This window comes from Sinohyriopsis cumingii, unplaced genomic scaffold, assembly GCF_028554795.1.
Source record: "Sinohyriopsis cumingii isolate HCF-2022 unplaced genomic scaffold, ASM2855479v2 utg001518l, whole genome shotgun sequence".
NCBI lineage: Eukaryota > Metazoa > Mollusca > Bivalvia > Unionida > Unionidae > Sinohyriopsis > Sinohyriopsis cumingii.
This window is the reverse complement of record NW_028316010.1, coordinates 271445-342809: the sequence shown is the minus strand read 5'-3', so window position 1 is coordinate 342809 and position 71365 is coordinate 271445. Positions and strand designations below refer to the sequence as shown.

Sequence of the window (71365 nt, the reverse complement as noted above, 5' to 3'; positions counted from 1 at the left end):
CTTCCATACTCTCGTTCAATATTATTTTCCCTTGTCCCTTTCTAATCTTTCCCATGCTGGTAAAATGTTTAAACGGCCGCTCTTACCGGTAGAAGGCCACTTCCCAAATTTGTTTGAAGCGATACTACAACTAAATATCTAGCTATCTGAATTGTATTTAATGCAAGAGACGTAACTCAAGCAAAACGTTGAAAATATTCTCATGTACTTATTACATTACCTTATCTCATCATCACAATGAAATGTTACGTTTTTACATCTTTTCAATCAGTCAAATCTCTTTGACACAGCTCGGTGTACGCCCCCTTCTGAAGTTGTAAGGAAAACTTTTGTTTCGTCAAACTGGCGACGGTTTCAAGGATACACGTAAGATGTCTCTTTCATATGTGTTTGTTATCTCCAACGTCTATATTCCACGGTGATAAGTATTCCTTTTAAGAGCATCCTTGATGTCTCGAGGAAAACGTTGATCGCATGTTTGGTCAGGATAGTATTAATAAAACATAAAATAACTGAACGCTAAAGCAAGACACGAATTTGATGCTTTCAAAAGATCATAGAGGTGCATTGTTCCTGCCATTTTGTTCACAAACTTTCCGCCGAAATGTGCTAACCTCTTAATACATGCTGTTCAAATATTCCATCAAAATTTTTTAAATGTTTGTTCGAGTATTTGTGTCATTTTTTCCAATCAAACATTATGTTCATTAGATCTGTGTCATCTTAAAATATGCCTCTTTTCTGAAAGCAGATAGTATCTTGCAAATCTTTTTGCTGTTATACTGAGTACATACTTAAATTAACGGATTCAGAATGTCATTGAATGAATTCACAATAATACCAAAGTAAAGATTTAGTCATAAAGTCAATGAGCCCATTTCAATTCCAGTGGTAAATAAATGAATCCTCAGAAATTATAAATGAACCCAACTTAAAGACTGATTCCAATAGTTAGATGTTAAAATAAAAATTAATAATTACAATGCAAACAACCTAATATAGATAACCACTTGTCGCAATAGCCACATTCGGAAAATATTCTATCATCAAGTTTGGATATTACAACCAAATACGTAAACAAAGTGAGGTATGTTGTTACAATTATATGATCGTAAACTAAGAAACAGAAAGAAGCAAAATCATTACGTTTTAATGATGTAATTATGAAAGTTTTAAATAAATATTTAAGAGAAACTGACAATGTTATGAGTTCAATCCAAAATAATTAAAAACGTTATGTCAAAAATAATCGAATGCTCCGAATGAATACCAGATCTTAGAATGTACTGATCTGACAAAAGTCATGATATATCATAAATATAGGCTCTCAAATGGGTAACGATTTAATATTGAATTTATGAAATGTGTATCAGCAAAAGCTGGATATTATTTAACGAGTTTCATAAATTTGATCTTAAATCATTATCCATTGGAGACTATTGTTATCACATAGTTTTGTCTCAGTAGAAATTATTGAGATTGAGAAAGAACGAATAATTTCGATTATTCCGACAGACGCTGTTCGTTTCATTTTGTTGTACGTAAAATAAAAGTCCGATGCAAAATGGAAAGAGTAAAAGTATATTGTACATTTTGATAACTAAAGGAATACTCGTCCATCCAAATAAACAGAACATTTTACAAAAGACAAAACATTTGTCAACAGAAAATATCAAATGCGTGTTGCCACATTGTTTGATACGGTGCACATTAGCGGTTTTTGTTGGCCTACATCACATCAGAACTAAACATTACATTGTTGCGATATTTTTTTGTGAAAAGTTTACTGGATGCAGAAATACACATATTTGCTATAATGTATTTCCGACAGGATATTTGCAGTATTTAATTTGAAACATTAAATTGTACAGAATAAGTAAACAAATTTATTTTTGAGTAGGACTTGCACCACATATTTACCGCGTAAATATGATGTGTATGGATAAAGTTATGTGAGCTCGAGATAGCGGTTTATGCCTATATTCTTCTGTGAACAAAGGTGAGTTTATTTACTTCAGTAAGTTTACATTTAAACCGTGCTTGTATATAGGGTCTATTCCATGCAACAACTATACCATCCATCCATCCCCACCCCAACTCTCGTTATCATCTAAGCAATACAGGTAGTATTAATTGTTGTTATTGCTCTTGTCTTGGGGATTTTGCCATTTTTCATGTTATGATATGTTGTTCATGACATAACAAACCCCTGTGGGGGAAATTATTGAAACAGACGATACCATTTTTTTCCAATTCCTTTTTGCGATTTGATTCAGAAAATGGCGGCCAAAAATATTCAATAAAAAGAAACAATTCCAGAAGGCGGTTTTAAAAAAGATTCTTCACTATCCCAACCAATCAATATGGAGAATACTGCACAATAATATCATGGGCTAATTTGGACTAATCAGAATCACATAAAGTGATACGTTCACATGTAAAATATCAAAAATATCAATATGCACACACACTGTAGGCAAAGTGGACCGTCTATGTGATAATGTTATTTCCCAAACTCATTTTTGAATAAATTCCCCGAGTAATAATTTTTGTCGAATAAGAACTGTGATGTTACAATGAATAATCCGAACGAATGTCCCCTCTCAAAATATATTTTAGCACAGGAATAAACCTATCTGCAGACTGAGAGTAACACAAGAACATATGACATATTAATCCGAAAACGAACTTAATTAAATGCTCAGGTCTCTCCTTATTTATTTCTCGAAGAGTCTATTACGGCTGTACAACGCAGATACCCCACGTGACGGACCTTAATATTCAATCTAATATTTCGCAATAACTACCCACGTACACAACCACTTGAGGTTGATTTACCAACCTTAAGTAACTCCAATCTTGTAAATGTTTTTGTTAGAAATTGGACAAGACATATTTGTTCATCCTTTGCAATCCATGTGCACAAATTAAAACATACAAAATAGATAACGTCGTGCACCAAAAGTTAGAATGAAGGCATATACATAACACGGATTAATTACATTTTAGCATCCATCCTTCCAGATATCAGTTAGACCATATCATTTGCAAGGTGATAACCAATGTCGTGAATTCAAGTCCATGGAAATATGTATATAGATATCATCTTATTGTTTATCCCACACTTATTACAAAAGTTAGCTACGAACGATGTTGTTTACAAAATGATCCTAGCAATCTATAATCATATTCGAACATTGATAAAATATGCAGTTAAACCTAACTCTTCACTTCATAAGAAAAGTAACGGTTTTTTGTAAAAAGGCTTCGTTTTACATGTAAGTCGAATACATATAATTAAAATAACACGATATTTGGACAAAATACAAAATAAAGCAATATAGTACTTCTATACACGCGAGAGTGCATCTGCAACCCTAATTATATTTTCCTTGATGTACATAATATCAATGTTGTACTCTTACAATATCAGACTGAATCTCAATAATGTCTATGTTTTATTTGTTATGTTCTTATTGAAAGTAAAGTGGTCCTGATCACTAAACTATCTAATCGGAGAAGAAGCTAAACTAATAAACACATAAAACATTTGCAAATCCACAAAAAAACAACAAATAATTCCTTCTCTATTTTGAAATAATTTATCTGGTACTCGTGTAATTGTTCTTCTTCAGAAAAAGCTCACACTGTATATTCTACATAATTTGTTTCTTCTTTAATCATTACTCCTCCAACTTATCTCTTGCCTCAGCAGACATTTTCAATGATTGATTGAAATCTAGAGCTAAAAGGACTGGTGCACTCTTAAGTATGTTATTTAATATATCAAAGTCCATGTTAAACTTGACCATGTGCCACAATAAGTACCAAAATTCTAACACAAAAACGGTAAAGCTCACTTTTACCTAAATTAATTTTCAAATTAGTATCACTGAGTCCATCAATGAATTTCATAATGGTTTCCAAGTGATCAATCCGGGTGCATTAATGTTTCATTATGGATAGGCTTAGCATAATCAATAATAAGTGATATAGAACCTTTAAATGGTTCATAATTCTCCGTAATGACTCAGATTGGTGTTTGTTAGACCCAACGAATGTATTACTTTCAATATAAGACCATGATATTGACTCTTAGACATAACAAGCATTTGAAATAGCTATGTCTTTATTTTGTTGCTTATTATTCAACCTGTAGTCATAGTGAAATGACTTGCTATTTATTCTTACAATAAGCGCAAATAGGAAGAGATAAGGATTTGTTTTATCAGACTCATCAGAAGTTTCATGCTTAAAAGGTGTACCCGATTGAGATTTTGAAGTACACGTATGAGAATGAGACGAATTGTTATCAAACGAATGCTGACAGGACGAGTTATTGACAAATTGTGAGAGTCAACGACGAATCCTCAGCTGTTCGAGCAGCATTTTGTAAAGTTTCCAAAAAGATTGGTCTCGACATTACTCTGGGTAGGACAAGTGAACTCTAAATATAAGATGTTTGAGGTCATCGTAATCTTTATGAACCGATGAAATAATTATCCATCTTCCTAGCAAATTCAAAACGGGTTTGTCCATTATCTTTTCTACAATTCCTAAACGTTTGTCCATATTCCTCAGATACCATCCCATAACCCTTCATGATGCAGCCCCTAAGTATATCATATGTTGCACTTTGTTGTATAGAGAGTGTAGTATAGACTTTACAAGCTTCGAAAATATGTACAGGTTGTAATAACAACAATTCCAATCCTATCTTGGTCATTATATGTTTTCCGCAATTGCACATATTTTACAGTCTTCTTCTTGGATATGTTTGATCATTAAAGAGCGAAGTGGGTTTTCTTTTCTTATTTTTTTTCTTTTCTTTTTTCTCTTTCGATCTTTTGCCCTTTACGTTCGCGTTGTCATTGAAGATTCCTTGATCGGGCAATACATAAAAATGTCAATAGCATTGTTATCAAGCCTACAAACGCTCTTACTACGTTCCTGTATACTATGAAGCTTTAGAAGTATGCATTCAAATGATCCCACTGATAACAATAGAACATTACATTTGAAGCGTTTGTTTTTAGTGTTGGAGACAGATTAAAGGTTAAAGGTACACTAACCTTCATAAAATCTGAGTATATTTTGGAACTATCTTAAAAATTATATTGACAGTGATCCATTCGCAACAAAATCGCCCAATTCAAGATTCAATGTAATTGTTCCAGATTGCAAAAATGTGAAGACGTTTCGAGCACACAAACACGTCAATTTCGTTGGTTATTAAAGCTGCGTTTTGAAATCCTACCTAGTTATTTTATTTGTTGAAATCATGTGCACAGAATATATAAAAACCTAACAGACTTTGGTATGTTCCCTATTATATCACGCGTTCTTTATCACATCGACATGTTAATTATAATCTTTTCCATGGGCATCTGACTAATAATGTATAGAAACACCGATGTCGTGAACAATGTGACTATTCAAAGGCATCCAAATGATAATGTACAAAAACAACGATTTCGTGAAATTTATTCAATAATATCCGAATGATAATGTATAAATGTCGTGAACAATGTGACTATTCATTGGCATCTGAGTGAGAATGAATAGAAACACCGATGTTTTCACCAGTGCGACTGTTCAGATTATTGACGTTATGATTATCTGGTGAGTGTTTGAGGCTTATATGATGTTAACAGATTTGGATTTGGACTTGCATTCATCCGTTGTGTGGGAAGGGGTAGGTATGTAGGTATAAAGTTAGGTAGGTATTTACCTGCCTAAGTTATCAGTTGTTCTCTAATATTGGTACATGACAGAAAGCCAGTATGGAGAATGGGCGAATATAAAATTTGACATCAAATCTCAACATGCTATTGTTGCGCCTGTTAACTACGCGCGCCAAAGTTGTATTACTTCTTGTGGCATCCTGCCACTTGGACTTAAACTGGCATTGTTGATGGAACAATATGCTCACTCTAGCGCATCTCGATCCGCACGTGCCGTGACTAATACTATTTCTGACTTAGAAAATCCCCGTAGGCCTAGTCTTTAAGCTCTAGAAATGCTTTGTTATCCACACACGCATATATATATGCATGGTATGTCTAAATAAATCCACCTTATTTGACCTGATACTAGGTGGCTAGGAGGTGATTAAATGGCATGAAAACGCCTGCATTTTCCTTTGCGCCGACCGTGTTGACATCATGCCTCCACACCGGCTTACCAAAGTGCTAATTTGTCTTCTAAATTGCTGACACCTGATTCTAGAGGATAACCATAGGTCTTTTCGTCGAAGGAGCTGAGACAAAGTCCCCTTGTAGAAGAGTATAGCACTTTGTTTTAACAAGCTAGCATAAGTCTAATATAAATGCTTGCAATTTAACTGGTTATTTGGATTTTAACACACGTACGTGTCTTTATGACACCTGTTCATAGAAAGTGATAAGGGCCCCGAGTGGCCGAGTGGTCTAACGCGCTGTCCATTACGGATCACTGCCATCTCACTTCTGTCTGCGTGGGTTCGAGTCTCGGATTCAGCCAATGTGGGTATGTGAGAAAGCTTGTCAGTAGCTTCTCGTGGGTCGGTGGTTCTTTCTGGGGTTTTCCAGGGTTCTTCCTCCACCGTTAATACTGGCCGCCAAAAAATGGCGTTAAACCCATCAACAACAACAACAACAACAGAAAGTGATAATTCTGAATGACTACAAAAATGTCAGTCATCATTTCCGTTTGTGATATTTTTGAAATTATACGTGAATAATGTTTTAAAGAAGCTTTTATTTTTGACGTCACAATAACATTTGCCTTTATTGAGAAAAAGTTGCTACTGCACTGTAGCTAAGCGAAAGCACGACATAAGTGAAACTTTCTCAGCGAGTTTCAAACTAAAATGCTAAAAGATTGAATGAAAATAAGCAAGATAACATTCAATACTCAATAGTTCAATTCACCTTCTAGTATTTCAGATGCTTCGGTACGTGAGCAAACTGTTCGCATATCTTTAAGTCAATAATATATGTTTGTTACAACATAAATGATCAAAACAATTAACAGTCCTATGGGATATTATCCAGTCTCCAATTACCATACTTCTCTCAAAATCGTGTCCGAAACTAAAAGACAAAACAAATAACTTTTTCAAAATCTTAATTTCACATAGATGTCAATATTAGACATTTCACTATATAATCACCCACAAAGGTGAAAAGGAATCAGATGGAAGCATGTAACATGCGTTATCTCATAAGATTCCAGGATTAGGCTTAAACAGACAACCATTATTACATTATACTTAGCAAACATGCATGCAATTAAAAACATCTCATTATAACAGGGTCACAATTATAGAGAACGCAAAGAATCGCACAGTAATGAAATTGAAATATGATGGAAAGAAACTTAGTAATACCAGATACGCTCAAAGTCATTTAACTGCTTTCACCTGTAACCTATATGACCAAAGCATTGATGTCAGCTCTTGTCTGTATAATATATATTCTTACGCGCGTGTATGTTTGTGAGCGTCTTTCATACTACCTTTTATGTGAGACCATTTAAAGTGGATGGTAAATATTAGGCGGCAATACGAGGTATTCTCTAAATTTAAAAAAGGAACCGATGGAAACTTACACTCTTCCATTCAATCAAAGCCAAACTTTAATTCATGACAGTATAAACAATCCAATACAGTACCATACAAATAGTTTTATTTAATCTTTAATACGTGTATCATTATATTTTCAATGACACAGTCATCTTCGAATATCTTAGACTTTTCTGAGAAAGGAACGGAGAAATAATCAGAACAGCACCTATAACATTTAGGAGAAAGAAACACAAAATAATACATCTATGACAGTTTGATGAGATGGCAAAAAATGGATAACTAGCCATGTTTACTGTAAAAGATGTATCATCCATCATACAATGTTATCATTTTATCAACTTACATAATATTTCACACATTTCTAAAAAGGCAATGGCAACAGAATTAGGTATTTTTATTCCCATACTTCCAACATTTGTTACTTAAACATGTATATTCTATTCTATGTTATTTTTGCAGTACTATTTTGTGTCTACTTACCGATGTATTGATTGGATTATTACTATTATAAATCACATAATTTTTGAGTAAGTGATACGTTTCATCATTAGTATAGCGGAGAGGCTTAGCTGATGAGAATGGATTGGAACTTGGTTATTGGAGTATCAATACATGAGTTATAACGTCCCTGTGTTACTGAAGTTCATCCACGTGTATAACTGATGAAGCCTCTGTCCTTTATTCCGTCGTTTGTATGTTTAGTACAGCGCACGGCGATTACCCAAATGTATTAAGATGCATACCCTGATATGACTCCACACAATAATCTGGCTGATCACGTCAAATTGTACTTGATATGCTGAAACATTATAACAGCGAATTGACTTTTACCAAGTACATCCCATTATCGTATATATTCAAGAGTATGATCAAGACCAGCTTTTCAATGTCAATAATACATCATATCGTCTACACCAAACTCACTTAACACTTAAGGTAACACAAGTGGGAGTCCATTGATCATAAAAAAGCATGATATCGTATGGTATTTGATTGCGATTTTTATTATCAAGAGAAGATTGTGTTTTTTATACCTACCAGACATTACCATTACGTATGTTTTAAAACGCCAAGCTAATTCACACTCTTTTTGAGTATAATCTATTTATCATTTTAAACGCAAGCAATATCTGAAAGCGCATGTATATTTTATATCAAGAAATATCATTATCATTCAATAGCATTACTCGATTTCTAACGCAATTCTCAGTGCAATTCAGGCACTTTCTTTATATTTTTAGACCCTGAAATAAAATCTTTATCACAATAATATGCCTTTGCTGGAACCGAAGGCATGTGGTCAGGGCATTTCTAATCACTATAAATGTTTGCCGATCGATTTTAAACTACTTATATCACTGATATATTTTTCCGAAGGCGATTGTTGTGTATTCTATTATTTCATTGGTGCGGTTGGATGTAGATATAAACGCTGCTACTCTTCCCTTTAAAAACTGCTTAAGGGAATTAAATAATATCGAACTTAACGAAAGGAATCCAGTAGCATTCTTAAATTTGCACAAGGGTTCTTCTTTAAGACTGTACTGACGTTAAGAAAGGTATATCCTACATTTTATTTTACAAATTTGACCGAATAATCAAAATGCATGAACATATATCTGCAAATACTGCTAGTATCGCTATATTGTATCAATGAGTACTAGCACATCTCCAGGACGCTAATCATAATCTAGACTTGTATAAAGCAGATCAAAGAAATCCAGCATCAAGTAATCATGGATGTTTTAATTTCTTTCAAATGCAAGTCTTTCAAATGCTCACAGCCGTATTTCGAGATATTGGTTTGCAAGAGCGTATATACTTCGATTCTTGTTCCGCACCGTTCTATATAATCTCAACTGTCGAGGGCATATATTGTACCTTACAAGCACACAGTAACATTGCCAAATCGTGATATATATTATTCTATATATGCAGAATTCCGTAGTAGGCACAGAGGAACAAATGTAAGGTCGTTCCCTACAACGTCAAATTTAAATATTTGTTCAACTTCATGCTGACATCATCTGTATCTTACCACGTTCGTTAAACTATATTGTTATGCATATATTCTTTCTTGCGTTTAACTTTTTCTCCATATTATATTGTAAATAACATTTTCAATAACTAATCTTTGCACATAATTGTAGATTAGGCTTTAAGATAATGATCATTTGTAAACAACATCTTAACTTCGCTTCAGTTCGGGGCATTGGATTTTACCTTCAAAATGATAGTATCCACCTCATTGATAACATGTTTATAAGCTATACATAAGTTGTGTAATCAATATATAGATCGAATGTTAGAATCTTCTAGAAGCAAACGTGTTTACGAATTTCATGAGAAAATGACCCAAATCCGGGTCATCTTATTTTTGTCATAGTGTTTTATGTACAGTTCTGAAATAAACAAAATTAATAATACCTAATTTAAGTTCAGTCTCTATAATCATTGTTAGTTGTTTTCAGATATCATTTGAGGGGAACCATTTATTTAAAAACTATTTATTCGAATTAAAATCCTCTTTGACGTTTTGACCAACACATTGATTTGAGATTATTGTGAGCTAATTCAAATATATTTTGGATATTGCATGCCCATTTGTACATCACCACATTTAAGATTCCAATTTAATTTTACAAAACTTATCGGGTTTTCTCCGATTTCGTACAAGTCCAAATAGTCGTGACAGAAATTGGTAACCCACTACAAAAATTGTCTTTAAAGTTACTTTTTATTTACATCGTTTCCGTCCGTAAAAGCGTGACAGACTCCTTGAAAAAGGACAGATACACTGAACTTTTCAAACATCGTGATCATTCTGAAGCATGAGATCAAAAATGTTTTGATTTCAGAATTTGGTTGAAAAGAATTTTTGGACGAAAGTGCTTAGAGATTGATTTGTTAGTCTGTATCTGGTTTATACAGCATATTTACCGGTTTGCAGTTACTGAATCGAATGGAAATAGAGTTAATAAAGCTTCAGCTTCAGAAAGAAGGATGACACTCAAACGCCAAGAAGTATAACGATAGAGAGATAGACAGAGCATAATTGAGGTAATTGCACATTTAAAGAGAGAGAAGAGAAAAAATCAAATTCATAAATAGGAAATGAAGATGTAGAGGCAGGGAGAGAACGAATAAAGATGAGTGCAATTACAATTAAAATAATTAGACCTCGCAGGTTGAGCACACTCCTATTAATTTACTCATACGACCAAGGTTAGATGTTGGCAGGAAACATTGGACAATCCACCCTCTTAACGAAAAAAGTAGAAAACTATTTTCCACATTTTGAGAAAATGACTGGAAAGTTGAAATATCCAATAGAGAACTATTCTTTATAATTACAAAGTGTACTTATTTGCAGAACTCGTGATATCTACATTTAATTATCAGTACAACATAGTACAAATAATGATGTGACTAAGGAATAAGCTTGAATGGTTATTATCTGATACCTGAGGTATATCGACAACGGTTTAGGAATTGTGGAAATGAACCTCAACAAACCTATAACGAATTTACGTAGGAAAATGAACAAATATTTAACAAGTGGTACTCAGCCAAGAAGGCACATCAAGATGACGATAACTTAAAAAATCCTACTTGGATAGTATATGATTATTCCTTGGATCACAAAATTTCATTTGTCATTAGGTCTTCCTCTCATCAGTTTCTTGGTTCAAATCATCTCAAACGAGTTCATCCAATTCTCATTCTGGCACATCAGTTAGGAACTAAACCGCTGGCTAGACTGAATAGAAGCTCTTATCTCTTAATAAGTCTACTTATTTTGAAAACAATGGGCACGTTATTTAGTTTTTCTACAGTTTGAAAATAAACAACAGAAAATAAGCAGAGCTATCTCAGATGAGTTTAGTTCAGAGATGTCAAGGTCTCACTCATATATTGAAGGCAATACAAATCAACCCCAGTCTGATCCTATTATATAACATATTGTTCGTTTATTACTAGGCAAGGACTTTCTGAAGATAAGTTTGTGGTTTAAGATATTGTAACTGACAAGCCTTGTTTGGATCAACTGGTTGATCCTATTGAAAATAAAATCTCTGATCAATACCCTGCATGTGCAGTTTCCAGAGGTATGGCAAAAGAGAGGTTTATATAAAGATTATTATCGGGAAGGTAATACATTAGCTGGTACATTCATGAGTCACTCATTTGATGAGTTTTGTTTCTGCTCAAAAGGTTTTGTTCTTAGTGATCCCACTTTTACTACTATTCTCTTTATTCTAATCAGGGTTACAAAAGAAAATCACTCATTGTCATAAAAGACCCAGATCAAACGATATCCTGTATGTTTCAAAAGGATACTGTAATGATAACAATGGGGTCCGTAAGAGATAATGGAGACAACCTGAGGTACCCGATGTTGACTCGTGGTCAATGCTATCAAACTGTTGTTCCAACGTCACTTTTCAAATGACAGGAAACCCCAATCAGAAGCTAGTTAAGGCTCATCTACAATATATTCCTTCCGTTGACCATTTAGCAGAATAATGGTAGACTGTGTTGGTTCTTTATCTAAGATATAGGCATGCAACCAGTAAACTTTTTGAATATATTATGTGCATACACAATAATTCCACAGGCAAATCCTTTGAGGAATAGTAAAACTAAAATTATGGTAAAACCTTTGATAAGGTGTTTTTTTTACACCGTTTGGCTTATCAAATCTATTCAGTTTGATAAATTGTCAATTATTACGTCTCGAAATTTCGTTCAAGTTATTCATGTATTAGGTCCACCAATTTCAATATTATGTATATAACCCTGAAAGTTAAGTGGCTTTGGAAATACTTAATCAACTGTTGGAAAATATGATTCGGTTGTATTATCTACAAACAGGAAAATGTTGGGTTCAGGGTGTTAATTTACCCTTAATTACTGTTTAGGGAATCAGTTCAATAATCATTAGGAGATAATATGTTTTAGCTCCTTTAAAACAGAAACTGTTATCAACCCAAAACTCAGACGTTTATCTTGTTGAGAATGTCTCTGATTTCAAATACAAGTTGACAGAAACTGTAAAGCAGAAAGAACATAGTAAAAAAAATGAAATCACGCTGTGATATAAATAAAATGGAAATAAGTTTTCAACCTGGTGATAGAGTTCTGGCTGTCTTGCACATATCTCAAACTCCTCGTCAGGCTAAGTAGCATGGTCCTAACACAGTTGAAAATAAAGCAAGTAACTTAAAATCTCTCATTGATACTACTCATGGGAGGAGGAAACATGAACAACTTTGCCATATAAATATGTTAAAGGCGTATGTTCAAAAAAATAGCCCTGTTAATAATTCAATCAATTTAGTTGTACTTGTCGCACGGACAGTTTGGATGTAAACGATGCCATGCAATCCGGCTGTGCTGATTGATTCAAACAATCTTAGGAATTTCTACATATTACACAATCTCGACAAGCACATTTCATATCTACACCCACAAAGAAAGAAATGTAAGTAAATATGAGCACTTGTTCCCAGATGTTCCAACATGAACAAATAATACTAATAATGACGTTGAAAGTGTAGATCCCACACCACTAAAAGAGCACCTGTACACAATTAATCAACTGGAACATGAAGTTTTGAAAAAAGAAACTCAATATATACTAAATAATGAGTTCCTAGAACAAATAAAAAGTAATTCAGTCCTCAATGTATTCTTGTGCGTAAACCAGACAATACATTCTGTATTATACTGAATATAGTAAAGTCAACCTTGTCACCAACACTGATATCCAATCCATTTCCAGGAATAATTAACTGCATTGATTAATTGGAAAGGCAAACAATGTCAGCAGATTTGACCTTTGAAAGGAGATTGTCATATTCCACTCGCAAAAGACCCAAAACGAATAGGAGAACTACTACTCAATAAAAACATTATCGTTATCAAGTTACTGTGACGCGGATATCGATGACATCGTCATCTGCAAAGGTTGTAACAAGATAACCGGGTGGGATATTTCGGATTAACAACAGAACACGTTTTGACGACACAGATATATGGTTTAATGTGGCGATTTATATGAGTAGTGGATGATGAAGATGTGTGCGTATTTATAATCCAAATATTGGATCTATTTAACAAAAAACGCACAGTTTCAAAGATGAAAAAAATATACAAATAAATTTAGTTCAGTAACCCTAAAATACAGGATAAATGATTTCACAAATGATTCAATAATGGAAAGATGAATATAGTTCACTCAAATAGTAAACAATGTAAGCGTTTACACATAGTAAAAAAAATGTATTCGCTCAGGTAGCGAAATTATGTCACTAAACAAGAACGGATATACAATCTATCCTTCCAGTCCTGAATAATACAAAGGGTCTTACTAACCCAAAATTAGCATACAGCTAAAAATACATGTGTGGAGATGCACTCCGTCACCCGTGCACCATATCCGCTCCACAGCTCCTCCGAATCAATTTCACAACCAATATAGACTCCGGACCCTCGGAATACTATGATCACTTGAAACATTAGACCCTCCGGACACTTGAAATATTAGACCCTCCGGACCCCCTGGTCCTTTGACGGCTCTACAGCTGGGTCACCTTAGTCCCTCTGGACACTCCGGACGCTAGACATTAGACGCTCCGGCACCTTAAACGCTCCGGACACACGGACGTTTCTACCCTCTGACAACACCGGACACCCCGGATATTCCTACCATCAAAACACTCACTCAGCTGAAAATATACCCGATACAGTGTACTACACTTGATACAGACATAACGTAAGGACGTTATACATGGTAAGTTAAAAAGATTATATTATTATGGCAATTACAAAACAGAGGTTCAATAGTAAACCTAACCCTGCTTGATAAGACAATAGTAAACAATTCTTTTAAAAAATGTAGCTTTACATTACCAATATAAGTCCTGCACTACGTCGCAACAAGAATAAAAAATGCACGCATTATGGTATGTAAAGAAAACTATAACAAACATGCAAAGGCAAATATGGTAATACACTAGTTATCACTTAAAACCCAAAACATTACCTACCCCTACAGCTGGAGTTGTGCGAATCCTTTTAGCAGGCCGCTTGCTGACAAAACCATTAGTATTGTAAAGGTCCTTTACATGTAGTAACGTATTTATACCTTTAGAATTTTCGTTATTCCTTATCGAAGGCACCTTGCACGTGTGGCATAGGACGAATCGTACTCACGATTTCGAAATACATAGACCATATTATAATCACCCTCGGGTATCGTTGTACAGAGAAAAAGAAACGAAACCCGAGTACATGTATTTAATTAACAACATTTACACCATTCCGTGACAAAGGTACATCAACATATCACCAGAAAACCATTCGGAAATTATTTGATATAAGCATTGATGCATATCCCTCCATTAATCTAAATTCAGTTTTGCCGTGTTTCTCTTAGATATTTAGGACGTATTCTGGGATACGGTCAACTTACAATACAATGCAATCAGACCATGAAGTTTATACCAATGCACTAAAGAGACGAATCAAGGCATCTAGAATAACAATAGAAGTCAGAGACCCTCGTGGCCAGATTCCAGAAGAACTATTCAAATAGTGACGTACTTATCTAACATTAGATATCAAATCTGCGTTGGGCGATTGTTCCATATTGGTTTTCTGCCATGTACCAATATTAAAGACAAATTTTTCACGTATATACATATATACATACATACATACATACATACATACATACATACATACATACATACATACATATATTATAGGACACACATATACTTCAGCACATATACTTCAGGCTCTTTTCCATCATAACCTGTCGTTCTTGTCGGCATATGTTCGTCCCACGACGATTGTTCAGCGTAAATACATCTTGTCCTGAAAATTGGTAATTGGGACGATCCGCTGTTTGGTACTGCGAAGGTCGTCCATCAATAACACTTTCTCGTTTTGTCCATCCACCTTTCGGAGGAGATACGTGGGTCATGTACAGTGTAGCATTTCCTTCAGTGACGTGTTATTGTTTGTTGGATTGCTAAGCATGTCAAATCTTGTCAATGATTGTGGAAGTCGTCAGTTATGCCGGGTTGCTGAACTCGATCGAAACAGGCGACTTCAAACTGTCATGATATATGGAAAGTTTCAAGCAATCGTCTTCTTTGGCTTGACATTTGCGTTTCAGTGTGGTTAACAAAGAATCTCACGATTCTATGATGACACTGTCTGCTTTCTCTAGCAGTACGTCTGACTTGAAATATTTTAACTTCACTGTGTAAGTGTATGCCATAGTTCTAAATTTTCTGGAGGAGAGATGTTCCCTCTCTTGAAATTGGTAATACCTTTCGGGTCATACTGGTGGACTTTGGCTTGACGTAGACTCTCTCGGAATGGTAGCAGACGTAGAAGGTTTGTATTCAGTCTCGTTCATGTCATGTTCGAAATCGCTGGCGTGGGTTTGAGTCAAGACATCAGTTCATGTACGCAGTGATATGTCAGGTGGCCCCTTCTTTTCTTTCCGTTTCTCATGATAAGCGTGTAATTGATTCATCTCGATTGCTGATTCAGATTTGATTTAACCACTTTCGTTTTCTCTCTCTCTCTCTCTCTCTCTCTCTCTCTCTCTCTCTCTCTATATATATATATATATATATATATATATATATATATATGCCACCCCTCTACCTCTAGTTATAACATTGACTTAGTATATTTCACATTTTCTAAAATTGAAATGTTTCCAAACTGTACAAGGGTAAGTGACTTTTGGTTTTGAGAGTTGCACAGACTCTCCACCTTGCACCCTAAACTTGCATAACAACTTTTCGTCCATATAAAAATCATATGGATGAAGTAAAATCACAGACTCTCCACTTCACAAGAGACACAATAAAAATACATATCATATTCTTTACCATTTTCCAAAACGCGCACACACCTGACACTTGACCAGGAATCATTACTTCTATTTTTTTGTGGCTATCTAACAAACCCGTCCCAGCATATGCAGCTGGTTAATAACTTTAGAAATATCACCTCATTTTTCATAAATGTCATAGCTATTATGTTTATTTTCCCTGTTCCTCCATGTATTAATGTTTAGGTTTGTTCCCTAAATACACAAAAATTTTAAAGAATAAAAACAAAAGAATTGAGGCTTCTCTCTGGTTATAAACAGTTTAAAGTCCCGCGTCCCTTATGAGAGGGAGGAGCATTTCTATACATGTCAATGTCTTTGTTAAATTCGGTTTTGATGGTTAGTCATCGTTATTCTTTAATTCTATTCTATGATGTATTTATTTTTATATACAATTTAAAGCTTTGTATTGTTGTAACTGTATTTATTTTGTTTAGTGTGCTGATGCGAAATGTATATATATATATATATATATATATATATATATATATATATATATATATATATATATATATATACATTTCTATATATATATAGCAATGTGCTTAAGTTTTACAAAAGGTACCAAGTTTGTCTTGAAAGAGGAGTGAAACTCTACGTTATGCGGTCGTGAAGGAAAAATACCTTTGTTAGTACAGTTTGCTGTCTTTGTGTTTACTTTAGTCATGTTTGCCTTATATCTTTGTGTTTTAGAGGTCATATTGCTTTAACAATAATGATACAAGTCATTATTGTATGTGGCTAGAGGAAAAAAGTACAGTACACAACACTGGACTGTAAGTTTATACCCCAGTCTGTTTGAACTGCAATGGCAAAAACGCAAGAAAGTGAGCAATATTTTGCTTATAGACATATCGTTTGTACCACACTTTAATATGAACATTACTTACAAAGACATAACAACCATTGACTTAAACCATTTCATTTCACTGTGTAGGTGTATGTCATCGTTCTCATTTTTTTCTGGAAGTTTCTTTTGGGGTTACTAGATTGTAAAAATAATCTTTATAAGGTACGAATCGAATTTCTTTCTTCGCTGGTCTTATTTGTTCTGTCATCCTATCAGATGTACCACCGTTTTGCATTCCCCTTTCAACCTCTTGATCTCCCTCGGCAGTGAATACACATGGTGTTGGAGATGAGACAATCGTATCATCTTCAAAATTGCTAGCACACATTTCTACCAACACATTTTGAAAAGTATTTTAAGACACTGATCGCCATTGTTGCTTTGTGTCTGCTTTCTCCTTGGAAAAGTGTCATCGTTTCATCTTGATCAGAAAATTTAATTTGTCTACGTTTGGCAGGCTACTTAAACTCTTTCAAGTTGTAGGTGTAAGCTTTCATTCCCACTTTCCGGAAGTGCAATTTTGCATGTCTCAAATCTGACAATTATTTCGGGGACGAACGAATTTCTTTTGTGATGAATCATGACTCTCTTGGTTTTGTGGTAGAAGTTGAGAACGTTGATTCAGGCTCAATTACGTCGTCTACGGAATCACTGGCATGAAGTGAGCTAATAGTTCAGCGCGTGTGTTGGGTGATGGATGATATAGATAGTGTAATGAATAGTATTTTTTGTAATATAAGGGATATTATATTTTGTTAGATTTTATCTCCTTTTCTTCCATTTTAAGCTAGCACACAAGACGTTTAGGATATTGTGTTTAAAAGGGTATTAAATGGTATAGTTGATGCGATGGATCTTATTTTTGAGGTGTAAGATATATTATATTTTTTGAGATTGTATCTGCTTCTCTTACACTCAGACTAACAAAGGATGTTTAGAAGTACGTATGCGTACGCGTGTGTATGTGTATGTCTACGTTTATGTTTTGTTTGTCTCTATCAAACTCTCTTTGTCTGTATCAAATTCATGTTACCTATCTATCTGCATTGAGGTCGGCCACTTCTAACATTGCTATTTTCCCAGTGTCCAGTACCGTGATGTCACCCATGTCAAATTCACCTGGTCACTATACTGCTCCACCATATTAAATTCCTCTTGACGCTATAGTGCAAACCCTGAGTTTTAACATTTTCGCAATTTCGCCCCCAATAACTACTCTCCTTTTTCGTGAAACGGATAATATATAGGATTAAGTTTGTTCGTTTTTTACAGGCTGTAAATTATGTCTAATTCAATCATCTATATCAAACGTGCATTGAGGGTACAACTTTAAAAGATATATGTGTCTTGAACCAACAACCAGGTGGTTGTGACTTATTTTCCTTGATTATTTAAATTTGCTTAACAGTTGTATGTATTGTTTCTGTATTGCAACTATTATGCAATTACAACTGTTGGCATAAAACATATGTCTGTGTGTATGTGTGTGTGTGTGTGTGTGTGTGTGTGTGTGTGTGTGTGTACCTTTGGATCGTTGTTTCAAAACAAACGTTTCAACATCTTGTCCATACTAAAATACCAATATACCTTTATATATTGACAACAAACGTATGGCGTGAATACATAGCGTGATGGATGCATGCTACAGACAGCAATATAGAGTTGCCGACTTTCCAGCAGTTATTAAACGTTAGTTATATTGTTTGTTCAGTTTACCTATACAAGCTGCATTTTTTAAAAGCTTCATATATTGCCATAAAATAAATAATGTGTGTGCGTCTTAAAATGAAGATATTTTGGCAGGTATAATGGGGTCATTGTGACATGCTTTTTCAGTATTTTATTACACTGATTACTTTTGTGTCTGGGGTACAATTACAAATTGTTTGTGTCCTTGCTACTCTACTTTCTCTCAGAGGGCAAATACAAAAATGTATTTCACATATCAAAACTGAGTCACGTTAATTTTGTTTAGGACATTCTGAACATACTAAATTATAACGAGTATGCTTTAATTTCAATCACTATTAACTATTTCCACTAAACATGCAGTAAACATGAATCTGTGGATTACGCTATTTTCCACACAAATGATTCTTTAACGTGATCTATATTCTCTGCTTTAGTGAGCACTTTTAAAAGTTTCTACTCTTGCCATAGAAGAGGAGATATCTTGTGAGACCCTTCTCAATAAAAATTCAAGTTAGAAGAGAGTCAATGATCTCTTAATATAAGTATTGCTGATAAGCAATTAAAGACGTTTTGCACCGTCGTTTCTGTATAGTAGCATGCTGTATAATTAATAGTTATTTGTCGTCTATTGTTATCTTTTATAGAATGACCCACGTACAAATATCGAAACTCCCGTTATATTTAAGTATATCAACTAACCTCGTGGTAATGCATCCTTATTCAATAGACATAAAACATATCATGTCATGTCCAACAATCATTTTTCATGGAAGCTTTCCTTTTTTTTTTCTTTTTTATATTGAACATAAGTTGTTAGGGTTTTACATGTTCCCCTGGATCCCCATGTGAGGGCATTATCTTAAGAGTATTTCCCATCCTGAACTGTAATCATGTTATCTTACTTAGATACGGCACATACGCACACACACATATTCAAACTCAGACACGTACACTCTCAGAATATTATACAAAATAACCACTCATTTACAAACACCAAGATGTTTTACATTGTATGTTTGTTTCGTTGCTGCAAAAGTAAAGAAACACTACGTGAAACCAAAAGCTTTCAAAAGGGTCCAATTTTCTTTAACTAATCAGTTCTGTTATTCACCTTGGCAACATAGATTTCAATCCGTTTGTACGATAAAACACAACAGGTGAGAGTTGGGATGTTTGAAGCACAGCGTGATCTATATATGATATATTTCGCAAGCATGATTAGAAAGTTAAGATCGTCAAACATTTTATTTCCTATGAATACATCTATTAGTTTACCTTTAAAATTTTGCTCGTAAGTTTGGATCAATTCCACAAATAATTTCCAGAAGGAGCAAGTGCTGAATTTGTTCTGTCCCCTCCTTACATATGGTGCATTTATCATTGTAACTTAAATTAATATTTTCAAACACTGGATTGTAGCAGTAGTCATGTGTAGAAATCTAAAATTAAAGTTAAGGTTAATCCGTTTTGTGTACTTTGTACAAAGTTTAGCCAAATCAAAAAGGTGGACCATTGATTTACACCAATTGCACACCCTAGCTTCCTAGAGCAAGTTTAATTATCTACCTTTGGTTTTTGCACCTTTTTTTTAATTTAGTTCTTTATAAATAAAGTTATTCCTTGATCTTACCCTAAGGAGCTATGTTTTGTCGAGTATCACATGAAAAGTATTTTCACTTTCCAAACAACTTTCAATTTTCTTTTTTTCACTGCATTGTATAAAATTATTTGTATGTGTTGCTTGTTTTATTTCATCAAAATTTGATAGATATCCTTGTGCAACAAAACGATGTTTAATAAGTAAAACACCGTTCATTGTCCACCTTGTACATGACTTAATATTGTACTTAGTTACTAAATTAAGACTATCTTGAGAAACGTATTCCTGACTAGTCGTTGGTTCACTTTTATATTGAGATAAAGCATGAATAAAATCAAGCCAAAAGATGTTAGAGATTTCTTTCAATTTGTTTTTTCTTAATTTTAATTACTGTAGACCTCCATTATGTTCCAAATACATGTTTGCAAACACGTTTTTGCCATAAACCATCTACATTTAATATAAGGCGCTTATCCAGGAAAGTTTTACATAACACACTAATGAGTGCAAGTGCAAGTGAATCATATGTAATCCCCCTCCCTTAATGGGAGCTATGAGTATCTAATTATTGATTTGTAGTTATTCGTACATAGGCTTCATATGTCTCTTTTTCAACATTTTGTATAGCAATATGTTTTGTCTTATATTTAAATTGGCAGCTTTGATATTTTTCAGCATACCATAAAGACCTGATACGAAATTAAGATACGCAACACCTTAGAATAGTAAACAGTGATACAATCGATAAAAGACAATGTATAGTAAAGAGTTAAATAACGAGATTATTTCGGTAAATATTTGTGCTACTCAGAGATTTTGTAAGCTTAGATACAGACTTAGGAAGTAAGCCTAATTGGTTATGCGTTGTTCAGTCAAACACTTGAGGCAAATCCAACAATGTATCTCACCTTATACTGCAGCATTGTAAACTGCTTGAAGAAGTCAGCTATGTATGGAAATGATGAAGATGACCGAGCTGTTACTTGATACGTGAAACATAATGTACGGTCGTTCTAAAGGTCGGAAAATTTTCAGAATTAATAAGTCTTATTCCCAAATATATGTCATCTACCCTTTGAGGAAAATAAACTATCAAAAGTTTGACCCAAACAAGTTTTGTCATTTAAAATGGTGTCATGATATTATATGAGTTTGATATCCGTTGCTGTATTTACTCTCGCTAGGGGACGAATTTCATATCAATTGATGTCGATGGTTTCAGATTCAAAATTACATTCATTCAGAATAACATTGTTTGGAAACAAATACTCCTTCGACTAAACATTATTTTCAGTCCCTAATTTCAATATATTTCTTTCCTGTGTGTCTCGTCGGTAGTAAGATTATCGTCATCAATGGTACAGTAGGTATCAGATATATCTTCAGTTTGATTGTATGCGTGCTCTATATTGTTCGTTTGCATTTCCTGTACTTCTTCGTAGGCCTCATCTCTTTTCTTCTTCTTGGACTTCTTTCTAAAATTTTAAATTACATAAAGTATTTTCACCAGAGTCAAATTAAAGGTTTCATATATAAATATAATAACAATCGGTAATTGAAATACTTTGTCGACTACAGGCAGTACTTTTCTTAAGGTCGATATAAAATACAAGCTTTATATAAAACATGAAAAGATAAAGCATTTGACTCAAATTCAGAATTTAGAATTTTCTAAATTTTACTAGAGTAACGTTTCAAATAATGTACATGCAATTGTCAGATTTAGACATCATGATAATATACTCTCGTAGGCTTGGTTATCAGAACAATACAAACTATACATTCATAAGAACGATATGTTATGTTGACTATATCTTATCTCAAAGAACGATTTAATAGCAGTATACTTCACAAGGCCGCATCGCATACAGTACCTTTTATATATCAAGCAGCAGAGTAAAAGAATCCCCACAACAAGTAGCAGCGCCGACCCCACAGCAACACCTATGACCATACCCCGTGGCTCTAATGTACCTGGAGCTAACATATTTTTTAATATATATATATATATATATATATATATATATATATATATATATATATATATATATATATATATATATATATACGAGTGAAAATCTACAGATCTGTCCACTTAATTTAAAGTCCCTTTAAAATGTAGAACTAAGAAATGACGTGTATTAAGATACAATGAAAATTATATGACAAATAACATTGTATCGCAGCTTTATCCTCTAAATAAATCCTATAGATTTTATATTTAAGTGAGAAAAAAAAAATGAAAACGTGTACAGTAAAAGAATTAGTACTTTGATAGTGAGCGACACTGGTTAAGAAATTTAAGCATTTCTATTGTTGCTACTACTATCAATAAAATCGAATATTTATGATAATAACTGTCATCAGCAGAAGTATCTTTAATATGTTATCGATATAGAAAATATATATAAAATTGTTAAACTTTTTCCCTTCAGAAACGTTCTTCAAATACGTTTTCTTTCAAATAAGTATAATATTTCACGGTTACACTTGAGTTTACCAAACCTGTTTCAATGCTAGCTGACGCATTCTAGCTAATTAATTCAAAAATCAATGAAGAATTACAATAAATTAATGCAAGAACACAGACCCTTACCACTCCTCCACATTTACCATATTCCCTCGGCAATAAAAGGAAAAAACATACTAGTGTCGTCTTTATTGTATTCTGGCTTTGTAATCTCCTTGCTCATGTACATCACGAATAACTTCAAATCATCCAGTTTCTAATAATTAGTGTAAACGAAGAGAGAGCGAGTTTTGAAGGATATAATATACGGCTATGTCACTTATATAAAGAAAAGATGGCGATGTTGCAGTTTAATACCAACTAGGCTGCCGTTTTACCATTCAAGTTCAGATCAATACAGCGCTATATCCATCACTGCAGATATGAATTCCATTAGATCTACTAAAAGGTAACGTTTTTAAATTTAATTTTTATTGTTTGCATCAACTTTGTAAGTTTCCTTTGAAGCGACTCATTGTGAGTCCAGAATGAGTGAATAGCGGGTATAAATCTTCTTCCTGATATAGCTTTCTACCCACACCCATCACCTTGGCCTCATATCATTCAGACATAAACACGCGTATATATTAACCCACATGCGTCCCAACAAAAGCAAAGTCATGTGTGATAGAAGGATGTCTCCAAGTTCAATTCAAAAATGGTATTTCATTAAAACTACGTAAACATCCGTGAACAAGTACATACCAAACGCTAGTACATACATGATTTGCATGTCCACAATCTTTCGACATAAATGGATGTGTATATATGTTCATTGTTGAGAGTCGAGATATATATCTGATTCACTAATTTGATCTCTGTCTTATTTTTTAAATCTAGCAACTGGCTCGTGTATGAGGATGTAATAAATTATGTTCTTCAGATTCTCCACGAAACAAAAACAGATTTAATCAAGAAATGTTTAAATTTTGGCGTGCCAATATCTCAAAGTAAATTATGCATTTCTTTATCCTTGTCGAAGGGCCAGTGTCTTCAATATAAAATCTACTCAAATTATCATTTGGTAAACGTGATAGCAAATATTTTAGACACCTGAAATGATTTTTACAATGATATCAATGCTTATGCTCACACGGATCATGGATGTGTACATAGCATTTTTCCTGGCTTTATATAGGGGCAGTGCATCACGCATTTGTGTCAGTCAGATTCTTAACTACAAGCATGAGATTTTTCATCTATTTTCTATGTGTAGTCAGTGGCAGAGCCAGTAGCAGAGTTGCAAAAGAATATATTTCCTAATAATTGATGAAACGATGACACTTGAGTTAGTTGTTTAAGAAAAATGAAAACTAATATGATGATTTAAGTTTTAACGTCAATTACAAGGACGAGGCACACGTAAATCTTTGATACGTGCTTAACTTGAATAATCTATGGACCTCCTAGTATGTAGTTTGGCACGATTGCTATTCGTATGGATTGTATTGAAACCGCTGTCATTTATATAGACAAAACATATTTGTTTGACCGTAACACTTTCATGTACATCAGCTTTTAAATTGTAGATTACCAATAATTTTAGGGATACCAATTCACAAGCATAACTTGAGGTGAAATGTTTCCTTGTATAGTAAGCAAATAATACTATCATACAAGTTAGTGAATTTTTAATTCGTTTCTGTTTATTGCGAATCTAGGTCTGCAGGTAAACGGCACCCATGGACTTACTAGCACACAAAGTCGCTGGTAATTGCACACATACGTAGCAGACACACTCCAGTTCAATGAGATGTCCCTCCTCCTCTTCGGGGCTCTGAGCATGCGCTTTAGATTATTCTTTATATAGCTCTTGTCACATTTCTCCATACTCGCAAGATTAAACCAAGTGCAAGTGTTTTACCACTAAATATTTGTACGGTATATTATATCCCAGAAAATATATCTAAATAGAGATAGCATATTTAAATAAATTAAGTAAACGCCATCATTTTGCGCCAGCCTTGACAAGAGTGTGTGATAGCTCGTCCATCGTAACGACCACTTTCTTCATTTTGTCTTACACGATTGACGACAAATCTCACCAGCGGACTTGCCTTCAACACGTCTGGCCCACCAACCAGCTGACAGTATTTCTCAAAGGGATAATCGCGTACATCCGGCCTGCTAATTCTCACCATACACTCACATTACTTTTTCAGTAAATTGATTTGCAAATGACACAATTGTCCAAAAATATATTTTCCAAAAATATTTTGAAAGGATAGTCTTATAGCGTCTGCAGAATTGATGACAAACGGAAAGTATAGAAACTTTAGGCGAAGTTGTCTGGAAAAATACAAATATAAATATTAACACAGATCAGTTTTGTATTGATCGTGGTTGTCGAATGGGAAAAATATTGATATGCGACTTCTTTGATGAGCAAAGTTTATATTTATCATAGGAAGAGTTTTCTGAGTTATATAACTTTTCACCCTACATTACAGAATATTATGGTATTATAAGTCCAATCAGGCTCTATTAAAAAAGATCATACCTTTAACATGAGAAAAGATTGGCCCCCTTTTTTCACGAAGAATATTTAATTTCTACTCAGGAATTGACTTAGATGCAAAGATAAATATAATAGTTTAAATAGAGTCAGTGCCCTGAAACCGCTCAAGAAACCGATTTTATTAAATTCAACATTCGATTCCATATAAAATTAATTTATATGCAAATCCATCCTGGCTCCAGTTTAAAATTAACTAATAATAGTGTTTTATTCAAATTTGGATTTGTAGGTTATAAGGGGTGTTATTTCCATAATAGTGTGGGAAGAAACAATGAAACATTTATTTTGCAACAGTGTTGTTGTGAAACATGTTTGGTGTCTGCCCTTAAATTTAGTTAGAACTGAGTGTAGAGTGGGTTTCAAAATTTCTGAACATCTTATTTTATTTTATCTGGAGATCTAAATGAATCTTGCCAGTCACGTTTTGTAAATCAAGAATTTATAACTTCTTCCTCCCTATTTCACAGCGATGAACATAGCCAACTCTGTAATGTATATTGGCCACAAATATTGTGATTATGATGGAAGAGCCAGCATATATATTGTTTTCGAGTTAAACAACAAAATATGACTTTTGCTTAAAACATAACTTTCTCAGGTTAAGAGATGTTGCAATTGTTTAATTAATTGCATACGTACGTGTATTCTCGCATATATACCCTCTCAGACTTGAACAAATTTCGTCGTTCCACGTGCGTTCAGACGTAAATATTTCTGCACAGTTCTCGACGTACGACTTATTATTAGGCTCGCCTTCAATTGGTAAAAAGAATTGGTCAAAATGATATACCACGTGCATAAATGCATAACAAGAATCCATGCAGTCATGTAGTGCGTTCTGAATTTTTATGCAAAATAAAGTTTAACGTAAATTTATTGAATATATGTATCATTTAAAATGTGTAAAAATAGCGACTTTTTAATAAAATTATTTTGTAAACAAATATTCTTTTCGGATACCTCACTTTCTTTTCAAAGTGAAACATATATAACACATTCTATGAAATAAAAGCGAAGATCATGATTTTTTAGACTCATTTCATTGGTTGCCATTTCTCCCTTCTGTTAAGCCGGTAAAGTCATAACTGAAGACTATTTAAAGAAACTCGACTTTTCATTGCCATTTAACCATATGGGTATCCTAATTGTGATTGAGAGGTTTTCAATGTGTGTAAGGTGTTGTGAAGAACTCAATAACGTTTCTTAAAGCGTGATCCATTTTAGAACAAAATCGGTATTATACAATTTGATACATATATTTTTGCGTCTACATCTCTTGATTCGAGAAAAGACATTCTGCAAAATGCTTTCGTAAATATTTCTTTTATTTAGATACATTTTTAACTATATAGCTAATGTGGTGGTCTTTTCTCAAATATATCCCTGCGCTGAGAGCTGTGCAGATTTTCTGCTTCAACATTGCACATATGCCGAGGACTCAAACATTGCTAAATATCACATACACCCACAGTACATGTGATCCTAGAAGAGAACACTGGCTTCCATGTACTGAAATAGTGAACGTTTATTACATAAGATCCACTAGATACGATCAGCACATATGCAATAACATTATATTGAGAAAATATAAACCCCATGATAACATGATAGATTTTAAAGAAAATTCAATAAATTTCATTATATTTATACCTTCTGCCCAGTTCGCATATGTGAATTTCTTTCCGTTGGTCCATACACGTTGCTTTTCCGGATGTAACATGTTTGACCCCATCCATAGCCCATCCACAGTAAATTGTATCCTCTGCATCTGGACTACAATGTACAATAATATATTTGGAAGAAAGGTGTAGGCAATATTTTAGAGAATAAAATTAACATATCCTGGGAGATACATTATATCAGATTTAACCTATTGTTAGACAAGATCCGTGGATAACAAATAACATTTCATTGAGGAAATACGAACACCAATATACAAATGTTTGTTGTGCGCGAATCGTGTTGCTTGATTGTTAAGAGCTTCAATATATTGAATTATAAGTTTTATACTTGGTGCTAAGTTTGTGAATGAGAGTTTCTTTCCTTATTCCCATCAGTTAAAGCATTCTCACTGCAGTGTCCTCTTTGGTCAAGGAAAGATACAGATTAAATTATGATGTGTGTTTGATACACAGTACGCTGTAGATTTGTACTAGGAGTTTAAAACAGCACGAAAATGATTTCCATATAACGTAAAAGATTTAAGCGTATCAATGAAGTCATTTTAATCTCCAAATGTTCTAAATAGCTACTTGTTATAAAATATTCCTTTGCATCATTATATCGTTTCATGGATCGGTTACCTGCAAAATACTTGAGAGTTAGTCAAATAATTTTCATGTAATCTAGGTTTAGCTTCTAAATATTCCCATTCTGGATAATCTGCATTCTCATCACAGGACATGATGAAAAATGTAAGCATTTATCTCGACAATATAGCTGAGATACAATGCTTTAAAAGAAAATGAGGAAACTGTTTTGGATAACATGTCATTTACCTTCTATAAACCGCTGCTCCTCGGCTGATTCGATGATGATCAGCATGCCACTATCCTGCATACAGATGTTGAATGCCTGGGTCCATGTGGCCAGTTCATTTACTATTTGGTAGCAATGTCCTGTAAAGTGATCTTTGATACACGGCTTTGACTCATCTGAGCTCATATTTGCTAAATAATAATAATAATAATAATGATAATAATAATAATAATAATAATAATAATAATAATAATAATAATAATGAGAAGGAGGAGGAGGTTAAAATAAATAATAGCAGGGATAGTAGTAGTAGTAGTAGTAGTAGTAGTAGTAACAACATATTTATAGCAGTCAACATATAATATTTCTCCACAATAAGTATTTATCAGAAAACATTTAATTTTAGCATTGTTCACCTTTTGAAAGGAAAAAAAAAACAACTGTGAACAAAGTTTTTTATTTAAATAATGATGTATATATCGAAATTATATTTTAAAAATTTCCATCATGAAAGCACGAGTGCCATGAAAAAATTTTGACTTGTAATATTATATCATTGTCTAAATTAAGAGACGTAACTTGGCAGCCATGTTTATTATCAACAGACGACGTGGGAAGTGAATGCTAGAACTGGTAGATTAATATTTCTTCAATGAAAAGTCAATGTAAATGGCCTACAATTAATTAATATGCATGTAAAACTAAAACTACAGAGACGCAGAATCCACCCACATTTTTTTTAATAGCCCATGCCCATGTAGAAAATATAAAAAGAAACAGACAACGTTTTCTATATGGTGATATGTGTACAGCCGTAGACTAGGTTGTATAATCATGTGGCTCCTCTAAAGACCACCATGCATAACGTGAAAATTGATATGTTTTCAAATTCAGTTCCAAATACATCTTTTGCAAACTGCAACTGTTCAAAACTGATGAATTTCTTATTTATTTTATAAACTTTCTATGAGTGACTTTCCTCGGCTTATAATCTGCATAAACGTAACACATAGGTCGTTACATGCAAACATAATCAATTAAATTAACGTGCCATTGAAATATGGAATGATTAATTTCTTCAGTTCTATGTGGATATGACCCCTTAGAACGCAGTCAACAGTAAAGAAAATACCAAATACTTATAATAATAAATAGTCAAAGAGCTGATGAATATTAAGATATTTCCATTTATTATATCTATCATTAATGCAATATACTTTAGACAAACACGATAATACGTCAGACTTATTTGTACGTATAATACATACTATATCAAGGCAAGTAATTACTGAACCGGATATTGGAATTTCAATACTGTGAATATTTTAGCACAAAATATCAACAAAAGGTTTTAATGCCGGATATGGAAGCAAACTTTCGTCAGATATTTTAGTATTCCATTTTTGCATATGCGTACGTTGCTGCGTTATTTATAGCGTGAAAGAAATTTCAAAATCTTTCAATTTTGGAGAGCGATTCTTGATCAAGTATCTAAAAGCCATGTTAAATGACAGAAAACTATCCTGTTTGAAAACATGAGCTTAAGGTATCGGTAATTGCCATTGTCCGGCGCGTAGTATATAGATCACATGGTCTTTGTTTTCTCAGAGAGATTTAGATATCCTAATGACATGTATGGATTTGTCATGGTAATGATGGTGTGTGACAACCGGAGGCTGACCCAACCGTTGGCCCTGGAGACACGACTACACTGACAAATACCAGGAGTTTTAGGCCGAATTTCTTTGCTAAACGAATAAAAGAATAGGCAGAGTACAAACCCAACGAAGACTTTGAGAAATCAACCTCCACAAGACAATTATATAAATAAATACAGCCAGTACGTACTGAGTACACAGGTGACGAAAACAAACATTACATGATGTTAAAGTGCTATCAATCTTGACACGTAAACACAAAGTAATATATAAGTAATCTCCACTGCCTGTAATCGTATGGGTAAACCATATCATCTCAACACCCTGTTCTGTAATATCCATCTACGTATTCATGAGTACGATGGATTTTGGTAAATAAGTATCTCATAAGATTGCAAAACAGTATATAACTGGCGAAATATTTCTTCATAAGATGTAAAACATATTAATGTAACTTAAAGCATCTAAATATCAGAGACGGAAGGATGATAACGAACACGAACTATCACAGGACAGGAACACGATCTATCGTAGGATGATGAAGTTGCAATGCGATAGGCATCAACATTAGAAAGGCCAAACACAACAAACTTGATTAACTGCTTGAACATTTATCCTGACAACCATAGATATGACAGTATTAAAGGTAACGAACTAGCAGACCGCGCTGTCAATACAGCCGTATGTCTGCAACTATCTGATTTTATAATACCATACACTGATTTAAAATCTTACAGCACAACATCCTTGTATATTAAGTTGCAGGCATCATATAATGGTGTTATCAATACCAAAATGTATGTGCTCAAACCATCCTTAGAGGAATTGCCTCCTTCCTACAAAACCATCCTTGAAGGACCAAGTAAACATTGCACGAATTAGAACTGGTCATACTTAAATAACCCAAACTTAGATATTAAATGGAGATGTTCTACCCAAGTGCATCTCTTGCAACGAACCCTTTAAACAATTTCTTATAGATTATTTCGACCCTCAACCTACACGTGCTCGTTCCTACAATACCCAGCACTTGAATGAGCTTTTTTATACATAAAATGTGTCTTGAATTAAATATTGCCTGAAGAAAATTAATATTGATTTTGAATATACATTGCCAGTTGATCAGGAATATTCATATACTTCCCTCACCATATCTTCGTTTTTATTTATATTCTTTATACGGCTCTATGATCGTCAACCACTTTTAATACATGTTACGTGTTTAGGCTCTAATAAACAGTAACACAAAAAAGTGAAAACAACAAGCTTTGTAAAATTTAGCAAATAATTTATTTCCCTTGAAAAAGATTGTAACAATGGAAAAAGAACTTACAGTTTTAAGAATCAAATCCAAAAATGATCCAGGAATACTCCACGAATTATCCACCAGTTAAATTGCAAAAGTCCTAGTAATGAAATGTTCTAATGAATTCAACTCCGAGTCTTGATGGGAAATCCAAGATGGAAGATGATGACGTATGCTGTAGTCAGGACTGTGCTTATCTGCAGTTCCTTGTAGAAATATAAATAATGACATTCCGGTGTTGGAAATCCGAATAAACTTTTGATAAACTGAGTTTGTCCAAGAATTCTGTATGAACACATTAACTATTTCCAGAGAAAGGAATTAATCTTTTAAAATCCAACTCATCTGAAGAAAATTTAAAATGTAATTCTCAAAACTGGTCGCGAGCACACTTTCCAGTGTAAAAGAAAAGCCCCAAAACTAAGAATATTTCTCTAAAACACAGGTTATGTCATATTCTAAAACGCATCTTCGAAAATCCCTAACTTGCAAAATCTAAAGGGGATCACGTGATCGTGTTTATATCACGTACGTCTAACATTACCCTGACGAAAACCAATCATTTTCCTATAAATAATATAAATAAAACATGTTGTTTACATCTTAAATCACCTAGTCCCATCATAACCTTGACAACAACCAATCATTTTAAAATAAAACTAGAACTTATTTACGTGGCTGCTACTAATTTTAAATCAAGGTCAGGATCTAGGTCAACATTTTGTGTTTACGAAAAAAATGATTCAGGTCAACTGATTTTTTGCAAATATATTATCTCCAGTGAATAAATTTAAATTACAATATCACGTAGTGAAAAAAAAATTCAAACTGACAAACAAACAATTAAATTAGAATAAATGTATATTAAATCAGATATATGTAACATACAAAAATCAAATCATTGATCCTACAACCATTGTTGATGGCGATGTATAGCCTTCAAGTGATGGTGCACCTATAAATCCTAAGCAATCAAACAAACAATCAAAATATTGACCAATCAATCAATCGGTCTATCAATTGATCAATCAATCAATTGAAAGATCCATCAATCCTTTATTCACTGCTCGAGTCATTGATTCATTCATTCATTGATTCATTCATTCACCCATTCATTCATCTAAATATCAAATCGATTAATCAATCAATCAAACCATAAATCAATCATTTAATCAGCCATTAAATCAATCAATCGATTCATCAATCAATCAACTAGTCAATTATTCAACCTTTACTAGGGTGCACTAAGCCGACCAATTGTTTCCGGTGCACATTAAAGTTGGTCAATGGGTATGTGCTGAGTACGGATGGTTTTGCCATCGATAACACGGAAGCCGAGTTCTTGACCACAAAGAAAGTTTCCCAAGTCGCCGACTATCTGGCCCGTTCCTTCAAGCGGGTACAGCTATAAAACGAACCGAGCGGCTGCAAGTTTACCCCAAAAAGGCGTTTATGGGCGCAGTGTTGTAACATTTGGTCAGGCACGTTTTGCCAATGAGGCGCAGTGAGGCCGGCAATGTGAAGCGTTTCATCACTACCCAGGCACAGCGACTATTTAGGCAACAGTACGCCCAGGCCATGTTGCCGAGAGCGAGACTGCAAGCGCGAAATGCACTGGATGGGTTATAGCTACAGGCTCAAAATCATGAAGTAAGAGGCATATTTATACCATTTGTTATACGTATGCACCGGCAGCGACAAGCGTACAACGGACATTTCAGCATCTGTAACGCGACGGGTTGGTCTGAGGCACCAAAGCCTGCCCCAAGACACATAAATTCGTCAGGAGAACCAGAATGCAGACAGAGCAGTGACAAAAACCATGTGTAGTTCAAGGTACTCACCCTGGCTTTCAGGTGTTACATCACAAACTAGTTTTATATATACCATCTTTCTTGCAGTGGTTCTCCGTTCTCGCTTACAGTGAACTGCAGATTGTCCCCGAAGGCACCATTGCCAAAGGGCATACTTATCCAGTCAAGAGCTCGTTGAGATAATCCTCCACCAAGGAGTTTTCATCCTGTCGTGTGTGGTATTGGCCATATGCCCACTTCATAATACCATCCGGAGAAATGATCTTTATGTGTCCAGCCGACTAAGGCATTTCTTGTGGATGCAATTATGGAGTACATCATGTGCTGAAGGCCGACGAACTGGGTTATGTTCTTTCCCGAACACTCATCCTTAAACTTGCCGACGACCTTTCTCTTGTTCGTTTTGTAGAGTGGGTGTTGTTAACGGTAGTCAGTTAAGTCTATGAGGTGAACATATTCATTACGTCGAGGAAGACATCGACGGCCTTGATTCTCTGCATCAGACTGTCTGTGTCCGTGTGCATAAAAACCGTAGTTCTTTATCTGATTTAAGTAGACAGTGTACGTAAGGTGTTTGCTCAGGTCGATGAGTGCCTGCCCCGATTTGATGGGGCGTTTGAGCTTTAGTTTGGTCATTGTAGAATGCACGGCTATAGGTTTGAAGTCAAAGATTATAAACGACTCAAATGCTGGGTCGTTAATCTTTGCGCGGCTTGACTTACTCGCCCTGAGGACTCATAAGATCCTGATAGTTTTAGATATTCTTTCCAAAGACAGAGTGGTTCGTGAGCTTGAGAAGCCTTTCTACAGTTCCAAATCCGACTTAGTTTGCATTTCAATGTTCAGATGTATGTAAGATGCCACTAACGCGCTTTGCCGAACACCATCCCACCCTCTCTTGGCTCAGTAGAATATGCTGACAGCCGCTGATTCATTCTTCTAGAACGCTCTTGGTCTCAGAATCCAGTTTCTAGACGCTATGTGCGTCGTGAAACTCCACATGGTACTCAAAGTCAGCTTCATGGATACAGATCTTAGATGAGTCCTCTGCATAAGTACAAATGCTTTCGAGTGGCAAAGGGAGTCACCCCATTAAAAATCGTCAGCTGGTTTGCTCTGCATTATGACCTAAACTGGACCAAATATAGGTTATCCAGTTACGTGACTTTCCATTGTCATAATATGGACATGTTATGTTGTTCGCTTTTAGATGACGCCTGATCACCATATAAATGCCTCTATGGATTCCCTAGTTCATAAATAAGTGCAAGTAAACTTATACGAGCATCAAAAAGCTTAGAACCTGTGAATTTAGTAAGGCGTCCTAGTACATTCCGGGCACTCAGTAGTTATTGGCCGTGTCAGCGAGGAAGTTCTTTACGGAGGTTCACGAAGTGCCTCAAGCATGTCCGCCATTAAAAGTACGTCGGCCTTGAGATAGATTACGTGGTTGGTACATATATTTTGGCAGCTAAATATCCTCCGCATAGACTTTATCAGTTATGTTGGCGTATCATACTTGACTGTTAAAAGCCTTTATTGGTTGAAGCGGTGCCAGATGCTCATGTATTCACAATTGTACACCTCTTTGCTTGCAAGAAGGGTAATATCCTGTTCTGCAACAAGTGTAATGTGTCTTGATTTCACTCGAAATGCTTACTTCTGTAGGTGAGCTTCCAGTTTTTTCCAGATTTCTGATCATAAACTGGAGACTATCAATAAATTGCACCTTTCCTATTAAGAACGCCCTGTATTTATCCATGTTGTTCCGGATCAAGTTTATTATTCCAAACGAGGCTGTTCCGATAACTTCCACGATATGGTGCCACTTGTATGCTATGTAGCAAAACTCATATCTTCGTTTTCACTGGGTTGATATGGAGCTTGATGTTGCATGATTTGTGGGCTTCGTCGCGGTACTTGCCGGTTATATCATAGTGGTCACGCCCCTTCTCGTTTTCTAGTGTCTTGCCATAGGTGTAGCAGTCTGTGAATTCCTGGACACATCCATTAAAACCTCATCTTAACCTCCATCGCTCGAGGTACTGGATACGAGTGTGGACACCATACTTGAAACAGTGTGACAACGGCACTTTGGTGATTGTGTAGCATAAGCTATACGGTACCAGGAATGCAATTTTCTGCTAGCAATTTTTGTTTGGATTGCCGTCATGGCCTCCCACTGGCCCGATCAGTGCCTCACAATCCGCGTAGATGCTGCGTGGAACATGTATCTGACGGTGGTGGTTCTGGAAGACTCGGATGTTCTTTGGTGACTCCGGTAATGACATACGCTGTTTCTTTTAGCCTACACAGGGGCAAACTTAGGTTTGGGCTTTTAATAGGTCGACACATGAAGCACATGTGTTTCTTCAAGTTTTATTCGATGTATTGGCTCACGTACCGGTATCTGATTAGTTAGTCCATGCAGTGTGGACACTTTCACCGTTTTTGGGCAGAACTAGTTCCATAGTATGTTCCATAACATCCGTGCCGATGCGGAACGGGTCGAGACAATGCTTCAGCCGAATACATTAACTGCAATGGTTGGCCTGTGACTCTCAAACTTGCAAATATCAATACACTGTACCGAAAGGTGATGCCGGCCAAGTTAAGGTTACCTAGATATGTTGGTACTTGCCAGACGTATCAGCAATTACATTAGTCTGGTGCAGAGTATAGAGGACGGCCCTCTCAGTTGATCAGCTATTTCCTGGCTAGCATAGCCAGTGGTGTTGGAATGTAACTCCTACCGTAATACGGCCAGTACTGCGACACATCAAGACCAAGCACTCAACAGCGAACAAATCTGCATCAAGACGCCTCATGCACAGTTTGTTTAATGTGCCTAAAATGACGCCATTAGCTTGGACAACCAGACGCTCGATCACGTCAATACGCAGAAAAACTGTAGTAGCGTTCCGGAAATTGGCCGTGTCTTTAACACTGATGTCTTGCAGTTCTGGCTTGGCGTGTCCAGCTGTGCCGTCAACACTATGCTGATCTTTAAGCTATTCATAGCTCCCATTTTCTTTTTTTACTACATATTTTTTACTATACATCATAATATTAAGGAATACAGAAACGTCGCTTTTAAACATATGCTTTCCTGGAACTGAAGCAAGATAGTCTTTCGAAAAATTCCCACCCCTGCAGGCCTTACTGTGATGGTCTTTCCTGCGGATTTGGGATTGTAGAATAGCCCCGGTGCGTCGTCGACGCATGTAGATGCGACTGAGTGGATTGTCCAGAGAGGTAAGGATCCAGGTAGTTGAGTTAACGAGAGATATAAGAGTGGATTCCAAATGCAATAAATTACATTTGATTCTGCTTCTTAATAGACGAGTGGTCTCGATGGGCCCCGTCTCGACAAACGGCTTTTCACAAAGAGCCAAGCTTGATTTTCTGACCTTCTCTTTCCCATTTTTCTCCAGTATCTCTCTTGATACCAGTGTTGCTCCTTCAGGTTACTCCCTTTCTCCCCTTCTTTCCCTATCCTCAGAAGACTCCCTAGATGGCACTGGCTTAACGGGTCAATCAGGAGCTATCTTTTCATGCTGAGAATATATTAACTGTTTATCGCTGGCATTGATAAGTGTTCACTTTTTGGACTCTGTAGTGGGTAGCTAAGCATGGGTGAATTAATATACAACAAAACACATGTAAAATAAGAAAGTAACTTAAAAGAACCAAAATTTCTGTCCAGAGTAGAAGCTGAATCCGTCAAATATGCGTCAAAACTTGGGCTAGTCGGTACACCTTAAAGCGTAAAAACTTAAAATAGGTTATCTTGCATGTTGAACGTGACGTACAGAAAATGTCAAGAAAATTAAGACGTTCAATTATATACCAGTATCCTCCTAACTCATTAGTCATTAAATTCATCCAAAGGCGTAATTCGCTCTCGCGCCTTGTTGGGAGTCAGCGGCATTGAAATAGTAGAATCACGAGGCACCATTGTGTCGCTGCCATTTGTAGAATCCTTATCAGACGTGAATTAAATTTGCAGGACACTAACACCATCACACTTACCTTTTTACATGCAAACACTAGCCAAGGACGTAAACGTTGGATTTTTGCAGCTTAATGATGAGATATACATACCAAAATCAATTTGATGTTTTATGTTTCAGAAATACAGTCATCACGATGAAAGGAGCCCTATATGTTGTCTATGTGATGACTCTTCCCATCGAACACCCAAGTGTAAGACCACCCCAAATTTTATAAACTATAGAAAAGAGCATCACGCTAAATCAAAGGAAAGCAAAAACTGGAAACAGGAGAAGGAAATTTAAAGGGTGAAGTACACTGCAAATTACCCTTTCCAGAAGCCAGAAAGATGGTAGAACCTAGAACTTCCCTACATGGACAAACCTTTTAAACTATAGTAAAGACCAGTACGACGATAACAATGGATGCAAAGACCTAAACAAGCTACCTGATGAAACAACACCTTTAATTATTCCTGATGATAATCCCCAAGGAAATACAACCGCCACGTAGACAGCATTCAATAACGCCCTAACACAAAAATCACCAAAAAACAGAAAACAACTGAACCCTAACAGGCAACACAAGGTGTCTGATGACGTTATAAACAGGGATGATATATGTACAAATTTTGAGGACATGGGTGCAGGAGAAACTGTTCCGTGTCCTCATGGCGGATCTGTATCTACAGAGAGAAAAATTAAACTTCCTCTTGCTAAATAAGAACATATAAGATTTCCCTTGCAAAATCTCTAACCTAATTACTATATTATCTATACTTTTCATTGATAATGAAGAACAACATAATGCAATGGAGTTATCGAGTACTTAAAACCAACTGCAATTATATTCTTCTGCTTTTAAGTGAACATGATGCCGCAGTGCTGTGCCTGCAGGAAACCCTTTTTAAAAATGATACGGACATCACACTTAAAAGGTACGCACTTTTAACACTTACATGAAAAATGTTTGCAGAGCCTCAGGAGGAGATTCTGTTCTTGTGAACAATATGGCTCATCATAATGCCATTCCTTTAAACACAAAATTACGAGCCATTTATGTAAGCGTCATTCTTCTTCGAGTGATTATATTTTGTTCCATTTATATACCAACAAACACAAACTTCCAACCAAATGGATTTTACAACATCGTTCAACAACTGCCTACCCCATTTGTTTGACTCGTGGATTACCATACCCATAACATTATATGGGAATCGATGTACCTAAATGTTCCTAATTTATATTTTATGTGTGTATGTGTGCATATTATGTCTAAATTAAACCACTGTTCGCTCTGCCACATGAGGACCCACATTACTACTCACATGATAGAGAGGTGTTCGTCTGACCTAAAAAAAAGTGTGTTTCCCTTGCCCAAGCCGGGTTGACCCCAGACCTGCACAACGACTAGCTTACCAAGGTTTGAGTTTGCCCTCGATTCAACAGGATAATCATAGCCCCCTCTACCCCCAAACCGTCTGATCTTATCTAAAGTACCCTTTTTATTAATTGTAGAAACGTGTTAAACATTGCTTTATCAAACTTGCGTAAGTCTTACATAACGACTTACAAACTCACTGGCTATTTGGTAGTGTGGCACACTTAGTGTTTTTATTGCACTATTTCACAGAAAGTGACACGGCTGAAAGAAGACAGCAAATTCATCATTTTTTCCATTTGCGTTTTATACAAGAACATTTATTAATGAAACTTTTATTTCCTGAAACAATAATTCTTTATCAGCATTAATAATTTTGCTACTAAACTATTATTAAGTAAAGGCTTGCCATGTATGAAAAATTATCAATGAACGTCGAACAAAATTGCATAAATTTAGTAAATAAAAGTAATAAAGGTAACATATTTTGTGATATTCAGTAATATAATTCGCCATCTAGAAATCCAGGTGCTTATTCAATGCACAACATATTCAGATTTGCTAACTTCAGTTACTGTATTTTCTGCATAACCTAAATGAAAAGAGCAGTGGGATATTTGGCAAGAAAACACGTGTGCAATCTGTGAACATGAATAAGTAAAACTTTCAAATCGAAGCAAAAGGATAAAGCTATGTAACCTTTCTTCAGCTGTATTTCCCACTGATGAAAATAGATGACATTTAAAAATATATTCAACCGGGAAATTGCAAAACATATTCAATCAAAATATTCAAAGTAACATACCTCGTGATATTCAGTAGTGTATGACGAAACTTCTTTTTAAAAGCCTGTCAAGATATAGAATCTGTATGGAACAAATAAGCACTTCAGATGCTAAGTTCAATGCACAACATAATTCCATTTGCTAACATGAGTCATTGTATGCTCTTTCTACAATAAACAAATAGACCAATGCTATATTTGTAAGTCTCCAAAAACTACACCTCCTCAATGTACTCACGTGCACCCTCTATGAACTTTTAAGTACAATACTTTTAACACAGAATCCTGTCTGAAACGTCAATATGAGACTACATAATTTTTATTCGTCTCTGTCTTACAGTGATTAGAATAACTGATGTTTCAATACATATCGACCCAGATTGTGAAACATCCAATGCGTACAGTTTTCCAGTAAAACAACAAAAACAATATGAGTTTTGTTTAAATTAGATGCCTTTCCCAAGCCGAGTACGGTTGCTATTCTTTTCCTTATTAATATAGTACGTACGTGTTTTCTCACAGATATACCCTTTCAGATATGTACAAACATTGTCGTTCCACTTTGTAGAAATAAATATTTCTGCGCAGTTCTCTTCGACCGGGGGAGAGGAGTTAGGCTCACCTTGAATTGGCAAAATAAAATACAAACTAGGAAACTCAATAACACAATTTATACAGTCTTATAAAGCATTTTGGAAATTACTGTACAAAAGTTGCGTAAAACATTAATCTATCGAATGTATATATAATTAATAATGTGTAGCCTACAGTTAGATTAATTAAGGCATTTAGTATATATATATATAAATATATATATATATATATATATATATATATATATATATATATATATATATATATATATATATATATATATATATATATATATATATATATATATATATATATATATATATATATATATATATGAGTTTATGCCCTTAAAAGAGAAGTGTGAAAAGCAATAAGTTTTGTAAAATTCAACAACTAATTTATTTCCCTAGAATACAAAGTGAATATGAAGCAAAAGAACTTAAGGTATTGCGAATTAAACACCAAAATAATCCCAGAATAAAAGAAACAAGTCCAAAAAATTTAAAGTCCTGAATAAAATGTTGTTCAATTCCAGATTCAATCCAAAGCTGAAAGTGTTGATATGTCTGTCATAAACTGCATAATGCTGATGTGTCAACAGTCATTTGTTAAATCACAGTAATATAATTCTAGGTTTGAATTTACTAAACATTCTAGCGAATGTCTTTGTCCAAGAATGTTACCAGAGCACGTTTCCATATCCAGAGAAAATGATCAACTGAATTCAATAATTTGAAAAAATATAAATTACAGCCCAAAACGAATTAATGGTCACAGCATATAATACAATCTGACTGTGCTAGCTCTTAAAGCACGAATGAGAAATCATTTCAGTAACAAGATTATATAGTCCTCACCCTGACCTCAGGTCACAATTAACATGTTCTATAAAAATAAAACATTACCTAATGGAAAAAAACCTTCCATAAAGTTCTCAGTGTTTACAAAATAAAAAATTGTATTATTAGGAATCAGTTGCTAAAATTATAATGTATATCCTTTCCATGTCGAGTACACAAGGGGAATCAAATAACCTAATCCCAGACTCAAACAAACATGTTTCCTTCTATTAGTAATGATTTTGATATTAAATCCATATACAGAGAGAAAATTGTAGCTATGTTTTAGCTGTGTGCAGAATAAAATAAAAAAAAATATAAGTCAGGTCAAACAGAAAATAAACTTGTGTGTGTGTGTGTGTGTGTGTGATTATTTGTATAGTATTCTCTTCTCTTTTATCTCTTTTAAACTAGGAAAATAGGACCTGCACACCATTTTCAAAAAAGCTGAACGTGTCGTTCTCATTGAACCATATGAGTATCCTAACTGTGCGTCACATGCTTTTAAATTGTAGATTTTCCATGATGAATTCAAGCATTTGTCTTAAATTGTTATCCAACAATAAATCGGTATTTTTATAGGTTATTGGATTTGTATGGGAAAATATGAACGAGTTTTTCGAATGGAAATACTGCACGACATTGAGAGTGAAGTATATCCATCCAACAAAACGAGTTCATATTTTCCAATACAAATGCAGTAACCTTTTCATGATATGCTCATTTTTTAATTCTACCTAATGCTGAATCATATTAACAAAATACACTACAAGAAACGAAGTAACCGAATGTATGCCGTATTCCAAACTAAATACATGAGCGCAGATTGATCATTACACAACAACAACATTAATAATGCGCACTTAACTCCGCCCAGATAAATTTGAACATAGTCGCGCGCTCGACATAACGTTCGAAAGAAAATGGTGTGTCTAGTTAAAATTCAAATTTGGAGTCATATTGTGAATGAATGCGCATTGCAACAGCTTTACCATTTGATCTGGAATGAATAGATTTTTAGTATTATTTTTCGATTCTACGAAATTTCATGATCATGGTCTGGATTTATATATGACAATTTCACATGAAATACATCGGATTGAAGAGGTGAGGGAGAAACGTGTTGACATCTGCAAATGTGTATATGTTTCTGTCATTGAATGTTTTAAATCATAATATGGGTAAAATATGACGTTTTTCAATTGCAATATCAAAACGACGCTATGCAATGTAATGCTCATCTTATTTTGAGTGCAGTAAGGCGTATGTAATTGCCCTTATATTCGAAATTACAGAACACGTTCGAAATGTGTAATCAAGATTGAGAGCCTGTGACATACCTAATGTAATTCGGATTTGCAGAACTAAGAAATACCATTTTGAAGAAATTCAGGATGTAAAATTGTAAGTATATTTTGTGCCATTTATATCACCAGCTAAAGAAGATAGTATATTCCTTGTCACTTCTACGTTATTTGTAAGGACCCTTTCATGCGTCTGCTGTACAGCTAGCCTAAATCCAAAACAATGTATCAAACAAGTTCACTCGGATTGTGCCAAAGCAGCTGGTATGTGGCAATCCACGAAACATCTGCTTTACTTCATTCAGAAACAAATTTAAACAAAAACATGATCGTTTTACAAGTCAAAAGTGCTGGCGTCTGCGTCACTTGTTTGTTTACAACAGAGAGTAGTTCATTTATGCACGTGAATGCAATATGTGAATTTGCTCGCTTCTGACAATTTAAGGTCAACGGAGAAAAAAATGAGCATATAGTAATAAAGTTTACTACATGCATAATGACATTTTTATCATCTTCGGCCGTAGATTCTTTAAACGTTGTTTTGGAAAAAGAAGTATGCAAATAATTTGTTGACAGAAATACATTTCTTCAAGTATGTAGCCTATGAAGTGTTTTCTTATTGTAAAATAAGCCTTGCATGTTAATAAAATATATCCCGATTCATAAGTGTCTTTTTTAGATATGATCCATGCATATAAAAACAACATCAAATTCAGGAAATATGAACAAAAGGATAATGGAACTTAAACACATTACAATATCTGTATACCTCTTGCCCAGTTCGCATAGGAGAATTTTTCTCCATTAATCCATGTACGATGCTCCTCCGGATGCACCTTGTCTGATCCGATCCACAATCCTCGTGCTGTAAAGTTTCTCTTCAGCATTAGGCCTGCAACGTGATTGCATTTTCATCAGAGACTAAGGCAGTATTTTAGAGATAAAAATCAACATATTTTGAGAGCGAGATCATCTTAACTTCAACCTCTGTTGTTAGAAATGAGCTATATGTATATTGTAACGTTTTTTGAAGAACCGTTAACCCCAGATAGTAAATAGGTTTATGGAGCACAAACCGTGTTGCTTCATTTGTATCAAATTTCATTAAATCGAATTAAAGATTTTATAGAGTTTGCCCTGCTCAAAAATGATCCTGTTCGTTGAAGCATCACCACCTCAGTGGAAAGAGACAATAATAAACTTTATGGAATCTTATGTACAACAAGATTTGTCCTATTAGTTTTAAACAGAACATTAATTGTATATAACTTAAAATAATGAAGGATAATACTGAATATGAATCAATATCCAAACTTTCTTCATAGTTATTTGATATGAGATATAACATTCCAAGATTATATCGCTTCAATGATCAAGGACAAACAAACTTCGTTGTTTTGAATGTCAGTAAACCAGTGTTCATCAAATTGAGGTATTACGCATTATAAACGTTTACTAAATATATATTGATTCTCAATGTGGATATCTATAGCAAAATGGAAAAGCATTTACTTTTAAAATATAATTGGCATTCTTCCCTTTAAAAACATATGACGAAAATAATACACTGAATAACATTTGCTGCACATTCACCTGCTATAAACTCCTGCTCTTCGGCTGATTCGATGATGACCAGGTTGCCACCATTTTTCCGGCACATGTTTAATGCCCTGTTCCATGTGACCAGTGTATCTACTATTTGGTAACAATTTCCACTATTTTCATCTTTGATGCATGGCTGAGACCGACCTGAGCTCGTAGTTTTTAAATGATAATAATAATAAGAAGAATAAGAATAGTAATACTCAATACAACTAATAACAGGAGAGAAACAATGTAACATTAATAATGTTGGCAGTGGTAATAGCTACAACTATAGAAGTAGTAGCCATCAAATAATGCTTGTCCATAATGAGTGTTTCCCAGTTTCCCAGAAGGGGTGGTATATTAATTTAATTTTCACATTTAGAATGGAAGAAGATTTTGTGAACAGATTTTTACTTAAATGTTGACGAATATAAAATTCTCATCTTATGGACATTGTTGCCATGAAATAGGTTTGACCTTTTATTTCACTTCAATGGCTAAACTGAGAAGCGTAACTTTACCAAATTGCTTCTGGTAGTAGACTTGATAAACGAATCCACTTGAATACAAGAACTGGTAGTTTAATATTTCTTCAATAACTGCCAGATGTACATGGCCGTATGGGCGAAAACGTCTATAATGTAAATGATGTTGATTTCTTCAATACCATATATACAACCTAAAAATGCGGAATTTGCATGAAGAGGAAAACTACAGAGAGGCATAAACTTTCTATTTTCAACAGTCCATGTGTGTGTAAATAATTAAAAACACGTTCATTGTTGTGTCTTTATTAATGGTTTGTTTAGTTATTAATGGTTTGTTTAGGAGCCACTGTGATATGTTATATAAATTATTTGGCTCCACTAAAGACGGCGGTACATGGTTTAAACGATAATGAGCTTTTCAGACTATCTACTAGCTATTTTTTTTATTTCAAACCACAATTACTGAATCGTTTTGAAAAGGTTATTATAGGTAAGAGTTCTGTGCATTGGCTTATAGTCAGCTACAAATTAACACATAGGTCGATCATGCAAACTGAAAACCAAATTAAACTATTATTTAACAACTTACCTGAAGTTCTGAAGTTTCCTTTATGATTTCGTACGATCGTAGACCTCTTAAATATTTTATTACATCCTTTCAATAAAAAGTAGCTTTGACAGTTATTTCTGTACTAAACTCATCTTTTATGCAATAATAACCCACCTACCTAAACAACGACAGTGGGTTTCAAATCGCTAGTAACTATGCACAACTGCATTTTGTCAGCATCGATTGTTCTAAATACTGTTACAAAAATATATTACCATAAGTTGTTCCAGTCTTGCAACATCACAGTAGAGCAACAAATCTTTTTGTTTTTGCACCCATTATGGTTAAATAATTTTAAAATGAAAACACATATCAATTTTAGTGGCAAATTAATACACAAAGACGTTTTCTTATCTATACAATGCGTTGAATAGCTAGTGACATTGTGCACTTTTCATAGATAAGTGTATACTTTAAATTTAAGACCTCAGTTGAAGTGTCTGATTTAAGTGATGAATAAACCGTATTTGTACTAGTGGCAGCAGTAAGCAAATGACAATTGCATGAAGGCTTGTTTAAATAATGTTATTCCCATTCATGAATCTAGTTTGTGAATATGGAATATACTGACCGGTTTTGCGGATATTTAATTAATGATTAAAGTTAATTAAACCGTCGAGTCCGTCTCAACATTTTATAGCCCGTCCACATAATAGTGTGAAAGAAATATTTTTCTTATCATTTTATGAACTATATGCTCTATCACATCTATGTCAAGTTTATATAGTATTATTTACAAAAGAAATTAACTTGCATATCTTGTTTAGTTTCTTCTTCGAATAACTTAATTAGTTTAGCACATGGCACTATATAACGTGCCATTTTGGTGAGACAACCTATCACATCTGAATTGGCTATAGTCGTATTCAATAGATAAAAAGATGGAGTTCCCTGCCAGTTAACTTATGTTCTTCAATTCTTTGGTGGACTTAATCTCCTTGAATAACTAAGTAGTTTAGCTTCAGAAACATTCGTAATTCAAATCTTAATCTTGTTAAATCAGGTAAGTCTTAACTAAAAAGTGTGTCATTGGTTAACATTATTGCAAATGAATCATAAAGTACATCGCTGGACATGGAAGCTAAATTTTGTTACTGTGGTGTAGGATTCGTTATAATGTATATGATTCCTTTATGGAGATATCTAGAGCGTACAGTAAATGCCACGGGTACAAGGTTTTGATTCCTGGTGTAGATATTTCATGTACTAAATACATACCAAGATAAATGACTGAAGACAATCTTGTCCGAAAAATTAGTTAAACATATTTGTGCATACATATATCGCTTATCGATAACGGCGATATTGTGTCTTCTGGGATGTCTTGTTCTCGTTGTGAAGCATCTGCCCAATCGTGTCATATAATTGCTAGTTGAGGAATCTGAGACATTGATGCTAAAAAAGCCGTTGTGGCTGTATAAACTATTAGAATTGAAAAGATCGGGATCAATATGCCGAATTGCTTTGAAACTCAGCTACAAGAACACTGGGTAGAGTATGAACAAAATACAACTGTAAAGACTGAACGAATATGCTACGATTATGTACAAGAATATAAACAGTACTTACCGAGTACGCAAATGGAGATAGTTATCATCAAATGTGGCAAACGCATTATTAATATTGATCCATAAAAACAGATGAATGTGTTGTTATTCTTTACTGCCTGTCACTCGAATGATCTCAGGGATCTAAATCATATCTTACACTCCCCTATATACTGATGACTATATTACAGATGGCAGGATGTCTCACACTCTGTGTATCTTAAGATTCCGGGACACGACATAAGTGGGAACATCCTATCACATTATACGTAGTAAATATGCATGTAATTAAACGTGTATAGTAACTGAAGGAAGAAACATCACAGAGAACACGAATTGTCGCACGCTAACGAAATTTCAATTTGATGGATAGCAAATTGAAAAAGCCAGATACATTAAACCGGATTTAACAGTTAGATATTTTTACCTACATGATCGGAAATATTTCGCATCAACAAAGGTCGACAACTTTGATTTATACTGCAAAACAGAATATATTAAGCCAGTTTACAGGATGTCTATATATAGTTTTAACGAACGAAAAGCGATCATTTTTCAAGTGATCTATACTCTTGTGTGTCAGGAATATAAACGAATTGTGATAAAAAATCAACAGAACTAGTTTCGCATTTAATGTATGCTCAATGTGCATACATAAGAGAAAGTACTTCTTTCAGTAGTGCTAATACAAAAGAGGTATTTTCTCTACACGATAACACTAACTGCATATCAATTGATGTGATTTATTTAATAACCTGTAAACTATCTGGCATGCAAACTGTTGGACAAACACTACAACAAGTTTCTAAGAAAATGAATAATCATCGCTTTCATTTTAAAAGAATTACAGAGATCCTCAGTTTTCCTCTAATGTTTCAACACACTTTAACACCAATAATCACTATCTACTTGATTTTTCTTTCATGTCAATAGATATTGTACATGGTGACATGAAAAGACTCATAAAAGAAACTTATTCGATTCATAAGTTAGGTACTCTGTATCCTAATGGACTTAATGCTAATGCACAATATACAATTGTATAATTTAAATTGATATACTGTATATCCTTTATAACAATATAATTATATGTATGACTGTTTGTCTCTAGTTTATTTTATTATTTTAGGAATATAAACGGAAACAACTGAGGTAAAGCATCACATGACTTCTAAATTGGAGACAAATTTTATCGCATACTGATTTAATTCCTCAAGACATAACTTGATAATTCTAGTCATGCCACAAAAACAAAATATTAAACCTATATAATATCCTTGAGGTAAATATACAATTAAGAAGGATGAATACAGAATATCCATAACGAGGGATACAACTGTTGTCTCTTGGATATTTATGTGTGTAAGAGTCTTTTCTAATACTTAGTTTGATCAGATACCTTAAGGTGCATATTTAATACCAGGTTCAAATTCAAGTTATTTCTACCCTAAAAAGGAGATATTGGAAACTTCTACTCTTCCATTCACTCAGAGCCATAGGTGAATTCATCAAAGTATAAAAGAAGATATTACACTATTAAAAAAATAATAGCTTCTTTTAATGTTCAATGTGTATATCATTTTCTTTTAAATGGCGCAATAGTTCTCGAGTATCCTACACGTTTCTGAGACATGTCGAAGTTTTAAACTTTTCCAAGGGAGAAACGCAAATGCATGCATCTATGACAGTTTGAGATAGCACACAATGGATAACTTGCCAATTGGGCAGCTGAAACAAACTCTCTGTGAATGGTCTTATAATGCCAACGTCAACAGGTCTAACACATACAAAGTTCTGTCAACAAACTTAACACACCACGACTCATAGAAAATCAGTGATCAAGCGAATTGATCAACATTGATTTCTCTGCACGAAAGCAAATGAGTCTATCCATAAATATGTTTTTACTGTAAAAGCATTAACATCCATGATATTACTTTACCTTTTCCTCGTCAACTTGTAAAATGTTTTGTAACATTTTTATAAACAATTTTTACAGAATTGTTTTTCGTAAATGTTCGCTAAATTTAACATGTATATTTTATTCATTTTGTTTTCCATCACTGTTTTGTATCTATCGTCATACATATATGTTATATTATATAACAACATAGATTATAACATTTGTGTGAAAGCGCTCATTAGTGTCAATAAACTCCCGTAGCACGGTAAAGGCTCTGTGAATGACATAGGACTGTAACAACATTATTGGATTATCATCCGATGAGATATGATGTCACGGATCATTAAAGGTCACCCATATTTGACGGTGTGTAATTTATTCCGTCGTTATTATATTTAGTATAGCCCTCGGAGATTATCCAACTGTATTAAGACATGATAAAAACAATTATAAAACCCGACATAATAATTTGTCTGTTCGGGTCAGATTGTATATTTTATGGTGAAATTGTATTAAGACTATTACCAAGCATATTCCGTTACGATATACATTTAATAGGGCAATCGAAGCTAACGTCTCAATGTTGTCAACAGCGCACATAAGGTTGTCTACACTAAACTTAGATAAGGTCTCACAATGTGGGAGATCGTTGGTCGTGAAAAGCCATGCACTCTTACGGTGTTTTGATTATGACGTTAATTATGAGAGTAGTAGTTCATGGAGGGTTTCGGACCACCCTTTCAAACTAAGTACATTCTGAGAAATGTTCAATAATTCTAGGTACATTCTGTGAATCAAGTATATTCTGCGAATGGACAATTATGAAATTAAGCTCAAAGATTTTTGTACTTGATAGAATGAAAAACCAAACAAATTGATTTTTGTACTTTTGTTAACGGAACTAAAAGGAATCTGTTTAGTCTCACCCGTCTAAAATTGAATATTAATCTTGATTATAAATACGTCGGAGGAGTAAAGACTAACCTCCCTTTTTGCATTTTTAATATGGCACTTTTTTATTGACTGATTATGTTGCAATCTTTTCTATTGCTATATCAATTATTCATTGTCCTCATAAATTTCAATTACAACATGTTCATTTTCTTTCTCAACGACAAAAGCTTGTTTTATATGTTCAAACACATTCAGTACTTTTTTTCAATCTGATCGGTCAAGCTGTTGACATTGTTCTCAAGATTTTCAACAGCTGCTTTATTGATTTCTTCTGTCGTCTTGATCTTATTTAGTGAAATCCTAAATCTATCTTCCTCAGCACAACCTTTTCGACTTTCTCAGACAAAATTGGTGACGGTCTTCTTCTATCTTGCTACACTATACCTTAAGTTTGCAACATCTTCAGTTATCTCAATCACGTTTTCAACTTGCTTTGCAAACTCAGTCAAGTGATTTTCTGTTTTGCTTATTATTTTAATGGGCGGATAACATTTTCATTTGGTCCAACTAACCCGATCTTACTTGGTCGAGCTATCAAATAATACTCCTCGTTAAATTTATAAAAGGATAGGTTAAATTAGGCATTTATGTTTTGCTCTCGATAAATGCTTCTAGTACTTCATCATTCTTCATCAACTCGTTATATTCATCACAATCCTTTACGTTGTTCAATTTCATCATCAGTTTTGTGTATTTGTCTTGTGATATTGCTCAGTAAAATGTGCTATCTCATCAATTATTAAACACTCGAGTGTATCAAGCAGGCGAAAGGAATGACTACTGTCATTAACATTAACTATTTTCAATTTTATTTTACTGGAGTTTTTTTTCAAGTATTGACAGTTACCTCATTACTTATCAGTACAACAAAAGGTTAGCAATTGTACTGCAAGTTTTCTCGTCCACGATCACTCACACTTATCAAACAATCCTCGTTGAATAATTCATTTAGCATTTCTCTCGTTCATTATACTTAAGTTTAGATCAATTTCGTGTCATATTTTTTCTCATAGATCATCTCATACTTCTTTATCATGTGTGGAAGAATTTCATTCAGCAGTTTTTCTGTTGTCGTGAACTTCTTGATCAGATCATCTAATTGTGGATAACTCCTCTCAAGTAAGATTTTATCGCATTTAACACTCTAGTATAAACAATAAAAAGCTATCTTGAACTATTACTATATCTATCTCATCGTTGAATTTATCTGTACCAATATTAGGTCCAATGCAACAACAACACCAGACAAAAGTAACTAAAATGGATTAATCAACGTTCCCGTTGTTGCTAGACCAGGTGTTTTTATTATTCGTAGTAAATAATCAGTTACCGTAAGTATTCTGTCATAATATGCATAATCTGTTCTTGTACAATAGCAATTTGTATGATGGTCTGTTATATGGAATAGGTGATTTTTGTCCGTAACTGGTATGGGCTCCGTTATATGATTCAAATCAAAAACAGTTTTTATTATTATTGTTATTTTTATTGTTCTCTAGGTCAGAGAGCAAATTCTGGGGCAACATACATAACAACTGTTATTAAATTCAATGTTCACGGGTTGATTGAGAAATAATTTATATTTATCAAACGGCGCCGAGTTTTTGTCTTTGAACGGAACTTTTTCATCAGCTGTAAATACGCAACGAACAACTTTACCTAAATTGGTCTCTACTCCCTCTTTTGTGATGTCTTTTATAAATTCTGGTGCTTCACTCACATAAAACAGTGGTACTCCTGTTGTGAATTATTTCTCCAAAACAATGTAGGCTGTTGCATATTTCCCAAGACAGTCGACAACACTTGGATCATCACCCACGAAAAATAGTGTGTCCTGTACTATCTTTGCAAAATCAACGCTTGCTGGATAATAATGAAAACTGTTATGGTTGTCATATATTGGATCATCTTTATTAATATATATATATATATATATATATATATATATATATATATATATATATATATATATATATATATATATATATATATATATATATATATATATATATATATATATATATATATATGTATGTATGTATGTATGTATGTATGTATGTATGTATGTATGTATGTATGTATGTATGTATGTATGTATCAGCACGAACATTTATTGAGAGAAATCCGAAATCTCTCTCCCTCTGCACAACTACTTATTTAGTGAAATCCTAAATCTATCTTCCTCAGCACAACCATTTATTTAGTGAAATCTTAAATCTATCTTCCTCAGCACAACCATTTATATAGTGAAATCCTAAATCTATCTCCCTCAGCACAACCAATTATTTAGGGAAATCCTAAATCCATTCGTTGGTATGAGAAAGCTTTCTTGCTTTAGTAATATGATCGTAATCCTCATATTGATTTATGTAATTTACTGATTTTTCAATTGCATTGCTCTATAAGACCTAATTTCGAATGAATGCTTATACAAATTTGAATAAACATAGACAAATCAAGCAAAGACCACAGAATCGTATCTAAAACCTTCATGAATAACTTTTCCATTAACTGTTATTTCAGTACTTTTTGTATAATCTAAAGCTCTCTTAAGTTCAAGATTGTGAATAAACAACATTAAAATTTAAATCATGTTGTTTTTTTTTGTTTTTTTTTTCTAAAATTGTCTAACATTAGATATTCCTGGTGTATTAAGGCATTTATGAATAAAATCGACCTTAGATTTTACAACAAAATCAACAACTGGCTAAGCAAATAAATGTTTAGAGGCCATTACAAAGCATCAACAAATGATGGTGATTAAGCATCTTGTGGACGACCATATGCATCTATTATACTATCATCAATTGGCGTCCATTAACAACTATTCTGGCGTAGAGTTTTTCATCAGAGACATAAAAACTGTGTTCACATTAATCATTTGCTAACTGAATTGATAAAATTTCTTAACTTTTTTTTCTTTATCTAAAACAGCAGATCATTTGGTTTTATTTTATCAACAGCATTTTTTCCTCAACAGATAATTCGTTTTGATATGGCGATGGCAAAACATCGAGGATGTCTGTGTTATCCTGCTCCAGATATTCAGCTAGCACATCAATTTTTCTGTTTCAAATTTGTAGTGCCTTTTGCGCAGCGTTATACCCATCATCTGTAAAATAAATGAAATATGTTACCCTGTTTATCATGTCACTAAACAGAACTAAGTAAGCTGATCGTAAAATCGGTTCATCACTCATTATGTCAAGATTTTGTGTCGTGTCTTATCATGTGTTTTATTCTTTGTATGATTAGTAATCAACTTATGTCTTGTATTATGGAGCTCGTCAATTTTTTTCTGTATCATTTTATTCTTGGTTAACAATGACCACGTGAAATCTGAATGAATTTCAGCTGTTATTTGTTCAATCAAGTTAGAGATTTCATCCTCCATTTTGTTGATTACATTTTTATTTGAAAAATGCTGCATGACTTTGTAACTAGCAGCCATTATTCTTAATTCATCAATTCTCATTGGGCGTAAAGATTGAATATTATTTAATTGTTCACTATCGATTGTGAATTCAGCAATATCTGGATATTCATGATCTTTCAACAAAGGATACGGCACAGATAAAATTTCATCAGTTACAACCTGCTCATAAAATAATTCACACATTTCCAAATATGCAGTCATTATTTTAGCCTTCATACAAAAATCTGTACTTTATACCATCAAGTGTATAAATTTGAAAACATCTTAGACTAGGTTTTTGCACCTTCAGTGTTACCACATTAGATTCTGAACCATTTATATTTTGTTATTGTTGTCACATCGAACTCTTGTGCTGGTTTACCAATATAAGTTGGATTAATTGCTGTGTAAACTGATATAAAAGACACTTTATCATTGGAACCCTTAAGCCTCCAGTTATTCATTCTCTCATTACCGCTTGCTCTACCAGGTAGAACAAATTTGTGAATTGTCATAGCAGTTGGACACTCTATTTGGAACCAAACATTTTTATTTTTTTCCATTTCTTGTCCACTCACTTGTGTTTATAGCTGTTGTTAAATGCCACAAACAATCATAATATGGATTAACGCAATTATAAAGTGATGATGCGCTAACTACAAAACCAGTCATGTTTGGTGCGCCACTAATCAACCTTAGAATAAAACCAACATTGTTTTTGTCTTCGACGAAGACCAGCGTAGGCTAGGTAAACATAAAATGTATTTGTTAGATCAGCAGCAACAGATGCCACAGCAGTTGATTTTACTTTGTTTACTTCCATGATAAGATCTCCAGACATCGTGCCTCCAGTTGTACTCAAATCATAACCTTTCACATAATCAACACTTGCTGCACATGTATCATCAGCAGGTGTTTATTGTTATAGACGTATTATCACTATGTTGTTCATGTAAATGGACCCAGTCATATCAAATCCATTGAGTGGTGCATATTTAGTTAATACTGATTTAACTTGTGAGTAAGTAACAGCACTAGTATCGCCAGGAGGAAAATTGCTTGATAACCAGTTATCTTGCCGCTAGCAAACGTGAAATACCCGTCATGGTATCACCAACGTTATTTACTTTCAGGTTATTTGTGTAGTTTATATATTGTTGCTTATGTTGCAGCAGGATTCAACAAAGAATAAGCTGTCTCTAGATTTATTATCTTTTAACCCGACATGTTGCGATCACCAGTCATAGTGTCACCAGCTTTATTTACTTTAAAATTGCTGACTCTGTTCAACTGACTTAAGCTGCCCGCTTGAGACAGATCACCACATTTCAATGGATAAGCAGTCTCTAGATTTATTATCACTTTACTTCTCACGTCTAAATTACCTGTCATAGTATCACTGCTTTTGCTAACTTTCAGAAGATCAACTGTCAATAATTGACCCAATGTTACAGCTTAGTACGATCGTAACGAGGAAGATGAAAATCAGATTGTAAATTTGGTGTCTTCTTGCCTGAAATGTTCAAGATACGCGACATAGTATCATCAGCTCTCATCAGATCTCAAAACATAAATATCTTCACCAACAACTGTACCACCAGTTACCGTTCCAAATATTGTGAAACAACTCATTTTTTTGTGTAATGTGTATAAATAGCAAATATAATGAACATAAATCATTTTGATACTGAGAACGTGATCTCTCATAAATACAATTTTAACCTGCCACATTGTCATTATTTGATAGTCGGTTAGACTGGTTCTGTTAAGACAAAGCTGTTCATGAACATTCTACTTAGCAACGGTTTTAATAATGACACGATTTACATCTACACAGTTAACCCACTACAGGACAAAAATCAATTGTTCAAAGACTACAACGACAGGTTATGTGATGAACTTGGTGTAATCGATGATACCATTTTGCTAAAAGATCCAGACAATTTTACCCCAGTTTGCGAGTTAGACGCAAAAGAAAACAAAATTGTTGTTTTGGAAGACATGCCACTTGAGCACAGTGAGATGCTGAAGATGAAATCATATCTCTCTTTTTCAAGAAATAAACGCTGCAACAAAATTTATCTCGCAAATCTAGTTTTCAACAATCTTCGATTCATCAGACGAAACGCAGGTTGTTCAGCTTGTTTTCTGGACTGGACAACACTAATATTACAAACATTGCCAAAGACCAATGTGGTAACGTCTCATAAATATAATTTGATGATTGCTATCACAAATCAACAGGTAACAAGCATGATTATGTGTTGCACGATCAATTTTTCAACGATAGATCTAAAATGTTTCACCCTAATCTGGCTCAATTTTTTGTGATCAGAGTAATATGGACAGGAACGGAATATTACGCAAGCTAATCAAACCACAAACGACGTTGAATGAGGCATTGACTGCAGCTAGACAAGGAGAACATAAATGAGAGGAAGAGATCACTAAACTGTTCAAACCAGTGACAACTGCTATACTTGGTGAAAACTTATCTAATACAACAGCTGATCCAGAAGCAACAGAAGAGGAATAAGATCTCAAGCAAGATGGTGTCTTCGCTAAACTCGAGGAGAAGCTAAGATAATTTTATTGATTTAGCAAAATAAAAACAACAGAAGAAACCACTCGAATCACGTGATATAGCTTCTTTCCTCGAAAAAATATCGTTCATCGAGATATTTGATCTTGTTTCTGAGATTTTAAAGAAAGATGTTTTTTCGCGCAAAACAATAAAGCTATGTTGAGGTTGATGATTTGGGATTAACAGGTAAAGAACTAGGTCAAGATGCAATTAAAGGTTACACCAAGCAATATCATCGTACAATCAGTAATCCAGAAAATGAGATGTTTTCACTAGTTAAAAAGATTTTGATTCTGTAGCGGATAAAGATGATTAATTACGTCGTTTTATCAATTTTTAGGATGGCATCTGATGACTATCTTATAAAAGATAAACAAATCAGAACAAATCTGGAGAACATAAAAATGGATAGCTATATAAAAAATAATTTTGAAAAATTTAAATAAAAATGCGTTAAGTATTGTGAACACTAGTGCTGCACATTGGAAAGGTGAACGTGCAATAATGTATCAGTCACGGAGTGATATTGTTGATCGTCTCGTGTTATTGATCTCAGCTAAAAAAGCAGGCAACACTGGAAAAGAAATTAACAGTGAAATAGCAGAAACATTTGATTAGCTTCGATCGAGCAATAACCTGTCTACAACTGAATATAACATTGTGTACAATGATCTACTATAATGGATGATCCAGGTGACAGTGAAATTCAACAAGATCTTTAAAAGAAAAAACTGTTAAAACCGTAACATCACCATTAATCGGTGAAAAATCATTTGAATGTACACTTGAACCAGAAAACCTTAAATCAATTCGAGGAAAAGATCTAGCTGGTAACCCTGGTGATATATCACATCAAATGTAAACTGAAGTTGGCAAAATAAAGACTAACGTTGGTGTTATTAACAGTATAATTTATGGACAATTAACATCAATTTTTTGCTGAGCCTATTATGAGAACTATTGTGAACAAAGCGACTAAATACCGTAATCGAGATAAGATACTTGATGTCATCAGATTTGATCAAGATAATATGAGAAATATAGACAGTAGAAAATTACATAAGGATGATCTTAATGAAATACATAAACATAAAGACACACTAGTGCAACAAATATAAACGTTTTTGTCCAATATTTAAAAAAAGTAGCTGAAAACAAAATCAAACATTATTTTTATATTACATTTTTTATAGTGTGCTTATCAAATACAATAGTGAATTTGATAAATTAATGCATGGTGAAGTGGGTAATTTTGCGTTTGATTTTGTCTTAATTTATAAGTATTACAAAGAAAACTTTGAGAGATTGAAGGAAGACAAACTGAGGCGATTCATCAGCAAATTTACGAGATACGTACGTGGTAGAAACACTTGTTAATCATATGATGAAATTGTTAACAGATTAACATATTTGAAATCATCTGGCGGTGACACTAATCAGATAACTGAGATACTATATGAGTTAAGAAAAAATAGTGTGATACAATATACTTAATAAAGATCTAGCTTGATTTTATCAAAGTATAATACAAATTAAATTAGCTACATTGTGGATTGATTCAAGAAAATCAAGTGAGAAAAGTTCAATTTTTCCTGTTACGTACACACCGCCATTGGAATTTGATCCAAATGAGCAAAATGAAATCTGGTTGATCTCAGCAACAATGTGGTCGTCAATATTCAACGATAAAACAGGAGAAAACGAAATGTTTCGTTATTCAGCTGGTTCTGGCCGGCGTTTTCAATACCAACGGGAGCTTACAACGTCACTGATCTTAATAAAATAATAAAGCAGCTGATATCAACAACTAGAGGTGACCCAAAACAATTTATGATGGCCCCATTTACAACACGTTAAGAGCTAAAATCACGTTACAAATAATCTTCTCGTTGATTTTTAACCTTTCAACAAGATAGGAACTCTACTTGGTTTTAATCGAACACAAAATGGTTGAACTACTGCTGAAACAATATCATATGAGGGAGAAAAGGCTGATGACATAAGGGAGGTTAGTACCATTTTGATAAACTACTAAATAGCAGAGGGATAATTTACCTCAACATGTAGTAGAGGTCAAACAATAATTCGTTTTCACCTAATGTTCCACGGGAATCGCTGTTACAAATTAATCTAACACATATGATATGTTACTCAATCAATGTTGGGGAAGAGATAACCAACATCAGAATGGCGCTGACTGATGAGTCAGGTAGCGATATTGATCTTAAAAACGATCAAGTAACGTATGATTTACCGTTGAGAAAAGTAGATTAATATTCGATCCACACAATCAAATAAAACCGACGACTCTACAGGAAAAATAATAGGAGGTTTTGGTGGAAATATTTTTACAAGCTTTATTGAGGTGATACCTGGAATAGCACGTAATGTTTCACTAATTGGCACAGGTGCAGCATCAGCAGTTGCAACAACTGTTCGTCATAAAATTGCTGATAGGATCAAAGGTCAGAAAGCTGCTGCTCAAATTCCAACACTTGCGGAGATAAGAGAAGCAGTTAACGAGGTTGCCCCAACTAAGGTAACGGCTGCTACGATGATACTAACAACCAGAAAAATGCTGTCTCCGAAAGATGAAGACATATTACAAAAACTAAAGCAATCAACAACAGCTGATATGTGCACCCAGGTTTTAACGCATTAATTTTGTATAAACAACAAAGAAATGACGAAAGGATTATCTTGATTTTTGTAAACTCGCTGACTTTCATGATTCAATAACACAATTTGAGTACATTGAGTACCTTGATGATAACTTGAACGTTCCTGATCAATCTGGCCAAAGAATAATTAATACACGAGATGAAGATATTTTATTTGTTGCCTCACAAAGAACAGTTCTAAAAGCTTTACCTGTAACTCACGCCGCTGAAGCACTTGTAACTTTACAGAATAATGGTTGGAGTATTTTTAAAAGTGCTCAATATCAAATGCCTAATCAAAACATTGAGGATATTTCCGAATATCTTCTTACAGCAAGCACAATATTGAATTTAGTTTCATTTTGATTACACGAAAGATTCGGCAACTAACATCGAGGGGCTGAAATCGCAGAATTTTTCTCCGAGCGAAACACAACTACACCTGGTGTTCATTCGGCAGCTGATGTAGAGAAGTAAGATATTAACGTATTAATTTTAATCCGAGGATATAAGTTTCAGCACCAGACTCAGATGCTAATGTAGCTACAGAAATAATAACACTAGCATCAGCTTGTACTGATCTGAGAATAACTCTACCAGCTGTTGCTGATGGTACCTCACTGCGCGTCAGATTAAATTAAATAATATTGCTTCGTAAAACAATAAATGGATGTTACAATGTTGGTTTTGCAAAGAGAGGAGCGTTTACTAATATTGGTGTTACTATCGCTCTGTTCTTGCCCTTATCATCTATCGTTGGATTTTGTCGAGATAATAATAGTGTTCAGGGGACTAAAACACACGATAATGTTCAATCGAGCTGTACCAAGTGAGCATATTTACTAAGCAACTGCTGCGGACCACGGTGAGTCAGGAATAAGCAACTTATCGATTTGGATGCCAAAGGTAGTTCCCGCAGTAACAAAAGAACTATAGCTGTTATCAACGTTAGTGACATTCATCAAGAAATCTATGTTGTTCAAATCAAGGTTTATTACAAGAAGATGCTAAATACTACAACACACAATTGGAGAGTAACAAGTGGGACGAGTGAACAATTACCAAGACATATTTTCGTTCTGTTTATGTCAGGTCCACCAGCGGCACCACGTCAACAAACATAAAACAAAATTATATTTTCAACATCTTGATCTAATCAGGATCCACACAACAATCAATTCAAGAAGTTACCCAGAAAGAGAACTTGGGTGTAATTTTAGACAAGCAACGTTGAATGTCTCGAGGGCTTACACAATGTTTATTAATCAATACAGAAGTATCAAGACGCTGTTGATGGTGCACAAATATCACTTGATGACGATGCGACAAATTACCCAATTTTTCATGTCAATGTTATCAAACATCTAATTCACCTGCTGAGATAGAAATACATTTTACACTTGATAATTGTCCGGGTGATGAATTTGGTGCTTATGCACTTATCATACCAGACATATATATATCACACTATATGCAATAAAAGGCATGTTGACTGTGCAAATCTAATTATGCTATAAAAAAACATAACAATAAGATGGTTTATTCACGTGGTGAAGTAAATTTAAGTGAAGGACAAATGAGAAAGCTTGCCAGCGCAGTGTCAAATCGAGACGGTGTTCATTGAAGATTGATCTCAAGTCAACAAAAGTAACAAATTTGCTGTTAAGAAAACATAAAAATAGACTATCGAAAGGATCAACATTTGTCCTGAATCTATCTGCTGCTCAGATCAGGGAAATGAGTAAAAACGTTGATTCATTCATTCCTTCAATAGCATCTTTGATATAGACAATTGCTCCGAAATTAGTATATGTATTTGGTACTCTGGATATTGCAGGTACATCAGGGGCTGTATCGTGAGCAACAAAGAGAGCTGTTGAGGGAAATGGAATGACGAGAATTTTATATAAAAAGGTTTACAAAATGCCAAACAAATCAAAGAAGACAAAGAGACCAAAGACAAAGAAAACTTGTTAAAAATTAAGTGAAAGGAGGATTAATCGTTCCACTCTTTACTGGAAGTCTACTTCCAAATCTACTGGGAATAAGAGGAGGTCTGAAAGTACCACGTACAAGAAGACCTTAGCACCGTTTTAAAATTTTGACATCGAAAAGAAGCTTATTAATGTAAAAGGTTTTATTGGTGTGTTTAGCCAAGATCAGTTACCAAAACGAAGACCATCCTCTCTCATGTTTTGTTATTAACACACAAGATTAAAATGATGGATCTATCACACACACTGGGTAGCACCTTAGAAAAAAACTATGTTTTTGCCTCTTTGGGATTAGCGCCATGTGATAGGAAAAGGATTATTTTCACGGAGCACTAAACTATTCATCAAACTAACTACAACCAATTGGGATAGCGGCTTTTGGTTATTATTGTGTGAGCTTTATCAAACACGAGCAAAACCAAACAAATTATTGTTTGTAGAACCCAGTTTGATTCTGTACCATCGATCAACAATGATCGTATTGCAATTTTATCTTAAACGTGAATATAGCATTTTGACGTATTGCTGAAAGTGTAAAAGGCTGACAGAAAATATTAATCCTGAGGAGATAATAACAAAACAAAAAATGACAAAGAGCACATGTGAAGCTTGTAGTACAAGAAAATGTTGGTTTTTTTGTGAAGAAAGTGCTAACAGTAGCGGCAGCTGTAGGAGGAGAAGACATGTGCTGTTAAAAACAATAACAATAATAAAATAATAGTGTGCAATTGTAACGAAAAGTATCATTTTGCTAACGAAGACAACAAGATCGTGATTTACTGTAAAAAACGTGCTTACAGAGATATCATCGGCGAGAAAAATAAACTTGGTCCACCAGTCAAAGAAATAACTGGGGGTAAAATTGATGTATACAGTTTTATCAGTAAGTTACCTAGATCAAAAGTCGTCTGGATACTACCAAAACATACGTACACTGGTCCATGGAACCGACTTGATCAACAACGCGATGAAAATGATCCACCATTGCCAGGTCAAGAACCTTACAGCCATGTTGATGCAATAACTATGAGACATGACATCTGTTACTGAGATAAAACAGATGATAAACACGTCCGTGACAAAGTTGTGCTAGATGAATTATCTTCAATGAGACCTAAAGGCACAAGAGAAAATATTGACCAAAAAGTTGTTCAAGGAATAACAGGAGCAAAACATAAACGTGCTGTTGGTCTGAATGACGTTCAACAAGTAGAGAGAGGACTTACAAAACAAAACAAACATTTTTACGAAGAAAGATCGTTGCGAACGCATTAGATGACGTATGGGCAGTTGATCGGACCGACATGACACAAATAGCAGATTATAATCAAGGTAAAAATACTAGCTGAATATTGGTGATGTCTTCAACAGATTTGGATTTAGTGTACCATTAATAATAAGATGAGTACTATATTAACTATTATTTTTCAACATTGAAAAATATACAGCAGGTAATGAAGGAAATAGTGTTATCGTTAAGAGATTCAACAGGAAATTATAGAAAAAGATCTACAATAACATCACGGATTAGTAATACATACAATTACAAAAACACATTATAAACGTTACTTAATGACTGCATCAACACAACATATTGATCAATTAAGATGATACAACATATTGATCAATTAAGATGATACAACATATTGATCAATTAAGATGATACAACATATTGATCAATTAAGATGATACAAAATGAAACAAATAGCATGGCGATTCAGAAAAGTTGTCAAAAAGAAAAAAGTTCAATAAGAACAACAGAGTTAGAATTTCTTTAACAAACACAATTTTGAGAAACAATTGGAATAAGGGAGTGTCTGTTTTTGACAAAGTCTTAGCAACTAACCCTATCACGTACAAATTAAAAGACTTGAACGGTAAGGAGATAACAGGATCATTTTATGAACCGGAGCTGCAAAAGACAATAGGTTTTAGTCGTTGAGAAAGTCTTAGAAAATCGGTGCAACATAAGCTTAGTCAAGTGGGGAGGTTTTCAAGACTCGTTCAATAGTTGGATATTGACTAGAAAGATAAAGAAGATTTGAATGATTTTTATGATATCACTGAAAATCTTCTCTTACTCGAGAAATATACGTTTAAACGTAACTGGTCTGCTACATGCAGGTAACTCAATTGTCCTCTCGTTTGTGATTACGTTTTGCTGATGCACCACGACGAAGAGTTTTGAAAAGATAAAATCGAATTTTATATTTTTCATACGACCTTGAATCGTAACGTTCATGAAAAGATGCATGACAATATGAAAACATTATTTTTCCTTGATGGTTAAAGCCAATTTCATCAACTTTTTTTCTACGTGTTACTTGCATTATTGTCCGTGTTTTTATTTTCAACAAACATGGTGATCATCATCAACACCTTCGCCATGATCTGGAACGTAAACTATTTCTTCGTCTAGAAGTGTTGTTTGCGCTGTCGTGATATAATTTTACTTGCGTAGACTAGTAAGAAAGCTGGTGAGAGACATTCTTATATTACTAGTAAATAAATTTGTGTCTGATTTTGTAATATTGCTATGTTTGTTACACCATCGCATACGAACTTAACATAATTATAATGAATACCAAAGTATTTGCCGGCGGCTGTCATTAACTTTAATTCAGTTATTTCATCAGTTTCAAGATTTAATGATAAAACCGATATTGGGTTTATTATTGTTACCTGAAGTACTTCGTAAGGTATTTTCCTGTTGTGTCAAAGCCTCGAGATTAATAATTATGTGATCTACCTTATTATAATAATGTTGTATATGTATCATTTTGTATAACAACGTTGTCACATTCAAATACAAAACGTTCAGAGCGATAACGATTTGTATTCATTTTCTCAATGCAATATAACAAGCAAGTAACCAGCGTTAGTGAGAGTCCCAAGTCCCAAGTGCTTTCTAATCCGCTTGTTTCTGATGAGCCTGTCTTCATTATCCTCATAATTAACAAAAACTGGATGACACTTGTATCCATCTTCCAAAGCCAAATTGTCAATGTTGTTATTGTTTCTGTCGCCATCAATAAAAACGTCAAAGATCAATCTACACAAAAGCAGTTCGGTCAATTTCTCTGTCTCCACCGATCTCACCATCACGACGAGACCAAAAGGTTTTAATATTCCAAATTGTCTCATTGTTTTTATATTAATTATATGGCCCAGCTTCTTCCCAGCGTAGAGCCAATACTTCCTGTGCTGACAGAAGCCTCGTCAGCAGCGCAACTATCATCAGGAAAGAATTGCACGTGTATCATAATCTAACAAAAGAAAAGAATGGTGCAGTGCGATCAAACGCTGATCTCTACAACATCACCAAATAAATGCACGATAACATTGATTCATTATCAAACAGACCACAGCGTGTTACGTTTGCTGATGACTTTAATGACCTGATAAGTTTGTCATTGACCACCATATCTCAGTTAGTTCGAGATTTTATAGAACAATATTTCACTCTCTCATAAACATGTGTCAATTACCCGAGCGTGACAAGTTGAGGAGCATTACAAGAAGACGAGTTGTTGCACGAGAAACAACGTTTGCTAGATTTGATAGACCATTTGAGTTCGATAACGAACAAATACTTGATAAGGGATTTGATCAACATGATCTACTGACTATGATAAGACCTCTTGTGTCCAACGATATTAAAATCGTATCGTTCTGATCATAAACGTCTCTATATTGGTCAGCAAACATTACAATCAACACAAAAGAGCTAAGTCCTTCTATTCCAAATGTTTACAAGGTTATTAATCGCAAAAGATGCTGAATAAGCATAACTAAAGTTTATATGTACAAGCTATAAAAATGCCAAAAAAGGAAAAATCCTTTATTGAGTTTTCAAACAACAGTAGAAAACAGATGATACATTTTGGGATTTACTTTGATTTCTAGGCGATACCTAAGACACTTGAAGCAAGTTGAATCACCCTTGAATGATTCGAGTAAATCAATTAACATGAATATTTTCAATCATGTAGCGTTTGTTGCCGCTTATGAACTAGTCTGTTCAGTTGACCACATCAAATTTTTTAAAAAATAAGGTTGTACAGATGGAATATCTAAGTACAGTGGTTGTTCAAAAATGTACTGAGAGAGCTTGATGAGATAAAAAATAGTGAACCAGCAAAGATGACGAAGTTGACTAAAAGGCAGGTGAATGATTTCAAGACGTCGATCAATCGCCACATTGTGAAAAACCACTTGACAATGATAAAGTGAGAGATCATTTTCATATCACCGGTCAATAAATAAAATCTACTTTAAAATTTACCTAATTTCATTCCAGTTGTTTTTCATGACCTGTGAAATCATATAACTGTTAAAGCACTCGGTGATAAAGAAATAATAAAATTGATTGGCAAAAGCAAAACAAAACGTAATACCAAGTGGTTTTGAGAAATATACATTTAGTATTGGAGGACTCAGATTTATTAATTCATTCCAGTTCATGGTGAGTTCACTCGATAGTCTAATTAAGGCATGTGATGTTTTCAAACACCTTGAGGATTACTTTGGTGAGCCATCAAATGATTTGAAACAAAAGGAAGTTACCCTTACATGGATCTCTGGTCGAGATTTAATGCATCTGAGTTACCGTCAAAGAAAATATTTTGCTCGAAGTTATCAAAAAAGCATATCACAGATGATGAATATGAGTTTGCTAAGGTAATCTGGAATAAATGTCAGATACAAATATTGGCGAATATCACGATTTATATTTAACCACAGATGTTATGCTGCTGGTTGATGTATTTGACAATTTTAGAGTTATATGTCAAAAATAGTATAAGTTTAATCCAGCGTGGCACTATTCATTACCAAGACAACTGGAATGCGTGTCTTAAAATGAGCAAAAGAAATTGTATTTGTTCACTGACGCTGACATTTTCATGTTTATCGAGAGAGGAATCCGATGTAGTATCAGATTTATCACAATGATAATGGCAAACTCTAACAACAAGTAAATGACACATTATGATGATCACTCACAATCAAAATGCATAATTCATATAGACACAAACAAATAACTTTTGGCATGCAATGAGTCCGATGCTACCAACTGCGAATTTAGTTGGATAAGTGGGGATCAGTATGAAGAAGAAACAACATATATTGTACCAGATAATGTTGATTACTTTGTTGAAGTTGATCTTGATTATCCTGATAAATTTCATGATATTCATAGTGATTGTCCATTTTTCGCTGAAACAATGTTGGTTACATAGGTTATGTAGAGTGAGCAACAAAGAGTGATGAAAGTTAAATTTTGTCAAGGATCACGCAAAGTCGAGAAGCTGATTCAAAATCTAATGAACAAAAAAGAAAACTACCAGATACATTATGCTCATTGAGACAAGCTGTTGAGCATGGTTAGATAATTTTAAAAAAAAATCAGTGAAATCAAATTCAGACCAGAAAGATGGATGGAACCGTATATCAATTTCAACACAAAGCAACGTACGTTAGGTAAGAAAAACTTTGATAAATGATTTCTTCAAGATGATGAACGACGCTGCTTTTGGCAAAAGAATGGAGAATATCAGGAAACGAGATAACATTGAGATAGTAAATAACTTTTGAACGATGAAATAAATTGGTGTCAAGTGACTCTTTTGTCAGTATACAAATATTTGGTAAAAATCTTGTAGCAATATAATGTACAGAAACAAGTTTAGTTTTTGATTAACCGATATATGTCGACACTGCTGTTCTTGATTTGTATAAGATGCTCATGTACGATTCTCAATATAACACGACAAAACTGAAATATGATAGCAGAGCAAAATTGTTAAAACCGTAAGTTTTTCTTTTTTCCATTTTACAGTAATTGTCCAGGGAAATAAATAATTTTCTATATTTTTCAAAGGTTGTTCTTTTCACTCTTTCTTGTGTTAGTGTTTACTCGAGCCTAAACACGTAACTTAAGATCGGTGGATCTCTCTCATACTCCCAGCAGAGTTTTCACATTTACACAATTACCTACCGACCATTAGACCCTGCGACTACCGCACGGAGCTGCTATCGGTCTTCTAATCTCTTTCTAAAATCTGCTGTACAAAGAATAATTCCATCGCACGAAGGTGGGTGCCACATCAGTCTCTGCTGCCTAACTCGTGTCAAAGTTCATTCTCCAGAGCATCTTTGCCAACGAGGCTGCATATGGACTACTCACAGTGTTTTACGTTTAAATCGTGTCTTCCCTCGCAAGTTGCTCGATAGCGATGACAGCCTCAGCGAAAACTATATTTCCTTCCTTATCGGGGATGCACGATGCTTTTATTTTTGTCAATAAAACTGTGCTGGCATGCAGAAGTGCTTTTGCAAAAATGTAGCAAGCTAATGCAAGTATCCCGGCAACCCTAACTAGAAATCTAACTGGGAGTATTTGCCGCACAGATGTGTCGATGTAGGTGTTCCAACCCTTGGAGACCACCCATTGCTGGACCTAATTAGAACGAGAATTACCCCTTTTGTGACTGCGGTCGTATATGTCTACCGGTCCCACGACATTGGAAAGACAGCATATGAACCATATTGGTACAGGTACATACAGAGGAAAGCAAAGTCTCCAGCAAGCAAAAACATCCCAGGTGTCTACTACCTCGGGACGTCAGAACATGCTATATGCCTACGACCACACCAAGCGCCAATATATGCATGTGGTCTTACAATAGTTCTTTGTCCACCACTGCAGCAGAAGATGCGCCCTGAAAAAAAGTGATATGATTCTGCCGAGGTTCGAACCGTGACCAAAGCGGACGCTGTAACCACTTGGGCTACTGGAGCGGTCAAACGTATGAATAATCTGCCTGGACAATGGGTTCTGAATGTTCTAAAAATAATGCGATTTTCTGTTTATATATGCATGTATTCATTAATGCACAGTCCCCCCCCCCAGTGCGTACTTATACACATATTTATTATTGAGCTAACCGGCACATAAGGACAATTATGGCTATATAGAGAGAAGTAAACTTTGATATTCCAGGAAAGAGATACAAAACATACACAAAGGAAAAAGGGTAAAACCAATTAAAAAGTCAGATTATAACCTCCACATGTTCTGGTTCGTGCATAAAAGTATCCGTAGTGTTTTTCCAACATGTTCCTGCTGTTCTCAATAGAACGGAATAATGGAAATAGCTACGAGTTCTTTCTAAACCTCCGGCTTTCCTGCAGATGTGGAAAATGTCAACATTACGTGTCCTAAACCTACTCTAATTTTCAGCCTACTCCACAACATGTAGGATGATGCCATTGGAACAACGGTGTAAAGTTGGTGATAGAATGCCACCTGGAGAAAACAAAACGCGTTGATAACAGCATCGCACTCAGTACAGGTTGCATTTCCTACGATCCTTCCTCTTTGTCTTGCTGTTGACTGACGTTCAATGTATGAAACTAGTTGTTAGCTAGGACCTAATGACGTTCTCGTGCACTAATGCAAGGTGACTAGGTAATAAGGTTTAGAAGGCACATAAGTCATTATAGCCTTAACATAACAATGTATTTTGAAAGAGTATGAGCTGTGACTATGGCGAGTTTTCACTTTAAGGATTACTTACTTAAATAATGTTGTTATTATTCGTTCCTGTATAACTTTTCATTATAGACCTGTACCGATACGTTTAAAATGAGTGTATCCTTTTAAATGTGCCGTCATTTATCAAATTCTGTATCTTTATTCTTGTCATTATATATTATTTCGCTTGACGTATAGTTAACAACCTCCTTTATCGTGTTTACTTCATATTTTATATGCAGCCTTCTCTACATTAAGTGCGAAAGAGGCATTTCTAGTTCTTTCTGTCCAACAGTCGGTCTGTACATTTAATCATGCGTGGCAATCTCGCTCGCATGTTGACAGAAACAGTTTGAACACATTATGTTAGACATGATTATATGCATATGATGGAAAATCAGATCATTTTTTGTGTTGTCGTATTTATTTTGTGCAATAATTTTCACCAACTGTGTTTTCAACTTTCTTATGGCGAACATTATTTCACACGACTACTACGTGAACGTTTGATACTGGCCGTAACTGGACATATTTGAAGGTCCATCCAGATTACGATATTGCATGTTTATGCCATTTAAGCAATGGTAGAATTTTATCTATTTTACTTCAACCTATATAACATAGACTCTTTTGCATTACCACTGCCAGAATAAACACCCATAACCCCTCCCCTTTTGCTCAAGCAATTTATACTTAATACGCATGTTTATATGTATGTATACATGAAAATTATATATTTTCTGCAATCTATGTAAATTGTGCACTACTAACGTTTTTATAAATTCCGACTTGACACTTGTAAATTAAATCCTCTCAATACATACATACATGCATACATACATACATGCATACATAAAGGTTTTAAATAAATGTCTAAACGCGGTTTACAATAACCGAAACAATGCCGCTTAATCAAAGCGATAAAAAGCAACTTTTCCCTCATGTTGCTATGCTTTCAATCGCCCAATTTTCTGTTTGCTCGTTACCGATTATTATAACAGGATCCAAGTTTTTAAACATATCTGACAGTTAGAGTTTATAGTTATAACGTTTCCTACTCTGACATCTATGTAATGTAAAACTGGACAGTGCTACTGAACAAACTGCCAGTTAGCGCGCAAGCGATACCGTTGTATGAACTACAATGACTAAGGAACTATTCATTAGCTTATAAATTTGAAACAGTGTTTCGTTAACATAAAATGTTACCAGTCAAAAGCTGTTATGATATATGTTGCCTAAAGGTAAATACCGTTGTATAAGAAATCGCATCAGAATTATCAGTAAATAAACCTGATGTCTTGCCTGTTCTTCGGCAATAGTGTACTCTGCTTGGAATTTCAATCTGTTAAGGCGATTATTAAATATAATCTTATTGTATGACTGACGAGGCTGATTTTCCGGTAGTTATTGGACAGCTGCAAATTCCTTTTCTTTTGGAGAGTGATGTTCAGAGACTGACGTTCCAGGCTCCTTGAATAACTAGAATATCCGTTTTATTTGTCTGGCCAATGAGAGTTTAAAACGGGTCGTAGTAAGCATCTACTACGTTGTTGTCATGGTCCGATGTTGTGGTATAAACCTTAGAAGGGTGACTTTGAAAGGATATGCCCTCAAGCTGATGATAATCATCCTGTTAGACACTGGTCGATAATCCATGACTGCACTCATAACGTCTTTGTATGCCATTATTCCGCCACAATGCTCATGCTTATCCTCACGTCAAATGAAGAAAATCCTGAGTCCAAGGTTGTGCCATTGGTATATTTACATTTCATGAGTTAGCTCCTCGAGATTCTCTGCTGGTCTTAATTTCCTAACATTCCACGCCCCGATGGTGGTATTATATCTTGCCAGTACTTGATGATGGCTACACTAGTAGCATATTTATCACTTCCGTCTAATAGTCCAGCGGATGGCGCAGTCATTGCTAACCCGGACTGGGGCCGATCCGTTATGAAAACTCTATTGTCATCTATTCATCTCTGGCGTGTCATGAGCAGTTGAAAACTGGTGAAGCCCAGGCTGTTGACCATTGTTTGCAATATTTCACGTTGTAATTGGAGATTCCTTTATTCGGTAATATGTAAACATGTAAATAGCATCAATATCAATCCTACAAAAGTAAACGTAAAATCTTAAAGCTCGTTCCTCGTTCCAGTATACTTTAAAGTATTAACTTTATGCATTCGATGATTACTATGGCTCACAACTTAACATTACTTTTCATATGTTTGTGTTTTTGTGTTGATGGCAGATTAAAGGTTAAAAGTAGCTTTCATACACCTTCTCAATTAAATGCTGAAATTAATTCATTAGATTTTATCGACAGTTATCTAGTGGCGACGAAACTTTTCGGCTATACTTTCTTTGTAGCTTTACCGGTGTGCAAAATGTGAAGATACTTCATGCACACACTCGATGATTGGATTGGTTTTGTAAGCTGAGTTTTGAAATCAGGCTCTTTCATTTTATTTGTGGAAATCATGTGCTCAAAAAACATAGCAACTTCGCTGTATGCATGTATGTAAGTACGTACGAATGCACGCACGTATATAAGTACGTATGTATTTACTTGCCTACGTGATCAATTGGTTTATAATATTCATACATGACAAAGAGCTCGTATCGAGTATCAGCCAATAGGAAATTTTGCATCGAATGTCAAAATGTCATGAATATATGTTAGATAATTGTCTCACGATTTTATCACTTCCTTATGGAATCTGGCCACTATGTAATCTGACTTCAATTCAATAGAAACCTTCGTTCGTCTTCGTCGTGCATTGGTATCAATGTTATAGCTTGATTGTTTTGTATTATAAATTCAATTTTAAAACTCCTGTCTTATGTCCTGCACCTGCTGCAACGGACAACACATAAACATTTACCCTGCTAAATACAACCATGGATTATCGAATAACATAGATAATTTATGAAATAATATGAATTCCTTATTATGTAGCTTCTAGTTTTCGTCGATTAAGTTTTGGTTCGGGCCACGTATTTAAGATCTAGACAACAGGATAATCGAAGTAGCAACGAAAATACTAATTTTCCAAAAAACACGACAATTTGAATAGACAAATATTAAGCAAATATTAATATATTGACCCTAAGCCGGCTAATCCTGATATACTTGCAATGCAACCAAACTGGTGACAATTTGTACTTAATTTGTTCCTTAGTTTTAGATCGGCGTGGCTGAAAGTATGAATTTACACAGAGGTTCTCGTTATACGTGGCATGGTAATGCAGTAGTACACCCTGCTCAATGGTCCTATCTAAATGAACACTGAAAAGTACTGTACGCGTCTAAGCCAATCGTTCATTACAGAAATTAAAACATCATTCTTCCTCTCGAAGGGAAAGCACTCAAGATGCTATGTCAATCAAACTATACAAAAACGTTTGAGTCACAGAGCACCTGCCCAACTTAATTCAAACAACTACACATATATCCATTTTACTTCATGTTAATCATCGCTCATTTAAATGTAGAAATTCATTCAAAGTTCTATTAGAATATAAGATCAGTCGTGTTTGCAATAAGACTAGGTCCAGTAAGTTTCCATTAGGATGGATGATTCTTTTTCCAGAATACTCTATTGAGACATAAGTATAGTGAAATATGAATATAAACGATATTTGGTAAACAGTTGTTCATTCCTATTTAATAGAAGTCTTTAGGAATCTGTGAATATAGTTTACAGTTGTGTTCATATTTACTTTGAGATGAATTATTGTTATGGTTATTGTTATTATTATGGGTCATTGTAGTACATCATAACATTTAAAATTCATATTTGGTAAACCGTCAATCGTGTTCATTAGGGCACATTTAGCGAAAATCAAAATTTGCGATTGAACAATGCTCATAAACCTGTGACGTGAATTAACACTTTTTATGCAGCATTCAGTGAGTGTTAGTTTCTTCGAAATCTGTACCGGTGTCTAAATTATTTGGCTCTTCTTCCAAATTGGTCTAAATGGAGAAAATACCACCAATACAAATTGTAGTTTCTAGGCCTTAGAAAATATATCATGATCCTTTTCAGTTGCATGAACATTTAGATAAGCTGAACCAAAACTTATTTCTACTTGTCCTGTTGGTCGAGGTTTAAGAAACAAATTTGCTAATAGTATGCTGTAATATGAGAAAGGCATAGGTCAATAAAGAACATTGGTTTAAAAAATATTATAAAATTAACTGCTTAGGTAGAACGTGTACAAGTGTGTTTATTATCAAATGTTTTGCCTTATTTTCTGTCAATTCGATT

The 71365-nt window shown here is 34.4% G+C and overlaps 1 protein-coding gene across 1 annotated transcript; it reads right to left on the bottom strand.

Moving 5' to 3' along the window:
* Positions 1-20026: 20026 nt before the first annotated feature.
* LOC149772060 (C-type mannose receptor 2-like) lies at positions 20027-46218 on the bottom strand. The gene is made up of 9 exons (XM_089947921.1): positions 46061-46218; positions 43400-43555; positions 42576-42698; positions 39578-39691; positions 28155-28325; positions 27307-27429; positions 26296-26409; positions 22504-22609; positions 20027-22104 (listed from the first exon to the last, which is right to left on the bottom strand). The coding sequence occupies exons 1-9, from the start codon at positions 46104-46106 to the stop codon at positions 21933-21935; spliced, it is 1125 nt and encodes a 374-aa protein (XP_089804047.1). The 5' UTR covers positions 46107-46218; the 3' UTR covers positions 20027-21932.
* Between the last annotated feature and the right edge of the window lie 25147 nt (positions 46219-71365).

Coding starts and splice junctions, on each gene's coding strand:
- LOC149772060 (XM_089947921.1), bottom strand. CDS start 46,106: ATGCGTTTGCCACATTTGATGATAACTATCTCCATTTGCGTACTCG. Junction 42,699..43,399: donor AGAGCAGGAGTTTATAGCAG/GTGAATGTGCAG, acceptor ATCACGTTGCAG/GCCTAATGCTGAAGAGAAAC. Junction 27,430..28,154: donor GGAGCAGCGGTTTATAGAAG/GTAAATGACATG, acceptor TGTACATTGTAG/TCCAGATGCAGAGGATACAA.